Below are 72,089 nucleotides of genomic sequence, written 5' to 3' on the forward strand. Positions count from 1 at the left end.
TTTTTTAATTGGTGCACTGTATTCATACATCATAGTAGGATACATACTTTTGTAGACATACTTGCACACTTTTCCCAGTCAGCCCCCACCCAATCCCCACCCCATTCTCTCCCTATCCCTCCCTCCCATGCTTGGCTTAGTAGTTGACATCTAGTATTATGGCAATTTATCTAAAAATTAAAAATGGTAATCTCACATAACAGTTTCATTTGTCTGATACCAAGCTTTTGATGACTTAAAGATGACATTTCAATATTTCTTTTTACTTTCTTTCTTACCAGAGAATATTTTTTTTCTATTTTTTAGGTGAAACTATCATTTATTTATATATTTATTTTTCAGAAAAAAATCTATCCTAATATGGAATATGGACTCTAGATACTCAAAACGATCTTGAAAAAGCACAAAGCTAGAAGATATATATTTTCTGATTTCAAACCATATAAAGCTACAATAATTGAAACAGTGTAGTACTATTCTAAAGGCAGATATATAAACCATTGGAGTTAAATACAAGCCTAGAGCTAAATTCTTCCCTATATTGTCAAGTTATTTTTGACAAGGTTTCCACGAACATTTGGTGGTGGGAATATTAATCTTTTAACTAAATATTGTTAAAAATAATAATTACATGGAAAAGAATAAAATTGGACCCTTACCTAATCCCATATACAAATATTAACTCAAAATAGATAAAAGACCTAAATATAAATCTTAAGACTATAAAATTTTAGGAGAAAATCTGGGTCATTAAACCTCACAACATTGAAATTGGCAGTAATTTTTTGGTTATGATTTCAATGGCACAGGCAACAGAGGAGTATACAAACTCCCTAAAAAATAAAAAAAATATTGTATATCCAAAGACAATGTAAACAGAGTTAACAGTTACTAATAGAATGGGATAAAATATTTCCAATTGCTATATCTGAAGGTATATTAATATTCCAGCTAGAAATCCTAAAAATTAACAACAATAAAGGCAAACAATACCCTTTAGAGATAGGTAAAAGACTAACATAAATAATGAATCTCCACAGATAACCAATCTTAGTTGTCTGTTGTATGGAAAATCTTGTTTCTCTAGTTCCGGTGTGTGTTACCTATTTCTTCTTTGTAGTTAATCTCTTTGAGTATTTTCTCTAGTGCTGGTTTTGAAGACATAAATTCCTTCAGTTTCTGTTTGTCATGGAAGCTTCTTATTTCTCCATCTAATTTGATAGAAAGTTTTGCTGGGTAGGAGATTTTTGGCTGGAAGTTGTTTTCTTTCAGAGTTTGGAATATGTTACTCCAAGCCCTTCTGGCTCTCATAACTTGGTTTGGGAAGTCTGGAGTGATTCTAATTGGTTTGCCTCTGAATGTCACTTGGCCCTTTGCTTTTGTTGCCTTTAAGATTCTCTGCTTGGCTTCCACATTGGTCATTTTGACAATTATGTGGCGTGGGGATCCTCTTCTCCGATCCTGTCTAAAGGGAGTTCTATAAGCTTCCTGGACCTGTGTATCGGCCTCTTGCTCGATGTCTGGAAAATTTTCTGCTATTACTTCCTTGAAGAGATTGTTGATCCCTTTGGTTTCACTTTCTTTTCCCTCCTGTATTCCAATGATTCTTAGGTTAGCTCTCTTAAAATGGGCCCATATTTCTTCAATATCAGATTCCTGTTGTCGGATATTTTTTTCTAGATTAGAAACTATGCGTTCATTTTTGGATTGCTCATCTTCTAAGAGTGAGATTCTGTTCTCCATGTGGTCTAATCGGTTGTTTGTGCTTTGAATTGAGGCCTTTACTTCATTAATTGCATCCTTTATCTCTTTTTGGCTCTCTCTGAGTTCTTTTCAAAGCACCTCTATTATTTCTACAGTTATTTTCCTGATTTGATCTTCTAGAAATCTCTGATTTTCTGTTTTATCGGGTTCTGATGTTGTGGGGTTGTGGGCATTCATTGCTCCAGTATTATTCCTCTTTCCCATGATTTCAGATATTTGTGCCTTCTCTGGGTTCTTCCCTTGGGTCACTATGACTTCACTTAAGGTGTTCTGGATCTCGAGTCAGTAGTATCTCAGACCCCACTACTCCTTTACTGGGTTTTATCACAGAGTCTCCGACCTAGAGAGTCGATAGAGGCTGCTTTAGACTGTGGGGGGTGCCAGGTTGCACGTTCTCCTATGGTGTGATATCTCTGCCACCGCCCCTCCCCCACTGGGTCAAGTCCCAGGGAGTACAGTACTGGGATTTCTCCTCTGTGGCCCGCAATTTGACTCACTGTTCTTGAGTTCGCAGATGTAGCTGTACTGGCCTCGCTGAATTTGCTGCTGCTGCCGCCGGTGGCAATATGGCGCCGCTGCTACATCCTCGGCTATGGGGCTGGCGTTTTCTTCTTTGTTTTGATTTCGACTCTGAATCCCTGCAGCGTGTGCTGAGCTCAGTCACTGGGAGCTTTAGACGCTCTCTGCTTGGAGAAATCCCGCATGGCTGTTCCGCAGTGGCTCACCTCGGCTTGCTGTAGCCGTCCGGTGAACTCCCCGCTGCCGCCGGCAGTATGGCGCTGCTGCCGCATCTGCCGCGTCCTCGGGCGCGAGGGCGGTTATCTCCTCTGTGGCTCTGTTCTCAGTCTGCTTTCTCTCTGGAGCCTGGTGATTTTTTGTTTCACTGGTGATGGTGTTTTCTGGCTATGAAAGGCGCTGATTTTGTGGTAATGGAGATTTGTTGTTAGCGGGGCTCTTAAGCCCCGCTTTTCTCGGTCGCCATCTTCCCGGAAGTCCAAATAACTCTTAAGTCAAGCAGAATGATCCAGTGCTATTATCAAAGGAATTCAAGCCAGGTGTGATGGCGCACGCCTATAATCTCAGCCTCTCCTGATGAGGAGGATCCCAAGTTGAGGCTAGCCTGGGCAACTTAGCAAGATCCTGACTCATAATAAAAACTAAAAAGGGATCCAGGCATGGTAGTACATGCCTGTAATATCAGTACTTAGGAGGCTAAGACAGGATTGCAAGTTCAAGGCCCTCAGAACTTAGCAAGACCCTGTTTCAAAATTAAAAAAATAAAATAGGGCTTGGCATGTAGTTGTAAAGTAGACTGCTCCTGGGTTCATTCCCCAGTACATATAAATAACTAAATAACCAAATAAAGGCTGATAGAGCACTTGCCTAGCATGTGGGAGACTGTGGTTCAACCCCCAGTACCCAGCAACAAAACAAAATCTTCAGAATTCTTCTAATCTATCATTTTATTTTTTAAATAATTGAATTAATAGATAATAAAACTATATCTCCATGTAATATGGTCACTGGGTTTGAAATTAAAAAGGTACAAAAGAATATCCATAAGAAGTCTCCCTCCTTCTGCTCTGTAGGGCCAAACTTCCCTCCATAAAGGCAACTGATATGCCAAATTCTTGTTCATTTGTCCAAAGGTGGCCTATGCTTATATAAGTGAATATGTATACTTTATTTTCTAAAATTATACACACTGTTCAGCACCTATCTTATTTACCTATGAAGATTGTTTCATATTAGCATATAAAGAGTTTTTGTTTCTTATTATTGCTGCTTGATGTTCTAGTGGATGGCTACACTATCATTTATTTAATTTCCCCTTTTGATGGACATATTCCTTGTTTCCAAACACCTCCCCCATTTTTGGTATTGAAAGTTGAGCCCAGAGGTATCCTACCTCTGAACTATACACCCTCCGCCATATTTTAGTTTATTTATTTATTTAGAAACAAGGTCTCTATTCCCACTTTTCATAATAAAACCTCTGCCTTTGTCTCTGATTGGCATGTGCTAAAATTCTATTCCACCACAGAAGCCAAGAACCCCAACATTCTGAGTTCAAGCCACTAAGGAGGAAGAAAATGGCGACCGTGGGATACAGCACATCTCAATAGCTGTAACTAACAAAAATCAACTACCGAGAAGGCAGTTCCTTGACAAGAAAACAAAGAAGTGAAGATATTTACAAACAAAAACACAAAAAAGGAAACCATGGAGGAAGAAAATCCAATACTCAGATTGTGAGATTCATAGCAAAGAGCGTGAGTACATGACTGACCTGTTGTGGCAGCCGCACCATCTTGTGTCACCGGCCCAAACCACGGCTGCTGGCTCTGCAGCCCCAAGAAATTCTGGCAAGTAAACCAAGAACTTGAAGTGCAGAAAGTGGCGGCAGATCTTCAACAACTTAAGTGAACAGCACCACACTTCAGGGACAGAGAAAAAGCTCTCTTAAGTGTTCACCAGAAGCCAGCATCCACAGGGGTGCACTGTGCCCTCCAGAGACCTGGGCTCGTGAGACAGTAAGGTAACCACATTTCTCAGCAGACAACTGCCCAGAGCAGCCTCAGGGGCCCCAGTGGGCTAAGATCTGGTGGCCCACCTCTGAGGTAGTTGGGTTATAACCTACAGACACAGAAAAGGCCCATAGTGCCCAGGGCGCAGTCCTGGCACAGGGTCACAGGGTATCGCTCAGAGATTACACTGGACACCCTCCACTGGTGTGGGTAGGGAGGTGCAGGCCCAGAGCTGGAAGGCACAGGGCTCAGGGCCAAAAGGTGCAGAGCCCAGGGTTGGAAGATGCAGAGTCGAAGGCCTGAAAGTGCAGAGCTGAGGCCTGGAGGGTGCAGAGCCTAGGGAGAAAATGCATAACTCTGAACCTACACAGAACTCATTAACAGTGATACTCGCTGCCCTGACATCTAAATATAAAGTGACAAGAGGTGAGAGAGGGGTGCAAACACTCATAAAGTGGGTCCAAAAGCAGACAGTATGTTATGGAGCAATTTAGAGATATTGGAACATACTCCAGAATCTACTACAGTGAACAGACAATATACAAGCCTTATATAAGTAAATTAGAATTACTGCTTTTTTCCCTTCTTTTTGGTTGTTTTTTGACTTTAATTTATTCTTATAATTGTTAGTTTTTGTTGCTTGTTTTGTTATTATATGCATGTTTGTTTGCTCCCACCCTCCTTCTTTTTACAAGCTTCCTTCCTCTATCCTATCTACTCTCTTCTCTCAAAATTTTTCCCTTACTGTATCTCCTTGTTTTATTCACACTATTTCATATCTCCATACCTAAATTCTCTATACTGACTATAAGAATCCTACTATATTACCATCTCTCATTCTCAACCAGACTCTACCTTATTATATACTTAAATTCTATTTAACTTAGTCATATCCTCTATTTTACCCTACTCCTCTACCCATCATCCAAGCTCCTCCTCCCTCACCTAACCTTCACCATTGGAAAAAAAACCACTACTTACCTATGCATAAACATGCTAACACCTCTAAATTCCTACTGCTAAAATTAGATCAGACAGGTTATCCATAGACTCACACAAAACGAAAGATGACAAGACAATAGAAACACAAGCCTGAGAATTCTGAAAACATGAGAATGAGAAACATGAGGAAATAAAGGAAATCACGAATACTGATGTACAAGAAATGCAAGAGGAAGAATTCCAAATCTTGATCTTCAATATGATGAAAGCCCTCACAGTAAGTGTACAGGAAGTGAAAGAGGAAATTGAGACATTGAGAAAGGATCAGAAGGAGGCCTGGAATGAAATGAAAGAGTCAATATATAAAACAAAAACAGCAATAGAAAGAAATTATAAAAGATTAGATGAAATGGAAAACAGAATATGAACTGTTACAAGACAGTTCATTCAAAACTGAAAGCACAGTCAACAGTATACAGAAGACATTAGAACAATAGAACCTAAACATCCAACAACTATGGGACAATCTGAAACATCCTAACTTATGGATAAAGGTATTAAAGAAGGGACAGAGTCACAGACCAAGGGTATTCATAATCTCTTCAGAGATATAATTTCAGAGAATTTTCCAGACATGGAAAGAGACATGGACATCCACATACAAGAGATATACAGAACACTACTAAGATAAGATCAAAGAAGGACCTCCTCATGCCATGTAATAATCAAAACAACCAACATAAACTGGGCGTGGTGGTGCATGCTTGTACCGGAGGATCATGGTTTGTGGACAGCCTCAGCTACTTAGTGAGGTCCTCCGCAACTTTACTGAAACACTGTTTCAAAATAAAGAATAAAAAAATAGGGCAGGGGATGTAGCTTGGAGGTCAAATGTCCCTGGGTTCCATCCCCAGACACACACACTCACACACACACACACACACACACACACACACACACATACACACACACACACACACACATACACACACACACACATACACACACACACCCCAACATAGAGGTTAAGGAAAGAATCTTAAAAGCAGTGCGAAAAAAAGAATGGGTGACATTCAGGGGGAAAACAATAAAAATTACCCAGACTTTACAACCCAAGTCATGAGGAGAGATTGGTATGTTGTAATCTAGACCCTGGAAGAAAACAACTCCCAAACAAAACTGTTGTATCCATCAAGGTTATTATTCAAAATTGATGGAGAAATAAAAGTGTTTCAAAATAAGCAGAATCTCAAAAATTCATGAATACTAAGCCAGCACTAGAGAAAACACTTAAAGAAATAAATCATAAAGAAGAAAAAAGAAGAAAACTTCAGAATCAGAGAAGAGATGTATTTGATCAGTGGGGCAACTAAGCAAAGAAGAAATAACATTACATCAAAAATATAGAACACAAAATGATAGGAAACAAAAGTCATATCTCAATAATAATACTGAATGTCAAAGGACTTAACTCACCAATTAAAAGACATAGACTGGCAAAGTAGATTAAAAAGCCATAAACCAAACATATGCTGCTTGCAAGAAACTCACCTTACAGCCAAAGATATTCATAGGGTAAAAGTGAATGGATAGAAAAAGATATACTAATGGAAACCAAATGGGCAGGGGTGGCAACACTGATATACAATAAAACAGACTTTAAGCTAAAATATATCAAAAGAGACAAAGCAGGGCACTTCCTTTTATTAAAGGGAACAATTCAGCAATAAGATATAATGATAGTAAATGTTTATGGGCCAAATGTGGGTGGATCCACATTTGCAAAACAAACCCTTCAGGACATCAGATCTCAAATAGATCCAAATACAATAATATTTGGAGACTTCAACACATCACTCATGCCACTAGATCAATATTCAAGGCAAAAGATGAGTAAAGACTCTTCAGAACTAAAGAAAACTAGACAGGTGTGGTGGCGCACGCTTGTAATTCCAGAATTCGGGAGGCTGAGACTGAAGGATCATGGTTTGTGGACAGCCTCAGCTATTTAGTGAGGCCCTTTGCAACTTAGTGAGACCCTGTTTCAAAATAAAGAATAAAAAAAATAGGGCAGGGGGTATAGCTTGGAGGTCAAATACTTCTGGGTTCCATCTTCAGACCTGCAAAAAAAAAAAAAAAAAAAAAAAAAGAAAACTATAAACCAAATGGACCTAATAGTCATATACAGGATATTTCAACCAGGAATAGCAGAATACACATTCTTCTCAGCTGCCAATGAACCTTCTCCAAAATAGATCACATCCTGGGCTACAAAGTAAGCAACAGCAAATTCAAAAGTTGTAATATAATTTCCTGTATCTTTTCAGATTACAATGAAATGAAAGTAGAAATCAACAACAGGAAGACCAAAAGAAATTATTTAAATACATGGAGATTGAATGAGGAGTGGGAAAGATGAGAAATAAGAGGAGAAATAAAGAAATTCCTGGAATTAAATGAAAAAGAGACACAATATACCAAAATCTATGGGACACTTTGAAGGAGGTATTAAGAGGAAAGTTTATAGCATTGAGTACCTACATAAGAAGAACAGAGAGTTGTCAAGTAAACAGCCTAATGACACATCTCAAGGACCTAGAAGAACAGCAACAGTCTAACCCCAAAGCCAGCAGGAGTCAGGAAATAATTAAAGTCAGTGCAGAAATAAATGAAATAGAGAATAAAAAACAATACAAAGGATTAAAAAACCTGCTTCTTTGAAAAGATTAATAAGATTGACAAACTCCTGGCTAACCTAACCAAATGAAAGACTCAACTCAAATCATCAAAATCAGAAATTAAAAAGGAGACATCACCACAGATAGTGGGGAAATTCAAAGTTTTATCAGGAACTATTTTGAAAATTTATACTCCAATAGTTTGGAAAACATGGAAGAAATTGATAGATTTTTAAGCACATGTAACCTACCTAAATTGAGCCAAGAGGACATACCAAGCCTAAACCAACCAATAGTAAGCAAACAAATAATAGCAATAAAAATTCTGCCATCAAAGAAAAGTCTAGGCCCAGATAGGTTTCCAGTTAAATTCTACAAAACTTTCAGAGAAGAACTAATCCTAATACTTTACAACTTGTTCCAGGAAATTGAAAGTCTGGTACAACATGAATCCCAAAACCAAATAAAGATATCTCAAGAAAAGAAAATTACAGACCAATATCCTTCATGAACATAGATGCAAAAATTCTAAACAAGTGGGGCATGGTGTGCACACTTCTAATCCCAGCATTTCAGAGGCTGATACAGGAGGATCGTGGTTCAAGGACAGCCTCAGCTACTACTTAGTGAGGCCCTTTGCAACTCAGTGAGACCCTGTTTCAAAATAAAGAATAAAAAATTGGGCTGGGTGTATAGCTCAGAGGTAGAATGCCCCTGGGTTCCAATCCCAGTAATGCAAAAAAAAAAAAATCTAAACAAAATACAAACTATACATATTCAAAAACATATCAAGTGAGTTGTACACCACAACCAAGTTGGTTTCATCCCAGAAAAGCCAGGCTTGTTCAACACACACAAATCAAAACACTTTATTCACTACATAAATAGAACTGAGAACAAAAGCACATAATCATATCAATAGGTGCTGAAAAAGTATTTGACATAATACAACACCTATTCATGTTAAAAACACTGCAGGAAATAGGACTAGAAGGAATGGATCTCAATACCATTAAGGCGATATACAATAAACTCAAAGCCAACATCATAATGAATGGGAAAAAACTGAAAGAATTCCCTGTAAAATCAGGAACAAGACAAGGATGCCAACTATCACCACACCTTTTCAATATAGTCCTCAAGACTCTTGCCACAGCAATAAGACAAGAGAAGGATATAAAAGGGATTCAAATAGGAAAAGAGAAATTAAAATTATCCTTGTTTGCAGATGGCATGATTCTATATCTTGAAGACCTAAAGCACTCAACCCAAAACTACTGGAGCTGATTAACCAATTCAGCAAAGTGGCGGGATAGAAAATCAACCTAAAGATATCAGTTGTTTTTCTATATGCCAACAATGAATCCACAATGAAAGAAATAAAGAAAACAATTCCATTCACAATAACCTCAAAATCAATAAAATACCTAGGAATAAACCTAACCAAAGATTTTTATAATGAAAACTATAAAACATTAAAGAAATAAATAGAAGACCTTGGAAGATGGAAAGATCTCCTTTGCTCATGGAAAGGAAGAATAAAATCATCAAAATGACCATTCTGCCAAAAGTGATCTATAAAGTCAATGCAATTTCTATAAAAATAACAACAACATTCTTCATAGACCTAGAAAAATCAATCATGAATTTCATATGGAGAAAGAAAAGACCTAGAATAGCCAAAGCAATTCTCAGCAATAAGAACCATGCAGGAGGCATTACAGTCTCTTACTTCAAATTATACTACAGAGCAACAGTAGTTAAAACAGCATGCTGTTGGTACAATAACTGGCACAAAGACCAACGGAATAGAACAGAAGATACAGAAACAACCCCGAATACCTATAGTCAGTTGATCTTTGATAAAGGGGCCAAATTCATTAGCTGGAGAAAAGACAGCCTTTTCAACAAATGGTGCTGGGAGAACTGCCTATTCATTTGTAGAAAGATGGAACTAAATCCTTACCTCTTACTATGCACAGGAATCAACTCAAGATGGAACCAAGACCTGGAAATCAGACCAGAGACTGTGAAGCTATTAGAGGAGGGCATAGGTCCAACACTCCAACATATAGGCACAGGCAGTAACTTTCTCAACAAAGTCTTGTATATGTTTTCTAAGGACTCTGACAGCCTGCAGCAGCCTTGGGGAGTAGAAGGCAGATAAGGTGAGTCTCAAAGCAGCAGTAGTGTCAGCTTCCTTTTTGTATTTTGAAACAGGGTCTTGCTAGGTTGCTGGAAGTCTTGCTAAGTTGCTGAGGCTGGCCTCAAACCTGTGATCCTCCTGACTCTGCCTCCTATGTACTGGTATTACATGTGCACCACCATACCCAGCTGATGTTATTGTCCTGGTTTTGATAATGTTCTAGAGTTATGTAAGATGCCACCATTGGGGGAAGTTGAAAGAGGGGCACAAAGAACTGCTCTATGCTATTTTTACAACTCTGTGAGTCTATAATTAAAATAAAAAGTTTAATTAAAGCTGTAAAAAAAAGAGGGAATCAGCACTGGTCTGGAATGAAGCCTATTGTTTATACATATTTTGCAGGAAAAATGCCTCCAAATGATTTCACATCTTTAAAGTATCAAGAACTCCCACGAGGTCTAAATAAATTGCACCAGAGTACTAACAGACAAAAATACTTAGAGGATTTTGCTTTTGCTTTTGTCTTTACTGACATTTTTTTGGTCCCACGTGTACATTCCATAAAGGTATGTTTTTTCTTCACTCTTACAGTGCAAAGTGCCTAACACAGAATAGGTTTCCAAATGAAAAGATTTGGATTGCTATGCAAAAAGATTGATAAAATATGAAAAATTTCCACCAGTAATAAGATATTCCACACGGAAATAGAAACATTGCCATGCAATTTTCCGCTTTTGACTATATTTTGAAATAATATCATCTAGAGTACATTACAAATGTTTGTATGCAAACATATTCATCACAGTATAGTTTTTAGTAGAGAAAAATGGAAACTATAAAAAGGCACAACAATAGGGAAATAGTTTAAACATATTGTGGTATGTCACCAATGCAGAATATTTAGTCATCTGCTTTTTTTCCCCCAAGAAATACCCATTAAGTGCTAACTCTGTGTGTGGCATTGTGTTAAACTAGAGACAGGCGCAGTTGTGTTAAAGGAGCTATTAGTAGTAGATTCTTTAATGAGGAAATTATAGCTGCTTTTGCCACAAAAATAAAAAAGTGTATTACTATGTGAGATGATGGATATATTAAGTTGCTTCAGTTTAGCCACATTTTACCAACCATATGAATCCTATAACATCCAGATGGGACTCATATGGATATGCCATTTCCTGAAAATGGAAAAATGTAAAGGAGCTATGTGGTCTTAGAATATTTATCATCATGGAAAATTAGAGCATGCCAGACGTGGAGTATGACCTCAACCGTGTAAAGTCCCCAAAATAGAGGAGAAAGAAGCTTGAAGGTTATCAATGAAAATGTGTTCTTGATAAGCACTGAATGATAGCAACAAAATATTAGTTCCATAGATAAAATAATAGGTACATATGCATTTTAGTTTTTATTTATTTTCTTTTTTGCTGTACTGGGGATTGAACTCAGGGGCATTCTACCTCTGAGGTACACCCCCAGCCCTATTTTTAATTATTTTGAAACCAGGTCTTACTGAGTTGCAAAGGACCTAAGTAGCTGAGGCTGTGTGCAAACCACAATCCTCCTGTCTCAGCCTCCCAAATGCTGGGCTTACAAGCGTGCGCCACCATGCCTGGTTGATATATGCATTTTAAATGGACTTGACTTTGTTCAACATTTTGTTATGGCATAGTCAACAATGTAGACACTTAGTCCACATTGGTGGAATGGGTGGCAAAGGAATAAATGACTGTTTGAAGCATCTATAGTATTCTAGTTCCTAAAGAACTTCTGTGCCTTCCAGAAGTCAGGGTTGAAAAAGATGATATGGAACAAGATGCAGGGCCTTGCAGAAGGCCCCTAACCATATTCCCATTCTCTGCCCTGACCTCTCTCTCCCAAGCTCACAGTGCCTCTTAAGCATTCTTTTTAAAAATGGTCTCCAGCAGCCATGTCAAGAAAGAGTTAATGGCTTTTGATTATGTCATTGGCAGTAGAGGAGGTCCTAGGGGAGAAGAATTGCATGGAGAAGTCCATGGTCCCTGAAGATGCTCAGAGAAAGGATAATTTGTCCTGCAGTTCCTCCTCCAGCTTGGCCACTGGCCACTGCACATGGTCTTCTGGTTGTGGGGACACCCTGCAATCAAGTCAGGGCATGGCTCCCGTTGGTGGTTACGGATGGCTGTGAGGAACACTTTCGGGTGAGATGTATGTCACTACTGACCAACATTGCCTGATGCTTCTGTGGGCCCTTCTGCCTGTGCGCACGAACGGTGGAGTCTGACTGGGTGTGGAGATGTAGGAGGTCGGGGAAGTCCTGAGTTTATTGCTGAGAGATATAGGGAACAATGGTTGGATTGCCTTTATTATGTGGCCACCTTTTAGAGGTTATACTTAGAAATCTTGATCCTCCGAGAACAGGGTTGGAGAGGACAGACCAAAATGTTCTTACAGAAGCTTTGTGGGATATAGAAATATTAGCAAAGTGAGAGGCAAGAAGGTTTGCTTTTAGACTTCCTTAACTCGTTTCTTGTGACCCTGAAAAGTTGCCTTCCCTTCTAAGGCCTTTAGAAATAATAATTTACACGACAAGATTATTCTAAGGCAGGAGTTGGGAAATTTGCTTTGTAAAGGGCCAGAGTAACATTTTAGGTTTCAAATATGGTTTATTCAACTATGTCCTATAAAATCAGCCACAGACAGTATATAAATAAATGAACATGGTTGTATTCTAGTACACTTTATTTACCAAAGCAGGTGGTGGGCAGCATTTGACTCACAGGCTGCAGTTTGATGATCTCTGGAATGAAGTCCAAACCAGCATGTACACTATGCATCTCCCCTTGAGCCTGGGCAGTTCAAGTGGCGCTGAGGAAGCAGGTGCTGCCCTCAGGACTGCGGTTGTGACAGTCCCTTCTTCTGGCCTTGGTAGGGAGATTGGAAGGATGGAGGCAGAGCAGGCGGACCAACCTCCCAACCTCTTGAAGTTCTACTTCCCAGAGAAAGCTGACTTATGACTAGGAAAATTAGAATGTTGAATGAAGTTAGGCAAATTTTTTTATCTTATATAAGTAAAAATTTATCAGTGTTAGAGTGAGCTTGATGGGAAAATTAATGACCATGAATGAATCCGTGTGGGTACATATATATGGAAAGTTTAAAATTGTGTGTGCATGTGTGCATACATATGTGAAGTATTGTGTGAACTGTGAAAATGTGTTAATGTATAAATAATCAAAATTTGTATAAGTGAATACATGTGGTGATGATTATGAATTAATGTAAAAATGTGCATCTGAATGTGTGTGTGTGTGTGTGTGTGTGTGTGTGTGTGTGTGTGTGTGTGTAGATAGCAGAGCTAGAGTTGAACATGGATGGACAGGACTCTAAAAAGCGTGTATCATTTTTTTCTCGATTACACTGTCTTACATGTCTCAGAAGTTGCAGCATAGTCAGAGAAATTGGAAGGAAGTGATGTGGGAGCCAAAAAAAAAATGTGGTTTAGGTAATCATAACAAGATGAAGGGTTTTAGAACTAATAGAAACGTTGGCTCTAGATAGTCTTGGATTCAAATATCAGCCTGGCTGCTAACAAGTTGTTTGACTGGACAAATTATTAATCTGAATGTCAACGTATTCACATGCAACTGAGTAATAATTTCAATTTCATTGGTCAAGTATGAGGATTAGATGTGAGAAATATGAGCAGGGTGTGGTGGCACTGCCCGTAATTCCAGTACGTGGGAGGCTAAGACAGAAGGATAGTAGGTTTGAGGACAGCTTCAGCAAAGTAGCAAGGCTCTCAGGAACATAGTGAGACCCTGTTTCCAAATAAAAAGTAAATAGCCTTGGGGTATAGCTCAGAGGTAGAATGCCCCTGGTTTCAATCCCATCAACACAAGAGCGCACATACATGCACACACATGAGAAAAATGAATAAAACTCAGGTATTTAAAGTTGCTATTATAAAAATAATACTAAAGGGTTATTTGTGTAAACTATTAATAACACAGTGAAGATTACAAATAAAAAATGAAAGTGATAATAGAATTGGCAATCATAATGTAATAGACGTTTTAGAGAAGGAAGCTTTGTTTTCTATTTCCTCTTTAGCTTCCACATATGAAAGAAAAGATATGACCTTTGACTCTGAGACTGGCTGATCTCACTTGTTCCATTCATTTTCCTGTAAATGATTTTGTTCTTTAGGGCTGAGTGAAATTGAACTGTTTTAACATACCATATTTTTATCACCCATTCATAATTTGGCTATTATGAATTATGCTGCTATAAACATGAATATGCATGTATCACTCTAGTAGTCTGACTTCAGTTCTTTTGGAAAGATACCAAGAAGTGGTATAGTTGGGTCATATGGCTCCATTTCTAGTCTTTTGATGAACCTCCATACCTATCTCCATAGTGGCTGTACTAATTTACAATCCTATCAACACTGTATAAGAATACCCATTTCCCCACATAATCACCAGCATTTATTTTTGTTTGTATTCTTTCATGTGTGCGTATGGTGCTAGAGATTGAACCCAGGAGCATTCTACCTGTGAGCCATACCACTAGACCTTTTTATTTTTTTGAAACATGGTCTTGCTAGTTTACTGAGCGTTTTGCTACATTGCTGAGGCTGGTCTTGAACCTTTGATCCTCCTCTCTCAGCCTCCCAAATACTGGGATCATAGGTGTGCACCACCATGTTGGCTTTGTTTGTATCCTTGATGAATGCCATTCTAACTGAAGTTAGATGGAATCTCAGTGTAGTTTTGATTTGCTTTTCCCTGGTTGCTAATGATATTAGATAATCTTTCAAATATTTATTGGCCACTTGTAATTTTTTTGTGATACTGGGGGTGGAACACAGGGGCTTTTCTATGGCTGGGCTATACTCCCAGACCTATTTTATATTTTATTTGGAAACAGGGTCTCACTAAGTTGCTGAAAGCCTCACTCAGTGGCTGAGGCTGGCTTCGAACCTGTGCGATCCTCCTGTCTCAGCCTCCCAAGCGCTGGTATTACAAGCATGCACCACCATGCCTGGCTATTGTAATTCTTCTTTTGAGGATTATCTATTCATTTCAATCGCCTATTTTTATTATTTTTAGCGTTAAGTTTATTAAGTTCTTTGTGTAGTCTAGATATTAGTCTTCCATTAGAGGAATAGCAAAGATTTTCTCCTGTACTATAGGGCCAGAGGGCCAGAGAGAATGTCAAGGTCCAGAGAAAAGGAAGAGGTCCAGAGAGTAGGCAGAGGACCTACTCTCTTTAGACTTCTGATTTTTCTTCCCTTCCCTGTCAATCTTACACAGTACTGCAAGAGAGAGCTACCTAAAATGCAAACTCGCCAATGTCATTTCCTTCTACTGTCAATACGAGAAACTAAGAAACTGTAGAAAACACTGTAACTGGTCTTAGGAGTTGCGGTTTGGGAGACAGAAGTTCAGGTGATCTGAATCAGCGTTCAGGGGCAGGGAAAGCAGGAGTCTATGGAGGCAAGCAGAGTCAAAGGCAGAACAGCACTGTCTCCTTTGGAGGACACCTCTCTCGAAATGTTGAGAAAGAACAGAAACTATTGACCAGTGAAAAATAAGATGTATAAACAAAAGGGAAACCCCGTGAGACAAGAGTCAGATGGCCTCCTGATATCCTTCCCAGTATAACTGGTTCTTCCAGAGGACAGCCTGAGGTCAAGGGGCAAAGGGGACGGAGGTTTACATTCCAGGTGGCACTTACTGCTCCTAAGTTCTACTCCCTTAATGGCCTTAACTCCATTTTGAAAGAAATGGTGTTGCTCTCATAGATTTTCCTTTAATTTTCACACTACAGATTCTTCAGTGGCTCTTGCTACTTCAATATAAATTCTCCTCTAGTTCAAATAGAGAAGTGCTCACAGCCCTGTATTTAGGCTCCTCCCTCACCCCAGCATGGGTTTTTACCATGTCCTCTTTGCTGTCGACTCTGAATCATTATCCTTTTCCTCCAAACCCCATGTCCCCTCAGATGCTTAGGATTCTATTTGAGTTCTTTGCTGATCACATTTCTTTCCTTTGCAAATTATTTATTCTTCAAGCTTCACTGAGGTGGCACCTCTAGAAAGCTCTTTTCACCTCTTGAACTTCCCATAGTTCCCTGGGTTTAGATTTTCTTCTACACTGTGTATATTATGTAGATAGATCTTCTGTTTAGTTTTCTGTCTTCTCTCAAGGAGGTGTTCCAGCAGCCATGTCTGGCGCACAGTAAGTGCTCAATGAAGCTAATTAAACCCATAACAACTCAGTTACCATTTTTATTTATTTTTTATTTTTTTATTTTTTATTATTATTTTTTTGGTGGTACTGGGGTTCCTGGAAGCCCTTCTACCTCCGGGCTACACTCCCAGACCTATTTTTACATTTTTATTTGGAAACAGAGTCTCCTAAGCCAGCACGCGTGGCTGGCTTCGAACCTGCGCGATCCTCCTGTCTCCGCCTCCCAAGCGCGGGGATTACAAGCGTGCGCCACCACGCCCGGCATCAGTTACCATTTTTAAATTGAGGCATTGTAATTATACATCATAGTGAGGTTCAGAGTGATAAATACCTATGTGTACACAGTACTCCTTGTGTGTTTCCCCTGCTCTTCCTCCATTACCATTTTCCTTTTGAGAAGCACACTGCATTCTGGTAGTCGAGATGGACATTGCAGTGCTTGTTATTCATAGATTTTAACTGTTTATAACAACTTGAGATTAATATGTGTCATTCTAGAGTTGGATGGCCTATCTTAAAGTTGATCTAATCTATCCTGTCCCTTGCTTTAGTGTGTGTGTGTGTGTGTGTGTGTGTGTGTTATCAGGGATTGAACCCAGGGGCATTCTGCCTCTGAGCTTCACCTCCAGCCCTATTTTATTTTTTACTTCGAAACAGGGTCTCACTAGGTTGCTGAGAGTCTTGCTAAGTTGCTGAGGCTGTCCTTGAACCTGTGATCCTCCTGTCTCAGCCTCCCAAGGAAAGGGATTACAAGTGTGCACCACCACGCCCAGCTTCAGTTTAAAAGGTGATAAAAGAGACCCAAAGCAAAGACTTTATTTATTTATTATTTATTTATTTATTTATTTATTTATTTATTTATTTATTTATTTTGGTGGTACTGGGGTTCCTGGAAGCCCTTCTACCTCTGGGCTACACTCCCAGACTATTTTTACATTTTTATTTGGAAACAGGGTCTCCTAAGCCAGCGCACGTGGCTGGTTTCAAACCTGTGCGATCCTCCTGTCTCTGCCTCCCAAGCGCGGAGATTACAAGTGTGCGCCACCACGCCCGGCCGAGCAAGGACTTTATTGAGATTATATAGCTAGTGAATAGAATGGCAAACAATTTTTGACCACATCTCCTAAATTCCCAACCAGGATGCTTTTCACTGCTATGTCCAATGATAATCCACTCTCTCCTCCCTTACTCCGACCCCATTAAGCTTATTGGAAAGAAAAAAGTGACCTCCAAATCCTATTCGGCAACACACAGGTGAGCTGCCCAGAGCATGGCAACCCTCAACGTCACTGGGACCAGCCACTCAGTCTTCATTCTGCTGGGCATCCCCGGCCTGGAAGACCAGCACATCTGGATCTCTCTCCCCTTCTTTATTTCCTACCTTGTTGCCCTTCTTGGGAATAGCCTCCTGATCTTCATCATCACGACTGAACGCAGCCTCCACGAACCCATGTACCTCTTCCTTTGCATGTTGGCTGCGGCTGACCTCATCCTGTCCACCACCACTATACCCAAAGCCCTGGCCATATTCTGGTTTCATGCCGGTGCGATCTCCCTCGATGGCTGTGTCACCCAGATCTTCTTCATCCATGCTACCTTCATCGCCGAGTCCGGTATTCTGTTGGCAATGGCATTTGACCGCTATGTGGCCATCTGTGACCCACTGCACTATAGCACTGTGCTCAGTCACGCGGTTATCGTCAGGATCGGCCTGGCCGTGGTCTTGAGGAGTTTCTGCGTGATACTCCCAGATGTATTCCTGGTGAAGCGGCTGCCTTTCTGCCATAGCAATCTGCTGCCGCACACCTACTGCGAGCACATGGCGGTGGCCAAGTTTGCTTGTGCCGATATTCGCGTCAACGTCTGGTATGGCTTGTCCGTCCTTCTCTCCACTGTCGTGTTGGATGCCCTGCTCATCTTAGTTTCCTATAGCCTCATCCTCCATGCGGTCTTCCGTCTCCCTTCCAGAAGTGCTCGGCAAAAGGCTCTGGGCACCTGTGGCTCCCACCTTGGGGTCATCTCTATGTTTTATTTGCCGGGCATTTTTACCATCATTACCCAGAGGTTCGGGCAGCACGTTCCTCTCCATACCCACATTCTGCTGGCCAACGTCTGCATGTTGGCCCCTCCCATGCTGAATCCCATCATTTATGGGATCAAGACCAGGCAGATTCGAGAGCGTGTGCTCCATACTTTGTCTTCACGGTGGATACAAGGCTGAGTTTGACTAATCAGGGAGTATATTTACCAATATAGAGCTTCACATCTTTTGCACCTACTTTGTGGAGACTTAGAAGTTCACACTGCCATTGAGCAAAGCTACTTTTTAGGACTGAACATTGGATTGCCACTGGCCTTGAGAAGGGTCCTGTCTAGGAAAGAGCACAGGCTTCTGGGTCAGAATCCTGGCTTCACTAATAATAATGATGTGTTTGGCCTTGGGAAAATTGCTTGTTGACAAAATTATTTTTTCAGAAAGTGATCTTATAGAGTAGCAGAAAAAGAGGCAAGAGAGGCATATTAAAACCAAAGCAATCACATTAAACAATAAAAGTTGTACCTATAATGAACTTTTGCAGGACAATGAAAACATCCAGACAGAATATATATTAATGTAGTTGTGTACACATTAAACATACACTTAATTTCACTTTAAATACGTTTTAGTTTGAATTAGATATGGGGAATTGCCATAATCTTTAAATTTCTTGACTGTGTCCTGATGGTACCTTTATTGCAGGGCTGTTGTAGAACTAAAATAAAAATAGGATCTGGCCTATACATAACAAACTTTGAATACTCTTCTTTTACTTTCTGCTTTAGATTATTTATCTTTAAAATTTGGTACAAAAAATTTTGCCTCTATTATTTTAAAAGGAAGTTGTAGGAGCAAAGGAGATCAGGAAATCCAACAAGCCTTATTTGATGTTAAAAGGATGGTATTAATCAAAATTGGAATTAGAGCTGATGGGATCTTCCTTCTCAGGATAATTTTTATGTGACAAGCAGGGATGCACCTGGATCAGTTGTTAGCGACTATTGGTGGGGTGAAAGTGGATCTACTATGAAATCTCTTTAGTGGAGAATGAGGGGTGTGTGCTGTCTCTATAATGTGCACCTCCACATGTCAATGTAATTGGATATGCTAAAGGCGTTAAGAGTTGTTTTTATAATTATGATAGTTTCTTCCCACCAGTATATAAATCAAAGGCCACAAACTATCATTTACAGTGGTCAGCTCCAAGGGAGAAACACAGAGCAGCAGAAAAGCTGATTTTATAATGTTTTATATTTCTTCATGAACCAGACATGCACAAGCCAACCATTCCTAGCCTATCCAATTTTCATAAGCATGAGTTTATATTCCTCCTCCACTTTAAATCAGTGGTCGACTTTGCCAATTTATTTTTAGTTTTGTGATATTGTCATGTTGCCTGATGATTCATACCTGGGTCTTTTTATCTTTGTTTTATCCAAAGATAAAAAGGATCTCTTTTCTGTACAGTATCAAGAAAAATCATTACTTTAGAAAGAACGCTTATCAATAAACTCTTTTCAAAGTCATTGATATCTTTGTATATAGTACCTAAGTTTTTAATGAAATATTTGGCAGATGCACTGAGAAACATTCTATTTTAGATAAGAAATGTTATAGCTTACCCTAGTCGACCCTAAATGTGCTCTGCAATTTCATTAGCCCACAGCTGGGAAAAATCATCTACCACAAAGCCTACTTTATAATAAAGTATTGACTGTATCATGTGATTTATTGAATACTGTGCCAAAAGTAACAATCAGAATAGTTGTATGGGGCCAGGCGTGGTGGCACACTCTTGTAATCCCCGTGCTTGGGAGGTTGAGACAGGAGGATCGCACAGGTTCGAAGCCAGCCTCAGCTACTTAGTGAGGCTCTCAGCAACTTAGTGAGACCCTGTTTCCAAATAAAATATAAAATAGGTCTGAGAATTTAGCCTGGAGGTAAAAAGCCTCTGGGTTCCACCCCACAAAAAGAATAGTTGTATGGGTATACTTATGTACCACTGTAAAAATTGTAAGTCAAACCATTCTAAGTTGAACACCATCTATATACTCCTAGATATCTACCCCCACATATACATGTAGCACACAAATATTTAAATTCATTGCATATAGTACGTATGTGGAATCAAGGATGTCAGGTAATGTTGCTTTAGTGGGGACATGCTTATAAGGTTTCACAGAAGCTCTGACATTCACCATGATCTTAGAGGTAGTGTAGTAGCCACTTCTATAGTTTTTTTATACTTTAATAAATGTACATATTTATATTCATATTCTAAGTCTCAAATTGGAAACTACTTAAGCATCAATAAAATGGACAACTGCAATATATCCAAATGATAAAATTTGAAATGGCAATGACAAATAAGGATGAATAACACGATGCTGACTTGTGACATCATGAATCCAAAACAAAGCTGAGCACAAGAGAATAGAGGAATAGTTTTGGTATGATTCCATTTATATAGTACTTAAAAAGATCAAAATAAATATGCTACATAGGCGAGGACAATGTTTTGCTTCAGGATGTGGATTCTATTACAGGGATATATTCAGTTTGTTACAAAATAGTTGATTTGTTTTGTGTGCACTTTTCTGAAAGCACATTTATGTCAATAAAAAAATCTTAGCAGGTGAGGCCTAGACAACTAAGAATAAAGGGCCTAGGTTTGTCTTCTAGAATTTCAGAGAGAATGATGTATTCTGTCTGTCAAGTGGAAAGGTGTGGAAGGGGCCAGAGGTTGTTAGCATCTGCTCTGGAAAGCAGAAATCACTGCCGCATGCATGACAGAGACATATTTCTCCAACTTCAACACCATTTTCTCAGAGCTGGGGATGTGGCCACACCCACCCTTCTTTACTGTGTGTGTGTTTGTTCTACTTCTGAGTTACACTTTGAGCCCTTTTAAATTTTCAAACAGGGTCTTTCTAGGTTGCTGAGAATCTTAGTTGCTGAGCTGGTCTTGAACCTGTGATCCTCCTTGTCTCAGCCTCCCAAGTACTGGAATTTCAGGTATATGCCACCATGTCCGGCTTTCTCTATCTCTTAAGAGACATTTACTGTTTTAGAAAAGGCAAAAGAGTATGCCTAATAAAGAGGCATTTCAGAGCAGGATGATATTAAAATTGAATGTTCCAGGAAAGAAAGGAATTTACCATTTTGTAGAAAGAGTAACAAAATTAGGGGGCATTCAAGGCTTGACTCCATGGACAGAGAGCTACAGGAACTTCGGTGTTATCACTGGTAAATATTTAAGAACATGGACAGAAGGTGTCTCAGAAACAGAAGTCCAGAGAGCTGTACAATCTCCAGATCTCCAAATAGGAATTCCCTCATTGTGAAGAAGCAATACCCCTGTGGACAGTGGTCAGAGCCTTAAGTGACCTTCTACCACCACAGTGATTGTATGGGGAGTTACTTTTAACTATATATTAAAATATTATATTACTTTAAATTATATAACTATATTACTATATATTATTTTAACTATATATTACTTTTAACTATATATTCTTGACCTGGGTCTTCAGCTGTAGTAGGTAGGACATTCCAGGCAGGGGGAAAACACACGTTAAAGACACACCAACATCAATCATGTTTAGAGTTGTCAAATATTTGGGGTTTAAGGAACAAGCAATGAATTGATAGACTGAAGCACAATTTTTCTTCTTTAAGAAGTCCTTTTGCAAACCATGGAAGATAGAGAGATATGACCAAAGGCCATAGCACAGAGATGGGGAGAAGAAAACAAAAGTTACACAATGGGGCAGAAACATGGGTTTGGTTGATGTGTTTGGTAAAGCAGCCTCCTCATATGTGGCCCAAAGGGAATCAAAGTCATTAATAGTCAGCAGAAGCTGACCATCTCATCTTAAAGTGGACAGAGTGTCAGAGGGGCTGCATTTGTCCCTGCATCATTGAAACCAGGGTTGAAGAAGGGCCGCAGAGGCCCCATGAAGGCGCACTGGGAGAAGGTGTAGATGAGGGAGCAGTGGTCAGTGATGTTGTAGAAGGAGACGACACCAGCCTCATAGTCCAGGAAAACCCCAACTTGGCACGGAGGCACCTGAAGGTGGAGCGGAGTCTGGGGACAGGTGCCAGCCTGGTAACTTTCTCTGTTCCACAACCAAATTGTCCAGAAGCCATTCTCAGGGCTGAGGAACAAAGGCCCCTTTCTCTGCACAGAGTTTCTACAGACTCCCAGGTCCCAGGCCTCCTTCCCGGTCACATCCACTTCCCAGTAAAATTTTCCAGAGTGGAAGCTCTGGGCACCGAGGACCATGGGGTAATTTTCAAATCTCTCTTCATTTTCAGGTACCTTCTGCTGGGTGTCTGCAAGTCTCACTTGTCTCCTATCCTTTGAGAGGATGAGCCATGAATTGGCTGTGTTGCTATCCATAGTGATGTAAACTGCAGAAAGAGGGCCATGGTCATTCCTGTGTGGATCAGTAATCCTTTGCTTACAAAGTGGAGGGGACTCATGTAAACCAGGGTGAGGGGTGACCCTAAAAATGACCCCTGGGCAACTCCTGCCCTTGCCCTAACCCCCGAGGGAAACTTCCCTACTTCTGCCTCTGCTTCACATACTGATCTGCCATCTCTCCTCCATGCTGGCCCTGTGCTCCCTGGCCCGAGAATCCTAGCTGAATTCTCATTATCCCCTTCTGCCCCAGCCTCACAGCTCCTAGAGGGCACCTCACCTCCATGGGTCCTAAGCATCTTCTTCATCCCCGGCACATGGCAGACACTTCTCAGGTCTGGGGAGATGTCGTCTACCTTCTTCAGGTCCCAAGACTCACTCCTGGGGGAAAGAGAATTTGAGACCCCTGTCTCCCACCTCGACTTCCTAATCCCAGATCCTAATGACCTCCTTTGTACAGGATTCTGATAATTTAATTCAGCACATATTTACAAACACCTCTTATGTTCAAGTTTCTGGGTGCGAGACAAAAACCACAGGATTTAGTTCTTTTCTAGAAGATCCATGTTCCATGAACCTCTGCAGCACGTGGATAGCCTGTGTCTTCTCTAAGCCTGAGGTCACTGTGCAAATACATTCTGTTTCACTGTATAGACAAGGGGAGCGATACAGGCTGAATCACTTCTGCAAGGAACCACAAGGAATCCCTCCCGTGCTACGGGTGTTAGTCCCATATCTCAGAGAGGTTTGCAACTGGGTTTGTTTCCACCTAAAAAATGGGTCCCAGCAGGCTATAGACCCAGACATTTCTACAATATCCCTATTTGTCAGGGCTTTCCTGTATGATGATTCCATCATTATCATTCAATTACTTGGAGCAAATTCACCAATTGAGGGTCTATTTTTAACCTCCAGAGACCAGAATGAATAGATATGTATATATGTATATGTGAATACATATATATGTATGTATATTTTGTATATATATGTATGTACACACACACACACACACACACACACACACACACACACACACACAGTGGTACTGGAGATTGAACCCAGGGGGCATTCTACCTCTGAGCTACACCTCCAGCCATTTAAATTTTTTTTTTTTTTTTTGGTGGTACTGGGGTTCCTGGAAGCCCTTCTACCTCCGGGCTACACTCCCAGACCTATTTTTACATTTTCATTTGGAAACAGGGTCTCCTAAGCCAGCGCGCGCAGGGATTACAAGCGTGCGCCACCATGCCCGGCATCCAGCCATTTAAATTTTTTTTGAATTTTGAAACAGGGTCTTGCTAAGTTGCTGAGGCTAGCCTTGAACCTAAGATCCTCCTCCTGTCTCAGTCTCCCATGTATTGGGATTATAGGCATATGCCAACATGTATGTCTTGGAAAATATTTTATAGAGGGTCAGTTCTTTGAGAATAGGAAGCAGATGTGGGAAACTTCACTGCATGTGTCTCTAATGCAGTAACCCTTTTTCTAGACATATATACTCCCTGCCACTCCCTTTTCTAATAGAGAAAACCCTTTCTTACCTTTCCAGGACAAATCTCACCTCCTGAGGAAAAAAGAGACAGAATAAGTTCTGCAGTTTCTGGTTCACCACTTAGAATTCAGTCTCATGGATGAAACGAAACCACCCTGTGATCTCCCCGGGGCTCTGCACCACCTCAATTCCCCTGGGCCAAGGCTGGAAACATGATTTTGAACAGCATGCAGCTGAAAGAATGCATGGATGCTTGTAGAGAAATCAGAGACCAAACATGAGCGTATCCTATAGCTAGGGAGGATTATCTGGTTAAGGACTGACACAGGACACAAATTAGAAAGATCAGATTCTTAACGGGAGTAGGATGGAAGGAAGGTGGAAGAAGGCACAAAGCCCAGCCTGGCTGAAGCCCAGAGACAGTCACAGGGAGAGAGTGGACCAAGCAGGACTGCCAGAAATGGCTCCTTCTCACTTGTGGCTACGAATTGTTTGGAGAGGAAGGGTTGGTTAAAGCTCTGCCTTGTGCTGTGGTTATGTTAACTCCTCCTGTACATGAAGTCGAAGCAACTGAGATTATGTAGGGGTCGGAAGTCTTGTATGGAAATTGGCATACTCCTAGGCCCAGGTCATAGGGCCCTAGGAAGCCCAGTTCAATGTCGGGCCAAAGAGCACCTGCCATGTCAAAGGCCTAAGAGAGCCAGCCAAATCAAGCCAATTCAATTAGCTATTATTATAATAATTATTATTTTTTTTTGCAGAAAATAGATATACCTTCATGAACACATTTGACTGAAAGACAGTTGAAGTGGTATGGGAAGAGAATCAAAGAATGTTACAGCAGAAGGGTGTTTTCTTTTTGTACCACTGATTGAACCCAGGAGTGCTCTACCTTGCTATACCCAACCCCTCTTAAAAAAATTATTTTTAAGATAGGGCCTTGTTAATTATCTCAGGGTCTTGCTAAGTTGCTGAGGCTGAGCTTGGATCTGTAATCCTCTTGTCTTGGCCTCCCAAGTACAGGTGTATGCCATGATGCCTGGCTCAGATGGGACTTTCCCAAAGTGAAGTCAGCATATTCTTGGTAGATGTAAGATAAGTACAGTCTACACTGATGCCTTTTAAGTTATGGCCTTATTTTAATCCCAACTACCTCATATTCCTTGGGTGCACTCTAGCTGTAGTCTCTCACCATGTCTCTTAACATCTTTGCTCCTTAGTTTTCTTATCTATGAAATGGGATAATAGTATCACCCACCTGAAGCCTGGCAAGTGATATGTAGTATTTTAATAATTTATTTTGAAATACATTAGGAAAAGTAACACCAAAACATAATTCCTGGGTTATTGCTTTGGAAGTTTTTTTTTTTTTGAACCTAAACTTATTTGTGGAAAAGAATGAGACAAGTAAAATCAGCATTTTAAAATCATGTAGGTGGTCTTCAGAAAAAGCAGAAATGTAAATGACTAACATGAGGGGAACTCTTGTTTATTAATTCCCTCCCTGGTTTTACAAGTGGAGAAATTGGGTCTAGGAAAGGAAAATGGCTTAACTGAGAGTTATGGGGAGAATCGTTGGCAGGGCTGGAGCTACTGTCTCTTTCAGTCTTAACCTTCTAGCTATATTTAGTAAAAACCATCTCATGGCCAGATATTCATATAAGAGCCATAGTGAGTTTCACCTGTAAGCCTCACAAAAATCCCACGAGATTTGTAATGTCATAATAGCACTTAACATATAGAGAATCCCGATGTTAAGATTATAAAACCTTCTCAAGGTCCTCACCTGGGACCTTATAAAGTGTGAATTGGGTTCAAATTCCAGTTAATTAAAAAAAATTCCAAGGACTAGGCTTCTATTTGCTCTAAGAGTGGCCCCAGAGAGCACTAGTGTTTTCTGGTACCCTGAAATCTCCAGATCTCACCTGCAGCAGCTCCAGTGCTGAGCTCCGACTCCTGTACTCCAGCTCTGAGATCAGCTCCTGCAGGGCCTGGCTCTGCTGGGCCAGCTCCGCCTCTGTCTCCCCCAAGAGTCTCAGCTGTTCCATCTCACCCTTTTCTAGCTTCTGCAGCTGCCTCTGCTCCTCTTCAGCCAGGAAGGTTTTCTGCTGCACAAACTCTGCATGAATCCTTGATTTCTGTGCTTCAACTTTCCTCTGTGGTATCAAGGGAAACAGAGAGGTGGTCTCTATGAAAATTTCCTAAGCTTTGTGGATGGAGGTCTAGGTGCTGATTACCCTGGAGATTTTACCACTCTATTTCCTCCTGGGAATAAACTTTTCTGGGGAGGTTGGCATTGGTTGGGAGGACACTTTTTAGCTGCTTACAACCACAGCTCCACCAGCCTACTTCATCGGCATATACTTTTCTCAACCTCTTTTAAAACCCAGTTAACATCCTAATGAGCCTTTTGTTTGTATCTCAGTGAATTACAGAGTAAAACCTGTTCCCAAACACAATAAACACAGGCTCACAGTAACATCCCAAATTTCTTCAGAAAGGTTGGCTAGGGGACATTCTTGTTTGCCTTCTGCTGCTAGCAATTATAGGGTCACTTGATGGCACAGAATGAAGTCTTTTGCCATCATGGCCTGAATCAGTTTTCCCTAACCCCATATCTTCCTCTTCAGAATCTATTGGCTGTGGGCTCCTTCTACTCCTTGTCAATTCTGAACATACCCTACACCTCTTAACAAATCACCAGTGTGGACCAGGCTTCAGTTTTCCAGTGACCTGGACATGGTCAAGAGACCACCTGCTCAGAATGGTTTCCCTGCCTAGACATGGATCCCTCAAATCTGCCCCTCATAGCCCTCATTTCCTAAAAGGTCAGGCTCTTGGAATCTCTCTTAGGGTGCCTCTGACACTGAGGTATGGACCCTACCATCCTGGAGACTGGGATTAAGGTACCCCAGTTTGAGAGGGTACAGCTAAGCCCCTCAATACAGTGATTCTCAGTTTGCCTGAGGGGGGGCTCTTCTTTCAGCCTTTTCCTTTTTATTCCTTTCAATGTGGAGACCTAGCCAGTTCTCAAGGAATGAGATATACCAATTCCATCACTCCACAGACAGGCACGGCTATGCTTAAGGGTTCCCAAGTTTAAGGCCTTGGACCCTGCCCAGCCTTTGACTTTTTTGTATGTGTGTATGTGTGGTACTGGGGATTGAACTCAGAGGCATTCCACCTATAAGTTATACCCCCAGCCCAGCCCAATTTTATTTCTTATTTTGAAACAGTCTCAGTAAGTTGCCAAAGCTGGCTTCGAACCTGTGTTTCTCCTGTCTCAGCCTCTCAGGTACTGGGATTACAAGCATGTGCCACCACGCCCAGGCTGCTGTCGACTCTTACCTTCCAGTCTGCTTTCTTTGTTGCAAGATCCACTTCCAACTTCTCAGCCAGCTCCTGTTTTTTCCTCAGTTTTTCTAATGCCACTTGCAGCTTCTCCTGTATGGAAAGAGCAGGTTAAGTCCCAACCAGAACAAGAAGCAGGGTAGGGTGGTGTAGGTTGGGGGAAGATCATATAGGTTCTTAGAAGAAGACTAAGTGCAGAGCAAGAGAGAGGACTAGAGACCTACTGGAGTAGGAAATCTGTGGACAGCAAGACTGGGAAGAGCTGGGTGTGGCTTAGAAAACACTATAGTATTGAGGTGGCAGGATGGAACATTACTCGCTCATCAACCAAGAGGTCATGAGGAAATGTGATCCTATAACATTTTGCCATACATATGCCTTGCTCCTGAGGGGTGAGACGGTTGTGTTTAAATTGCCATTTTCCCTTAGGCAAGGAAGAAGCAGGGACCCATTCTTTCCCCAGCTTCTCAACTCCAAAGGACTCTCTCCCATCCCTTGCTCCAGGGAGCAGAGGACTCACCAGGGCCCACCTTTTTTTTTTTTATACCTGTTCACTGTCTTGCACCAAGGCCTCACCTGGTATTCCCGAGCAGCCTCCTCAACAGGGATCATGGTGTGGTCACGGTGTTTCTTGGACTGGACACACACCCAGCAAAGGACCTGCCCATCTTCCTCACAGAATAGGTGAAGTTTTTCTCCGTGCACGGCACATTGCCGTCCCTCATGAGTGTCTTTACTGGCTTCCTGGCCTAGTCGTTTAAGGTTGTCCACCATGTTGGCTAGCTGCCGATTAGGCCTCAGGTTCCTGAGCAGAAAGCCGTTCCGGCACACAGGACAGACACTGCCTCCACTTTTCCCCACTTCAGAGATGCATTCTTGGCAGAAGCTGTGGCCACATTCGATGCTCACAGGCTCCAGCATGGGATCCAGGCAGATGGGGCATGTGACCTCCTCCCACATCATCGCCAGGGGCATTGCGGAGGCCATTGTGGGACTGTCTCCGCTAAGCTGCACTCTGGAGACCCTGAGGGGCTGGGTAGAAAAGAGGGAAAAGAGGTGAGGTTTGCAAGAGAAAAAACAATGAAAAGCAAAATATGAGGAGAATGGACTGGAGGGGTGAAAATAAGAAAATGCAAGCCTATCAATGGAAGAGCAAGGACCTCTCCTCCATTGTCTGGCCCACTGAGCTGGGTAGACAGGGCAGGGTGGCGTCTCCAAAATTGGCAGAGAAAATTGGTGGGAACCTTGGAGAGACGCCGTTGACAACTGTATCATGATCACATCCATGCCTGTGTAAATCCCCAGTGCCCAGGCTTCTCCCGTCCCATCCACCTTTTCTCATCTCAAGCCATCAGGCCTCCGTGTTGCCGAGAAGCTGATCCTAACAGTGACCACTGAGCATGTTCATTCCACATTCCAGAGAAGTGCTACATATTTAGTATATGATTTCATTACCGAATGGTATAGCTGTAGTGGGCTATACCATCCAGGTATACTTGTGTAAATATACTCTGGTGTTAGCACAACAGTGAAATCACCTAATATCCCCGTTCTCAGATTGCATCCCCACCGTTAAGGAAGGTCTGGCTGTATATATATATGTGGGTGTACAGACAAGTGTGCATACAAGTATATATATGTACGTGTGTACAAGCACATGTATATGTGTATGTTTGTGTACACACAAGTGTGGTGAGCACTTCCTGGACTTTTCTCCGAGTTGCTCCAAACCTGTCTCCATTTCCTTTAGGGCATACAACAATTTTTTTGGTGGGGGTACTGGTGACTGAACCCAGGGGCAGCTCTTATGGACATTCCTGTCCCCATTTTTGTTTGTTTTGAAACAGGGTCTCACTAGGTTTTCAGAGTCTTGGTATATTGCTGAGGCTGTCCTGGAACCTGTGTTCCACCTTTCTCTAAGTACTGGGATTACAGGCATGGGTCACCAGCCTGGTGGCATAGAGCACCTTGAACCTAAATCCATTTCTAGTGGAACATCCCGAACAGGCTGCCCTTCCGCTCCTTCTTGGGGAGTCTCCCACAGCGCCCCAGGCCACCCTGAGGGCTCGGTTCCCTTGGGTTCGCTTAGCTTCGCCAGCCCCTTGTCCAGGCTCAGGCTCAGGCAGCCGAGCCCCTTCCAGGTGGCTCCTAAGTCCCACTCAGGCAGAGGGGCCGGTGAGAAGAGCGGGACTCGCGGCGGAGCTGCGGAGGAGGCGCACGCAGGACCCGGGGCTCTGGGGTGACCACTGGTCGGGCCCTTCCAGTCTGGGAGTCTGGATACAGGAGAGCGGTCCCCTCGGCAGGACGGGGACCTCTAGCTCCACTTACCTGACTGTGGGACTCCTCGGTAGCCGGCTCTGAATATTTCACTTTCATTTTCCCCTAAGAGGCATGCTTGAGAGGAAGGGGGAGGAGCGATGGGAGGAGCCGGGAGGAGCAATGGGAGGAGCCGGGAGCCCAGCAAAGCAGAAAAGAGCCCCTGGAGGGAAGGGGTGGGGGGAGAGCAGGTGAGCTGGGCTAGAGGCCCTGTCCTGAGCAAAGCCTTTGACCACAGCCCAGCCTTGCTTCCCCTTCCCCGAGGCTGTGAAGAACCTAAGCCCAGTGGTCGACACCCTGCGGGCAGGCTCCCTACCAAGTCCAACTTAATGAAATACAGTAAGTTTGTAAGACGGAGGAACGACTGCTTTCTTGGGCCCTGGCCACCGCCCGCACCTGGCCACGTTGTCCCTGTCTGGGAGCAGCTCCGAAGGTCTCAGTGCATTGGGTCCGTGCGCTCTCTCACAAGCCGCCATCCTACTTCCAGAAACAATTTCGCCTGGCTGAATCTGGGGGTGATTTATTCCACGTGATCTCAAGCCAAGTATCATACAGATGAGTGATAAGAAAAGAATTGACATGTCTTAACTGTATTCTTGCCATCCACTAAGGAGTAATCTCAGGTTTTATTACTGTGACAAGATACAAACATAGAAGCTTCCATCTTCATATTTTTTTCCTCCTGGTACTGGAGATTAAACTCAGAAGCATTCTGCCTCCAAGCTATACCCAGAGAGTGGCAAAGGGCCTCGCTAAGTAGCTGAGGCTGTTGGCAAACCGCGTTCTTTGATCCTCCCATCTCAGCCTCCAGAAAGCTGGGATTACAAGTGTGTGCCACCACGCCTGGCTACTTTTTTATTTTTGAAAACAGGGTCTAAGTTCTGGAGGGCCTCACTAAGTAGCCGAGGCTGGCTTCAAATCTGCAATCTTCTTGTCTCAGCTTCCCAAGTACTGGGATTACAAGTGTGTGCCACCACTCGGCGAATCTTCATCATCTTAAAGTGTACTAAACTTTAGTGGCATTGTGTACGTCATATTTTTGTGCAATGATCACTATCCTTCATCGCCAGAACTCTTTCATCAACCTAAGCTGAAGTTCTGTACCGATTACAGATTAAATGCACCCATTTCTGTTCTTCCCCCAGCCCGCGGCCACCACCATTGGGCTTCCTGGCGCTGTGAATTTGACGACCTTAGGAATAAGTGGAATCAAAAAGCATGTTTCCTCTTGTGACTGGCTATTTTGCTTAGCCTAATATCCTCGAAGTTTATCCATTTTGTATCATATGTCAGAATGGGCTTTGTAAAGTGATCAGCACGATCCAGGAGACTGAGGCCAGTTCAATTAGGAAAAAGTTATTGCAGGCAAGGTTAAGCTTCTGGGCTGTCTCACACAGGAGAGCAGCAGTGCTAAGGGGAAATGAAAAAAATTTATATCAGGGGAGCAAGAAAGGGGGGTAGGGCCTGGTTGTGAGAGCAAAGAGGGGGCAGTGCCTAGTCCCAGGAACAGCTAGAGCCAGCTAGCTGCTCATGGGTAGTGGGGGCTGACGTTTGTGGTCAGGGTTGGAACGTTCCCCCTTGTGACTGTTTTGCTTTTGGTAACTGCTCCTTAAACTGGGTCAGACTCATGTAGCTGTAGTTGTGAAACCCAGTGGGACCCGTGCACCCTCTGACATAATAGTCTTCCTCTTAAAGGCTGAATCGTGTATGTCTATAAATTTTATCCATTCATCTGTTGATGGACACTCTGGTTGCTCTCACCTTTTGGCTCATGTGGGTAATGCTGCTGTTTCAGGTTATATTATTTTAGTTACACAACATGGTGATCCAGGGTTTACCTTAGTCTGTCTTGCTTCCTTCCTTCCATTCTTGGTGGTACTGGGGTTTCTGGAAGCCCTTCTACCTCCGGGGTACACTCCCAGACCTATTTTATATCTTTATTTGGAAACAGGGTCTCTTAAGCCAGTGAGGCTGGCTTCGAACCTGTGTGATCCTCCTGTCTCCGCCTCCCAGGCGCTGGGATTACATGCGTGCACCACCATGCCCGGCATTAGTCTTTATTTTTTATTTTTATTTAATTCTTTGGTGGTACTGGGGTTCCTGGAAACCCTTCTCCGGGTTTCTCTCTGATATTCAAAGTGTATGAATCCAGTTGACCTCCAGAATCATAATGGAGCCTAAGGGGATGTTCAGCCTTGGACTGGAGCTATATCATTAGCTTGTCTCATTCTGAGGCTTCAATAATCTTGGACTGAGCAGCTACTGGTTTCCCGTTTGGGATTAAATCTTTTATAATAAGAGCAGAGCAGGGAAAAGAAATGGCTCTGAGAGCCAAGAAACAAATGATCTAGTATATAATTTAACATCTTAAGATTGTCTTATCAGTCTTTTTTCATTTTTTTTTTTTTTTTTTTTTTTTTGGTGGTACTTGGGTTCCTGGAAACCTGTCTACCTCCGGGCTACACTCCCAGACCTATTTTTTAATTTTTGGAAACAGGTTCTCTTAAGCCAGTGCAGCTGGCTTTGAACCTGTGCGATCCTCCTGTCTCCGCCTCCCAAGCATGGGGATTACAAGCGTGCACCACCATGCCCGACTTCTTATCAGTCTTTTAGAGTAGAAAATGATACTTTTAGAGGCTAGGAACCTGTCCTAAAGCCATTTAGAAAGAAAGTAAAGAGTTTAAATTTTGTCTGATTCTATAGCTGATATTATAATGCTGGGAAGCTTGTTATTTATATATACTTTAGGCCAACATATTCTCAAAGTGCCAACTCCAATACCTTCATCTTTAATAAATCTTTCTTTCTTTCATCTACTAAGTAATGTTAGCCAGTCAGTTTTTAAAAATGCTTTGCTGTTTGTTTTGGAAGCCATAACCTACTTGAGGATTGACTCAATATCTGGATAATCTCTAAAGCACAGTAAATAAAGGAACCCTAATCCTGTGAACCATTACAAAGACTATCGGATAATAGAGGTTTTAGAATGGGTAGAAAGGGGGCAATCTATGTGAGCAGATAGAATCAATCTTATGTTTTACCTGTCTACTTTCATTTATCATTTTTTCTCCCACCCCAGATTTGAGAAACAACCCGACTTTGGTACATTTGTTAGTCTCAAGGCAAAGAAAATATCTTAGAGGTTTTAGAGAAGCTAAGGATAGGATTTCATCAGACATATGCATTTTATTAAAGTACAGATATGAATCCCTTAAAATTATTTCTTTAACTTAGAACCTGAGACATGAAAATCTGCAAAATTTCTAACTTAAATTTCAATGCATGGAAACAAGTGGTAATAGATATCAAAGTCTTGCAGTTCATAGAGAGAAGAGATTCGTTTCCAGGTTGCAAGAACCACTGAATGATCTTAGGAACTGCTAATGGCCTCAAGCAGACCAAGCCTTGAGCTAACCTGTTCTTCAATCTCCAGGACACTGGGGGACCTGCAGTGGAAAAAGAAGAAGTCAGCAGCATAGCGGGCCACCTCTCAATTGCCTTCCTCTCCATGGTGGAAAGAGAAGATAAAGAATGGCTGAAGTTGGTTAATTGAAGGCTATGACCTTATAAAAATACTCAGTATTTTTCAAGGGCCTCAAGGCCATGAAGACCAAGGAGGACCAGAGGAGGCATAATAACTAACTGCAATGTGGTACAGTGGACTGGATCTTGGAAGGGAAAAAAGACACCAGTGAAATACAAGTCTGGACTTTAGTTAATAGTAAAGTACTAGCATTAATCCCTTGGTTTTGACAAATGTACCATGGCTATGTAAGATGTTAAAATTAAGGAAACTGGGTAAAGGATATCTAGAAAATCTCTATACTATCTTTGTAACTTTTCTATGAATGAAAAAGTTCAAAATAAAAACTATTAAAAACTCCCAAACTGAAACTGAATGGTGGGAGGTTAGTGTGACATGGTGGATATGGAAGAGTCTGGTTAGGCTACTGAAACCAGTTTTTAAAATCAGAAAGTAAAGAGTATTTGTAAAGATTGTAAGCACTTTTATATGTGCCTTCAGATACTAGAATTATATTAGAACAATGATCCCATGAACTAACCATTATTTCTGTCGTACAAATAAAGAGGCTCAAGGAAGCAATTTGCTCATTATGCCATAGTTGGTATGATCCAGAAATAGACCATGGATTTTCCACTACATCAGGCTTGATGATCTCCAAGGGTGTTTCTGGGAGAGAAAGGTTGCTTCAGCAGCACAGCTTTATTTCCAAACATCCTTATTCTTTCAGCATTAAGTTAGAGAACCTCTTCTCTCTAACACGTTACTATGTCTAGAGCACTTTCATCTTTTTAGCTTTACTGACAGAATCTGGCAAGAGTCTGTGCTTATTCTTTCTAGAAGCAGAAATTCTTCATGGTCTCTGTCAACCCAGAAGGACAAAGGATGTCATGCTCTGTAATCATCCTCTTATTCCCTCAACTGCATCCATCGGTCACTGTGCAATTCATAGGGCTGGCTCTTTGGGAAGAGCAGATATTCAGTATGGGGCATCTTGAAATCCACCTGGTGTCCTCTAAGAAAACTTATCCAGTGCTGAACCATCAGGATGAACTGTGTGTGATACTTCCTCCCAAGTCCCAGAGCTGCCTGGCTCAGAACTCAGGGGGCCCAGGAAGTTCCACTCTGTAAATCGCTTGGATTTGTACCTATATCCCAGCAGACCTGTTATTTCCCTAGCTCCACCAGGAAGATTATAAAGTACTGGCCTTTATTTACACAGCAAGAAATGCTTTTCACAAACAGAAGAACAGATGAGAGGAAACACAAGTTCTGGGGCTGTGGTGAGTGCAGGGATGAGTGTGTCAAAGGCAAGTCTAGGCGGCTGGGCACCAAGGCCTCGTACCACCAGCCTGCAGTAGGATTTCTTCATCTGGGCAGCATTGGGTGCTATCTTCATAGGACAGGCAACTCCCTTTCATGTCTGGTTACCTTGAAGCTTTTGCTGAGCCTCCGAGGAGTCTTCTTATCACAAAGTCCTTTTTGAGATTGACTGTTTCTTACTGGTCTGATCCAAGGAACATGGTCACCTTTTTTTTTTTTTTTTTTTTTTTTTTTTTTTTTTTGCAGTGCTAGGGATGGAACCCAGGGGCATTCTACCACCAACCTACACCCACAGCCCTATTTTTTATTATTTATTTTGAAACAGGGTCTCACAGAGTTGCAAAGGGCCTCACTAAGTAGTTGAGGCTGTCTGTGAACTGTGATCCTCCTGTCTCAGCCTCTCAAATGCTGGGGTTATGAGCGTGCACCACCATGCCTGGCTTAACATGGTTAGCTTTTGAAGAAAGGTAACACCGTCCCTCTTCAATCCTTAGCAGCTGGTCAAAACTGGGAAAAATATAGGGATGGTTGTCTAGGACCATCTGAGGGGATGCTCTTCATACAGGTGAATCTGACAGATGTCTTGCATCCTACTGTGAGGCTCTACTCATTTTCACACCATAATACAGAGTACAGACAGCCACAATCTGGGGTCAGGTGCTTGACTAAATCTTCCCTAACAAGATATATTCTCATTAGTTTGAATGGGAAGAGTGGGGATTTCTTCATCTCACCCTAAGATAACTTAGACTAAGAAGTCTGTCAGCCATGTAACAGCTAATCATAGTTAACACTTGCTAAGCCTTGTGATCTCCACCACAACGCAAGAGAATATTTGTGACATTTAGGGGTCAAGAAATGTTCTCAGTCTTAGAGATAAGTAGCAAAGCCAGGATTCAAACCTAGACTCTCTGGATCTAGAGTAATCAACTTCTATTCCTTTTGCTGCCTGCATATAATACAATAAATGCAATACATCAACCTGTCCCAACCTCTGAAATGTCAACATGAGATTCATGCTTTTAACAGGACACACATTACGCATGCTATTAAAGACATCCAAGGAAGTTAAAGAGAAATCACGTTTGTGGACAGCTAAGACAGCTTCATCTGTGTTAACATATGTTGAACACAGGTTCATCTGTGTTAATCATAGAGGGAAGAACACAAGGGCCAGATTACAAAGTATTTGTAGGTACCAGTGATTTAAACAAGAAGGCCTCTGTAATAGGTTGATTCTATCTATTATCTACCTCTGAAGTTATAAAATTACTTTTATAGGTGTTGTAATTATACATCTTAGTGAGGCTCAACGTGATACATACATGCACACAGGTCTTTGTGTATTTTCCTGTTACCTATCCCTGCTACTCATTAGTGAGATTGGTAACATTTCACACATGAACATAACATTAATTGAACGGTTTCCTCCATCAGTTTTTTCCTCTCCTTACTTCCTTTCCTTTATCGACCCTTCTACTATTATACTGTTCTTTCTCTTCAATTATCTCTGTTCCTTTTGTTTTTATTTTTATCTTTAGCTTCCACATGTGAGAGAAAACTTAAACCCTTGACATTTAGACTGGTATATCTCAGCAAAATATTTTATAGTTACACACATTTTACTGTAAATGATACAATTTTGTACTTTATGGTTAAGTGAAAGCTTAATGTCTTTCAATACGAGATGTATTCCAAACTCATTTCAGATCCTAGTTTCAGCAGTTAGTTAACTCCAATTAAGGACTTGCTTACCAATTCACGAACTAAGGCAAAAATTTTTATGGTCAGGTTTGAAGGGGATATAGTGTTTAAAAATAGCTAGTGATTAAGGCCAGAATAAAAGAAGAATAATAGGATCAGATTTACTGATAACTGATTTTTTCCTACATGGATTCAAAGTTTTAAAACAGAAGACTTAAGAGATCTCTAATCTTACTCCTTTAATCAGATTTCATTAAAATTTCATTGCCAGCTTTCAGAATCGGTGTGAATACTCAGTAGCTTCTGATTATCTCTGTAAAAACTATAGCAAGCAAGAAGGTCAGAGAATAGACCACCTCCCCACACAATCTTATTTCTGTTATATAAGAGTTTCAAACAGCTTTTTATAAAACAATGGAAGGGAAAAGGGATCTGAGTTTTTTGGGGAACCTGGGGACTCTGAAGCCTGACTTTCTGGTCATAGGTATCTAGCCTGAACAGGTTTCTGAGCAGAGAAGTATCAGACCTAATTTTGGCTAAAACATATCAGCTTCATGAGCTTGGGAGAAACTTGGCTTAGTGGCTCCTGATAGTATTTGATAGGTTGGGCTGCAACGCCAGGACCTATTTTTTCTGGAACTATCCTCTTGACCCTAGAGCTCAGATGGCAAAGCCAGAGGCTTAAAACCTCACATTCCCTTGAGTGCTAGAGACTGATGTTTGGTTGCTATGGAAACCGTAAGAGGAGGATCTCCAACCTTCTTTAAGGACTTCTTTTAGAACTCATAGCTTGGATTTTGGGGATGGGATTCTCAGATTAAAAAAAAATCTTTGCACTAGTCATAGTTTTCTGAGATATGGATGAGTAAGATGGTAGAAGGGCAGAGAATATAGTTCACTTTCCCCCACTTCCTCAGAGGGATCTGCTTTGCATTGGTTCTCTATCCATCCTTCCCAATCATTGTTTATTCCGCCCTTCCTCCTTTTCCATCTTTCTCAACTTCTATATTTAATTTTATTAAGTTTCATAGTTGGTTTTCCAGGTGATTATTGCTTTGAGGAGAAAATTCTAAGCTATGAACCTCTGATTAAACTCATAGTATATATCCTCTTTGGGCATAGATACTTTCAGCATTAATGTTGCATTAGAGCTAACAAAGAGAAGCCATAAAATAGTGCTTAAGACTATGGGCTCTGAAATCAGGCTGCTTGTATTTGAAGGATGGCTCATTCACTTTCTAACTTCATGAGCTGACTAACCAATTGGTGTCTCAGTTTTTTCATATGTAAAATGGGAATGATGATTGTACCCGCCTCAATAAGTAGCAGCCATTTTAATGCTTATTATGTGCCAGGTAGTTTTTTACATTCTTTATATGTATTTTAATATTTATAATCATCAAAATAATACTTTTAAGATTTTAGGGATGAGAACTGTGAGGAATAGATAGATGCATGAGCTCTGGCATCAAATGGAGTCTTCTGTTTACTCTTCTACTCTATTCATTTCCCAGTACTGGGTATTTAACACAGAGGCATTCTTCCACTGAGCTATGCCTTCAGACATTTTATTTTGAAACAGGATCTCACTAAGTTGCCTAGGATGCCCTTGAACATCCTGCCTCTGACTCCTAAGTCACTGGGATTATAGGTACCATTATGTCTGGCCTGCTTAGTGTGTGTGTGTGTGTGTGTGTGCATATGTGTGCGCATGTGCACGCACGTATGTAGTGCTGGAGATTGAACCCAGAGGTATTTCATCTCTGAGCCATACCCTCAACCTTACTTTCAATTTTGAAACAGGGCCTCACTAAGTTGCTAAGGCTGGCCTTGAACCTGTGATGCTTCTGGCTCAGCCTCCTAAGTACTGGGATTACAGGCATGTGCACCATGGCTCCTCGTTTACTCCCTTCACGTGATGTTGACAGGATTCCTCACCTCTCAGACTATTTCTTCACTTGTCAAAAGGAGGTAAAGCCACCTAGAAACTTTTGTAGGAGGGAGACTTCATGAGATGCTGGATATAAAATTCTAGGGTAGTGTCTAGTTTCCATTGAATTTTAATAAATGCCTACTAAGTGCTAGTTGTGTAGTTTATAATCTTTCTCATATTCATGACCAATCTGAGGCCAGCATTATTGTCCTTTTATTATGTGGAAATAATTTAGCTATTGAGTTAATTCTTTTCCACCCTGACGCATTGGAGCTCCAGGAGGAGGATGTGGCCTCCCTTGTGTCAGACATTGCTATATTCTTGAGTCTTGGATGCAGTGGGACTGGGGAAGATAACTTCAGCATTAACTCTGGAGGATGAGCCACAGGGTGTGTGAAAAAGTGGGAAAAACTGGGATGGAAGCAAAGGGGCCTGGCTGGATCAGTCTGGAGACTATTCCTACTGGTGGAGAACTTTGCTCCCATCTCAAACCTCTTCATCTGCTTTAAAGGGAAGTGGGGTTGGAAGGAGGAGACAAAAAGTTTTTAAGTTATCCAGTGTGCAAAGGATATGTTAACAATGAAGTACCAATTGTCAGAGTTGCTCTTTCTATATATGAAACCTTACTTTTATCGTTAGGCCGACTTGGATTTGAAGCCCAGATCTACCTCTGAACTTTTTACACTAGGGAAAGGTGCCCAGCCTCACTCAATGCCACTTTCTTCAGCAGAAATGAAAGAATATACCCTGAGGGAGGGTATAAAGTATAAGAGACAATCATGTTATTTTATGATTTTTAAAACTATTTAATACACATTGAATCCCCAAGAAGCATCAGAAAGCAAGGCCAGAAAGGAAAAAAATGGGTATACCAGGGTGGCCCTAACTCTACCATGATGATGTATGAGTCTTTAGGAACCATAGAGAAAGGGGACATCTGTGTAGCTGGGTACCTGGAAAGGCAGCTGACCTTCAGCTGGGATTGTGGACATGTGGTTGTCACTTTGGTGTGGTGTGGTCAGAAAGTTGGTACAGACATGTAGAACACTATGCTGTGTGTGCTAGGTATATAATAGTAAGGAAGAGAAACCTTTTCTCCTCCAAGATATGGGTATTTCCTCCCCTATCCCTAACATCCATGAGTCTACCACACTCAATTTTTTCCACCATTGTCATGTCTATTATCTGTTTCTCCACCAATGTGGGGAGTCTGCAGGGTTGTTTCTGGATTATAGCTGGGGGCACTTGCTGACAGGCTGAGAGCCACAGCTGTAGGTCCGTTTGCAGGGACTGAAGTGTGTGTGGTGTCCCTGCAGTTGAACAGAACACAGCCCTCACCTGGATAGCTGCTCAGGTGTTCATGTAATAGCGTGTGGAGTGCCTTGTGTGCAGCATGCGAGTATGCACAGAACAATACTGAACTGAGTCCAGGATACTGTTTGGAGGTTTCAATCTTTCTTCAGCTGATGGTAACACCACAGTTTACTATATATAGAGATGTCTAAAGAATAGGGGAAAAAAGAGGGAACTATGGGATTTTTGATATTACTGAAGTGCTTGTCCTTTCAGATTTCCATTTTAAAGGCTCACCCTAAAAGAGCCTTAGGCTCTTTTACTAACCACGTGAAGTATACACTGTGTTGGATACAGAGGGAGGCAGCAGATAGGAAAACAGACTCAGGAAATAGAAGGTTGTAAAGGTTACATGTTATGTAACATTTTTTGGTCTTGTGATACTGGGGCTAGAACCCATGGATATTTTACCTCTGAATTGTATCCCTAGACCTATTTTTTATTTTGGTACAGGGTTTCACTAAGTTTAAGAAGGCCTCACAGTTGCTGATGCTGGCTGCAAACCTGTGATCCTCCTGACTCAGCGTCCCAAGTACTGGAATTACAAGTGACATTTCACTGTAAATGCCATAATTTTGTTCTCCCTTGTGGCTGAGCAAAATGCCATTGTGTACATATCTCATAGTTTTGAAATCCACTCATTCGTTGAAGGACATCTTGGCTGGTTCCACAGTTTGGCAATGATGAACTGTGCAGCTATGAGCATGGTTATTCATGCATTAGTTTGGTATTTTTGTTTTCATTCTTTTTGGTAGATACCCAGAGGTGGTATTGCTGGATCATATGGTAAGTTCCTTTTCCCCCTTCTGAGGATCTTCTATACTGTTCTCCAAAGTGATTGCACCAACTTGCAATCCCACCAACAATGTATTAGAGCTTCTATTTCTCCACACTTATTCCCACTTATGGAAAACCTGAAAGCCAGAAAGTGAGTAACTTTGACAGGATGATCCACTCACAACCAATTTTTAATTTTAAATAGAAGTCACTTGGGTCTGGAAATCTGCTGAGAGATTAGGTGAGGCAGAGGCAGCTTAGCTTCTATTTCTTCCTGGCCACATAGTTGAAGAAACCCGCTGGCCCTTTGCTGTGAAGCAGGCCCCAGTTCCAGGCCTGCCGTGCAATAGGCTCTGAGCCCGGCCTCATTGGCTCCAGACCTGGCCTCGCTGCGTGGCAGGCTCTGGGCCTGTCCTACTGATTTCAGACCCAGCCTTGCTGCACGGCAGGCTCCTGGTCTGGCCTCACTGGCTCCAGACCTGGCCTCGATATCCTGCAGGCTCTGGTTACTGTCACAGCCTCACCATGGAGAGCGGGATTCATGGCTCCAAGCACACCCTGACCCCCAGCGCAGTGCAGAGGGGCACAGCCATTAGCTGAGGTCTCCCAGGACCTCTGGTGCAGCAAATCAGCCCAGCAATATGGGTGGGGCTCCCTACGACTTGCCCTGGATATTTTCCTTACATAGTATGTTTTCCAGAATTTCTGCACATGTGCAGCAAGAGCAGTCTACTTTTGGGGAGATATTTTCAAAAATTCAAGGCGGATTGAATTGGATCTGTCTGCCTCTCCTGAATACTGGCCGCCACCGCCGCCTTCTTGGTCTCTCCTAGAGTATGTTGTTGTTAAGTATTCCTGTGCATGGGTGGCAGGAGCAGTCTGTTTTTTGACCTCTTCTGGGATATCCATCCAAAAATCACTTTTCTTGCAGTGGCTGGTGCCATGCTGCAGTCTTGCCTCTAATTCTGCCAAATTCCACTCTCTCCTATATTTCAGATAAGATGTGATGACTAGAAATGTTGGTGTGCTGTCCCATTCAGCTATTAAATAAAAATCTGTTGTCCAGGGTTTCTCATGGGGATGCATATCCTATTCAGCTGCTACTAACCACACCGCTACAGTTGTGGTCACACAGCTGCAACTGCAGCTGCTGCCATCTTCCTCTTCAATATTTTTTAATAAAAGAAAACAGTACATGTCTTTTGCAGGAGTTGGGAGTCCAAGTACTTAGTAGCAATGTGTTTTATCTCCCCACTAAGAGCGGAGACCCACAGCTTCACCACGAAGCGGGTTCTGCTGCTCCGAGTGCCTCCAGCCCCAGCACTGTGCAGAGGAGCACAGTGGCCAGGAGCACCCTTGGCTGTCGGGACGCATGGCACCAGCCGACCTGACTATGTGGGGCTCCGTCTGATGCGCCGCGAGCATTTATCTTACATAGTATGTTGTCCAGAGTTACTGAGCATGTGGGGCAGGTGCAGTCTACTTTCGGGGAGATTTCCTCAAATGTTCAGAGTAGATTAGAATGAATCTACCTGCTTTTCCCTGATACTGGCCACTGCTGCCACCACTATCTTGGCCCTATATCACTGATTTACACCCCCAGCCCTATTTTTAATTTTGAAACAGGGTCTTGCTGTTGTCACCACAACCAACAAGAGATGTCTTAAGAAGTAGAGAAGTCTTTTAGCTCACTGGTAGAGCTCTTGCCTAGCATGTATGAAATCCTGGGTTTGATTACCAAGCAAAGCAAATAAAAAGGGCTGGGGTTGTAGCTCAGAGGTAGGATGTCCCTGAATTTAATCCCCAGTGCCACCAAAATGTGCAATTTTTATGTTTTAATCAAACATTCAAAGTTTAAGGTGATGGAAAGTTACATTTCCCTGATTTGATCATTTTGTATACACAGTATACACAACATATTGAATTAGTATCTCATAAGTTTGAACAATATTAATTTAGAAATATATATCAATTCATAACACTTATCTACTGCCACTTTATTCAAAGAAGGAAAATTGGGATCTGATTTCAGAATCCTGTTCCTGACCAAGCCAGGATCTCCCAAGGGGAATGGGGTTTCTCTTATGGCCTAAGAATGAGTTTTGAGGCAGCTATACTTTCCAACCCACACATAGTAGGAACTTTACAAACAATAACCAAAGGGACCAATGCCTCTCACTCCTAGGGTGGCCAACTCCCTCCTGGGGTCACGATGTTCTCCTGCAACGACAGCTCTTCCGGTCTCTCCACCTTCCTCCTCACTGGCTTTCCAGGCCTGGAAGCTTCTCAGCATTGGGTTTCCATCCCCATCAACCTCATCTGCGTGGCTTCCACTGTGGGCAACAGCATCATCCTCTTCCTGATCCGCACAGATCCAGCCTTGCATGAACCCATGTACATCTTCCTGTCCATGCTGGCAGCCTCCGATCTGGGCCTCTGTGCCTCCACCTTCCCCACCATGGTGCGGCTGTTCTGGCTGGGTGCTCGAGAGCTGCCCTTTGACCTCTGCGCGGCCCAGATGTTTTTCATCCACGCCTTCACCTACGTGGAATCTGGCGTGCTGCTGGCCATGGCCTTCGATCGCTTTATTGCCATCCGGGACCCTCTGCACTATACCACAATCCTTCCACACTCAGCCATGGCCAAAGTGGGGGCCGCCATCCTGGTAAGGGCCATCCTGCTCAACCTCCCTGGACCCCTCCTCCTGCGGCGGCTGCTCTTTCCCAGGGTCAGCGTACTCTCCCACTGCTATTGCCTGCACTGTGACCTCGTGGGATTGGCCTGCTCAGACACCCGGGTCAACAGCCTGGTGGGCTTGGTCTCCATTCTCCTCTCGCTGGGGCTGGACTCCTCCCTCATCGTGCTCTCCTATGCACTGATCCTCCGGACCGTGCTGGGCATCGCGTCCCCCGGGGAGCGGCTCAAGGCGCTCAACACCTGTGTCTCGCACCTCTGCATTGTTCTCATCTTTTATTTGCCCAAACTGGGGCTGTCTGTGCTGCACCGTGTGGAGAAGCACAGCTACCCCGCGCTGGCGGTGCTCATGGCCAACTTGCACTTCTTGGTCCCGCCCTTCATGAACCCCGTCGTGTACTGCATCAAGTCCAAGCAGATCCGCCAGGGCCTCCTGAAGCGCTTTCAGCAGAAGAGGGTTGACATTTCCTAGAAGACCAGTGGGTTGGGGTCTGGTAAGGTATAGTTACTTGGGATTGAATCCGGAGGCATTCTACCTCTGACCTATACTCCCAGCCCTATTTTATCTTTTATTTTGAAATAGAGTCTCACTAAATTGCTGAGGCTGGCCTTGAACCTGTGATTCTATCTCAGCCTCTCAAATCCTAGGATTACAGGCGTTTGCCACACCACCAGCTTCTTAATGAGTCATCTTTTACCATTAAACCTTTTGTTGGGCCCTGTCAGTCTCTAATTAGAGTTTTTGGACACAAGTTATCCGAGTCACCTTGAAAAATCCCTTCACTATTCTATCTCATTGGAGCTGAGCAGCTCTTATAAAGCTCTGCAACAACTCACGGAAGGGACTTAGCTACACTGACAGGGTGTGTGGTGTGTGTGTGTGTTTCTAAGGCACCTCTGTCCTTTTACCTTCTGGAGTTTTCTTTCCCTTCTGATTTAAAAGCTTAAGGAAGACCTATAGTAAACTATATTCACCTTACTGCTGGCTGCCTTCCCTCACATTTAATAGTAACCAAATTCTATGCTAAGAAACAGAAAAGGGAGGCAGCTGATGGGGAAAAGATGTGACAACACTATATGTTAAATTTATGTAGCACTTATTGGCAGCATAGGGAGTTAACTTTCATCTTGGGTCTTTTTATGTGTCTGATTTGAGCTAGAAGGTTTGGTATCACCAAGCATAAAGAAGCTGCCCAATACAACTTCCAGCTGTTTCTGGTTTCTCAGGTACCAAGGGTCAGGGAGGAATAGCCACTCACTTTCATAGCAGTTGAACCGCCAGGATATAAGCTCCATCATGCCAGGGATTCAGGGCTTTCTCACTGATGTATCCCCAGTTCCAAGAATAGTACCTACCATGCAGGAGATCGATGCATACATTGAATAAATAAGCAGGAAAGATGAAGGATTAAAAGCTGGTCCTCAGGAAGGGAGAAGACTGGGATATCTGAATGTCTAAGGCCTTTGAGGATAACAAGCAGTTAATGAGTTGGAATGGAATGAAGTTAGGGATGGATGTCAGACTTTGAGGGCGAGGTGTGACTTTTCTATACCACATGACCAAGAAGGCTGTTTTTTTTTTTTTGGTGGTACTGGGGTTCCTGGAAGCCCTTACCTCTGGGCTACACTCCCAGACCTATTTTATATTTTTATTTGGAAACAGGGTCTCTTAAGCCAGCAAGGCTGGCTCCGAACCAGTGCGATCCTCCTGTCTCTGCCTCCCAAGCGCGGGGATTACAAGCATGAGCCACCACGCCTAGCTGGAGAAGGCTGTTTCTAAGGGTGTAGTTTAGAAAGGATCCAAGTGGAACTTTTTCCAATACTGCTTTCAAGCTTCTAGGAGACTGAAGGGTGTCTCACTTTATCCCTATTATTTTACTTTGGCCCTTTCAGTCCTAAAACACTCAAATTCCAAAGAATTGTAATCAGGATATTCCTGGTAGAAAACCACCCTTGTCAAACTTAATAGAAAATCTCATGATAGAACTATTAGAAAGTACTTTGCCTCTATCAAAGGCCATCTGGACAATCAGGAACTTAGGGATTGTGATCATTTCAAGAGAGAACGAGGAACTTGGATGGAGGCCATAAGGCAGGTGGGGAGCTGCAAGTCCTGTGCACAAAACTCTAGCTGGAAAGGCTGTTTTTTTCTACCAGATCATGTTTTCTCTGGCTACTGTAGCATGGATTCCATGAAACTCAGAACCCAGTAAACAGGAGGAGCCACTGCAAGCCCTGTGTGACCGAAAGTCACAGCTCCTGCCAGTGGAACTCCAGAAAAAGGTAAAAAATTGAACTTATAGTTTTGAAATATTATGCCTAGTAGTAGCCAATCAAAAGCTTTAGTAAGCCAGGCATGGTGGTGCATGCTTGTAATCCCAGTAATTTGGGAGGCTGAGACAGGAGGATTTAGGTTTGTGGCCAGCCTCAGCTACTTAGTGAGGCCTTCTGCAACCTTGTGAGACTGTTTAAAAAAAGAATAAAAATAGGGCTGGGGGTGTAGCTCAGAGGAAGAATGCTAGTACTGGAAAAAAAGTGTTAGTTTCTGCTGCATGATGAGATTCTTTGTAAGAGCCATAAGTCTTGGGCTGAATAAGCAACTGCTCTTCAGGCCCCTCTCTGTTTCACCCACTGTAAGAAGGCTCTGGCTAAGGAGCCGGCACATTCGTCTCACTGAGGGCTCTAATCTATCAGAAACCCTATGATGACATGATGGTATTCAAGATCACAAACACCTTGAGAAGTTAAAATGAAACAAAAACCATTGCATCCGGAACCCTGAAGCTGGAAAATCCCCTTTTGTAGGGTCTATGGAATAAAGCATGGATATTAGACAACCCTAGGATTGTAGGGATCTCCAGGCCTTGTCACGCTTGCTTTGTAACAGTAGTGCTGAGCTTGGCAACTATTCCAGCTCTGAGTCCCTGTCACTGAAGCATGGCTATTTTATTCCTGGCCAGTTCATGGCTGCACTGATTTCGATGCTGGGAAGGATCCAGTTGCCCATGTTTCTACGACTTTACCTTTTCTATGTAGACATCTTGGCTTGGTCCAAAACTTCCTTTGATTGACAGGCCAAATACCTACTAAGTACCTGAGCCTGGCCCAAGGGAGAGTCCTGAGATGGTTTCTAAAGAGCTTCGCTACTAGTTTACCAGATAAATATTGGTAGGGTGTTAATACACAGGGGCTTTTAGATTCTGACATCAGAAAAAAAAACCCCTGTGTTATATAAATCTAAAGTTCCTACTCAATCTTTATGTTAATCAAACTGCTACTCATCCATGCAGAAAACCTGAGTTTAGAAATATCACTGACCCATGCCAATTATGTGACCTTTAGTGAATTACTTCATTTCTTTGACTATTTTTTTTAATTTTGTGGTGCTAGGGATTAAACCCAGGGACATTCTATTTTCAAGCTACACCCCTAGCCTGATTTTTATTCTTTATTTTGAAACAGGGTCTAAATTGTGGAGGGCCTTACTAAGTAGCTGAGGCTGGTTACAAATCTCCAATCCTGCTGTTTCAGCCTCCTAGGTACTAGGATTACAAGCATGCACCTCCGTGCCCAGCTGAATATCCATTTCCTCATCTCAAGTGGAAATACTACCTCAGATGTTAAGATTTTACTACACAATGTACACATAGCACTTACTTTAGCAGCAGAGAATCCATTTTATATGTGTGTGGTTATTGGATTAATACCCCTCTTTCTGACTCACTCAAGGCACCATGAAGACATTTCTCTTCACTTGTCCAATTCTAGTACTTACCATGGCTAAGAATATTGTAAGCCTTTCAGTGAACCAGGGAATAAGTACGAGACTAAATTCCTGGCAGGTGGTACATGCAATTAACTATATATAAATTTTTATTGAGCTCAATAAATCGGAGCCTTTGTTATAATATTATGCAGTTTGTATAAGATACCTTGATTTGGGGAAGGAAAAGCCAAATTTTGGTTGCTTAGTTTGCAAATACAGAAATTTTGTTCAGGGTTACACTGTTCCACAGAAACCCTGGGCTTATGATTCAGGACTAAGCCTCTTGAGGACTTTAGATCCCAAAGGGGTGACCCAAATACATCAGTGAAGGATCTATGTATATAATTTCAGTTACCAAGGTTTGCCCTGGGTGAATTGGAGAATCCTTTGAGTCTGATTTTCTAGAGATAGCTGGGGTTCTTGCTGACTGGGGAAATGAGTGACTAACACTCTTTGCACATTTTCAGATCAAGTGAAGTTTATTCACATTGTTATGCTAAGTCTTAGCTACTAATAATCAGGAGATTTGGTGGGAGATGGCCTAGGCAAGAGAAGGCGTCTTAGAGATACCAGAATCCACATCCCAAGTTTTTTTTTTTTTTTTTTTTTTTTTCAGTACTGGGGATGAAACCCAGGAGCATTCTACCTCTGAGCTATATCCTCAGCCCTATTTTTTTTTTTTTTTTTTGCAGGTCTGGGGATGAAACCCAGGGGCATTCTACCTCTGAGCTATATCCTCAGCCCTATTTTTTTTTTTTTTTTTGCAGGTCTGGGGATGAAACCCAGGGGCATTCGACCTCAGAGCTACACACCCTGACCTATTTTTTATTCTTCATTTTGAAACAGGGTCTCACTGAGTTACAAAGGGCCTCACTAAGTAGCTGAGGCTGTCCGCGAACTGCGATGCTCCTGTCTCAGCCTCTCAAATGCTGGGATTACAAGCATGTGCCACCATGCCTGGCTCCCAGTCCTATTTTTTATTCTTTATTTTGGAGCAGGGTCTCACTGAGTTGCATAGGGTCTCACTAAGTAGCTGAGGCTGTCCGTGAACCGTGATCCTCCTATCTCAGACTCCCAAATGCTGGGATTACAAGTGTGCATCGCCACACCTGGCTATGTCCTAAGTTTTTTTAAAGTCAAATCTTCCCATGCAGATTACAACATGAACTGGCTATGGAGTGAGTGGTTGCCTAATAGCCCCCTAAAAGGAAAGGTTTGCCTTTTACCTAGAAGAAAGAAGCCTACAGGAGTTGAGCTAATAGACAACTTCTGTGAATTCACTTTGTGATGTGAAGTTATAATGAATGCAAAATTATGTCTTAATGCTTGGTGAGTTAGAACAATTAAGGAAAACAGTTCTCTGAAAAATATCCTCTGAATTCCTTTTACCTCCTCCTATTAACCATCATTAGAATAATTTGAGGGAAGTAATAGGAAGAGTAGAGAAGGTTGGCTGCGTGACTGGGTCTTAACCACTATGGGTAGTCCTTACTGGGAGCTGTCTTGGTCTTAGCCTGGCATTAAAAAATGCTACATGCTTTTTTGTTCTTGTAGAAGCAGATACCTATGATTTTCAGGCATCTGACATGTAGCCTAGGTTTCAGATTCACCTCTGCCTCCCACCACTTCTTTAACCACTTATCTGAAAGCTTACTTTCCCCATCTCTAAAATGGAAACAATTTAGCCCTTATTCCTTAAAGTTGTGAGAATGGAACCACATATATGGAATACCAAGTAATATAATAACGTGCATATATAATTAATAAGGTAAGATGTCTCCTGGTGTCCAAACATCTGGGTCAGTCACCTTTTCTAGTTCTCTGTCAACAGCCTCCTCACACCTAAACCAGATGCTCTAATATAAGCCTTCATTGAAACTCTAGGGACCCCAAGATACCATTTCTAGATTCAAGTACAGGTTTGAGAATCAATTCCCCAACACCCCAACCCCAAATATAATTTTATGATACAATTAGTATAATAATACATTTAAGCTTTGAATGCCATCATACAGTTTAAGAATTTTATGAAAATGTCATTTAATTACTAGAGTCTACAGGAGGCTGGTACTGCTATTTTACTGTGTTCCTTTCAGGTTGCTGGGCTTGCTCTCTGATGCTGCTGTACATACTGTTCCTAAAAGGCCTTTCTCAACAATAGAATCCTTTGAGGTTTATATAGCACTTTCTAATCATTGCTACTTCTATGTACCCACTCCTATGTTTCTGTCTTTTGTGGCACTGGGGGTTGAATTCAAGGGATTCTACTTCTGAGATTTACCCCCAGCCCTATTTTTTATTTTCAATCAGGGTCTCACTAAGTTACTGAGGGCTTCCTGTGATCCCGTCTCAGCCTCCCAAGTACTGGAATTACAGGTATGTACCACCATGTCTGAATTTATATCTATCTTCAGAATAGGAATTTTCATTGATCAATATTTTTTCAACTTTATTCATAATATCATTCAATGGTCATTTTAGCCTTTATACATAAATAGTATCCAGAATAGAGAACTGACAGTTTACATTTTTTATGATCAGATATTTGAAATCCTCTGACAATAGACACATGTTCCAAGCCTATATAACAGCCCACATGAGGGAAAAGTTCACATTTAGAGACAGATTCTAAGACTGTCTTTTAAAAAAGCATGCTTCATAGGTTAGAATTAATTCCTAGATCTCCAAAACCATAGACCTTGTGAAGTATGACTTATAAAGATGTAAAGCTTAGTAAGCAGTCAATAATTAGCATCTGCTTGATGGCTGATCAATTTCTATGCATGAGAAGGAAGTTTTACAACATGGAAATTTTTCATCAGTGTTTCCTCAGGGTATTTTCTCATTGAGCTCTTATTTGAACTGGTATCAACCTTGTGACCCTTTGGAAAAAGAAGTGAGCCCTAACAATCTGAGCACTATAGTACAGAAGGCTAGAGGCTAGATAGGTTCCTAGCACCCATTTTGCCTTTTGATAGGAGGCACTGTTTTAGCCATGTTTGCACCTCTTAGGTATGATAAATGCATACACATGCAAAATTGTACTTCTAAATGTTTTGATTTATTGTGCCTGGATTAGAAAATGGATTTCTATATCTTGGATTATGTAGCCATGTATTAGCATCCTAACAGATATAATTTGATAAGATCTAGTCCATCCCGTTGCCTTCAGGCAAAACCACACTCTATGGTTAGGACCAACATAATTGTAGTCCATATAGGAATGGGTTTGGCTTGTGCAATTCAGAGGCAGAGTAGCCCCCAGAAGCATTTCAGTTTGTTCCTCTTGCTAGCACTCTTTTTATACTCCCAACAGAACTCAAGGACTTTACTTATACCTGGAAAAAATTTCTCTGCTCATTGCTACCATTTCTTTCCTTGACACTTTCTCATGTTTACACCAAATAGGCTTTTGGACCTATAACTCTGAGATGGCTTTGTCAAAGTTTCTATGAGCTCTTTCAATTCCATGCATTATTAACCCATTCATTGTCCTGATTACAACAGTGTGCACAAAAATTGGTCACTCTTTTCACCCTGTAAGACTTGCTTCACTTTTGCTCTACCTGAAGGTCATCTCAATGGGTCATTCTTTCTCAGACTCTTCACTGTTGCCACAGCTTTAATTTACGTTAACCTGGACCCGTGGATTGCCTTAACCACGGGAGGTAGAGGTGCCTAGGAGGTGTTTGTGCTGCTTTTAAGTTTGCAGAGCCACGATGCTGCTGGCTACAGGGCTGCTGAGTGACTGCTGCCAGCCTCCCATACTGTCCCTCACCTGTTCTATCATCACCACTCCTCACTGCACATCTGTATTAGTCAGCTTGAGTTGCCATAACAGGATACCACAGACTCAGTGATTTAAGCAGAAGTTTATTTATTCAGAGTTCTGGAAAATGGAAGTCCAAGATTAGGGTGCCCAAATGGTTTGGTTCTAGTGATGGTTCTCTTCCTGGTTTGCAAAAACTTATTGTGTCCTCACATAATATGATCAGAGGGAGGCAACATCTCTTTGGTGTCTTTTCATACAAGGATACTGGTCTCATCATGGGGGTCTTACTTTCCTGACCTCATCTAACCCCAATTATGTTAGTAAAGTCTCTATATCACAATACAGCCTTATTGAGGGCTAGGACTTCAAAATAGGATTTTTCTTTAGGGGGATTCAGATCCTCAGCTGAGAAAAATATCCCATGTTTCTAACTCTGAAGCTTGCCCATTGCTTCTGAAGAATGAAATATCACAGTGCCTGCTGACACATTTTCAACCTGGAAGTACAAGAGAATTAATTTTGGCATGGATCTTAGTAGAAGATAAGGAACAATCAGATAAATTGCCCTCCTCTTCCCCCTGTATGGTTTGTGTTGTGAAGCAGACGTTCCATAGAGCCTTTTGGAACATTAGCTAGCATATGGAACAATCGAGTCATGACTAAGCTGGCCACAGCTTAGTGATACACTCCTCAGCCTCATTTCCTTTCTCCTTCAGTCCCGGACAGATATTTCAGTCTCCAATACAGTATTTGTATGTCGTTTTGCCTTAGGATCCAAGCTATAGAGTAGGGATAAAACATGGTCCTTGGAAACAAACTGTTGTGGAGAGCCTCCCAAAGTAGCTGAGGCTGGCTGCGAACCTGCACTTCTCCTTTCTCAGCCTCCAAAGTACTGGGATTACAAGTTTGTGTCACCACACCTGACTCTTGAATAACCTTTGGACATAGTAATTTGAAGGAGTATGGGGTAGGTTATTTTGATGATATGTGGAACTTTTCAAAATGAAGAGACTTATTCAACTACCAAATTTAAATATGATGTAGAGATATTCAGTGGTAGCTTCAAAAAAAGATTCTAATTCCTGCAGAGAAAAGACAGATCAGAAATATAAAGATTGAATGCACAAATTCAATAGGTCATCTATATAAAGTTCTGATAGTGGAAGTATGGTACATTTTTGTGTGTGCTGGGGATTGAACACAGGGACATTCTATCCCTGAGGTACAGCCCCAAACCTTTTGTTTTGAAACAGATCTGCCAAGTTGTTGAGTGTCTCACTACACTCCTGAGCCTTTCCTTAAATAAGATGTAATCATCCCATCTCAGCCTCCCAAATATTGGGATTATAGACCATGCCTGGTGAAAAGTATGGACTTCAAAGGCTGGAAATGAGACATTTGAGTAAATGAGCCTCAAACTAGCAGATTGTCTACTTTTTATGAACTTTTCAGGCTTGCAGAAGCACCATCTTGCCCATGCCAAAAAGAGAATAGTTTCTCTCTACCTGGAAATCATGAAATGACCTCACTTGCAGAAGGTACCTTGCAAGTATTCGGGTTTTTTTTTTTATGGTACTGGGAATGGAACCCTTCTACCTCTGGGCTACACTCCCAGACCTATTTTATGTTTTATTTGGAAACAGGATCTCTTAAGCCAGCAAGGCTGGCTTCGAACCTGCATGATCCTCCTGTCTCTGCCTCCCAAGTGCGGTGATTACAAGCGTGCGCCACCATGCCTGGCCTGTTTTCTGCTATCTTTAAGATCCACTTTTTATCACTATTTCTTTTAGATCAATGATCTAGAATGTTTCTACCTTAAGAAGCTAGAAATGGAAGATCAAATTAAGTGTAAAATAGGGATGAAAATCAGTTTAAAGTACCAAAAAACCAATAAAAGATAAAAGCAATAGAGAAAAGTAAATAAAAGCCACAATTTTGTTTTCCTAAAAGTTAATAACCTCAGAGGATGCATATAAGGATATAAGGAGGAGATATAAGGGTAGAGGCAGAAAAAGACTTAGGTTCATTAATAGAAATACTACTATAGACTATGTGTACACATGTGAATATATACCATTGTCAATCTGGGTACTTTGTATTGGAAGGGAGGGAAATGGGGAGAGGGAACACTGTCATTGTCAACATGAGTTACATTATGATGTGAGAATAATGCACCAATAAAAGCACAAAAGAGTCAAAATGTGTATAATTCTCTCCCTAATCAGTATAACTGAAAAATCATACCCAGCCGATATCAGAAATAAGTGTTGAAAAGTCCTACAAAATTGAAAGAGATATTTTCTCAATTTTATAGTTATGTTATTTTGACAATTGTATTTTAGAGAAAATGGAAAGATTTTGAAAATAGAAAATATGAGTAGATGTATATTAAGTTAAAACTGAATCTTAAGAATAAAGACTTCAGACCCCAATTTTGTTCCTGTGGAACCCATAAAATATTTAAAGAACAAAATGTTACATGAATGTTAGAAAATACAATGAGGGGTTACTTTCTCATATTTTGAGAAAAATAAAATTCTGATACAAAAAGTTAAGAAAATTACAAGAACAATATTTACCAGGAAAAGAAATAGATATCTTATCAAAATATCATTGAACAATCAGCAATATATAAGTATGATAACACAACATGAGCAGGTGGGGTTTATTATAGGAATACAAGTTAAAAATATTCCAACATGGTACATTGGGTCAAAAAAAATATTCAGGTGATTTCATAAGTACTTGAAGAATAATTAACATTCTGGATGAAACTGTCAATGGAAGTAGACTTTAATAAGGGTATCTGGAAAAAGTCTACACTTATATCTTAAGTCAAAGCATAAGTGATCAAAGACTGAATACTTTCTTCTTGAAATCACAAACAAGGCCACAGATTGTGTGTGTGTGTTTGTGTATACACACACATGCATATGTGTACATATATATGTATCCAAATTCAAACTGTACTTTTTGCATATTATACCTCATTAAATGTTAAAGAGACTTCGGCAGGTATTAGAAAGTGGACTTTTTTGAACCATCATGTACTGCTGATGGGAATGTAAAATGGTGAAGCTGCTTAAATTGATGCAAATTCTTCAATGGCTAAACAGTTCACGTAAGACCAGTAGTTACTCCCAGGTATAAGCCCAAGAGAAAGGAAGACATATTCACACAAGACTTCTACACAAATGTCATGGCCACCTCATTCATAATAGTCAAAAGGTAGAAACAATCCCAATACTCATCACCTAATGAATGGGTAAAAATGTGTTTTTTTCCATACAATGGATTACTGAGCTTTAAAAAGGAATGACATACTGATACATGCTACAACATGGGTGAATCAGAAAAACATCCAGATAAATCAGAGAGGCCAGTAGCAAAATACTACATATATTTTCATTCATGTGAAAATCTGATATAGGGAGATTTATAGAGGGAAGGAGCCAATTAGTCATTATGACTATTGGGGAACAATAAGATAAGGGGTGATTATTAAATGGAAGGGGGTTTATTTGAAGTGATGAAACTGTTCTAAAATTGACCATTGTGATGGCTGCATGCATGTCTGGAAACATGAATTATAAAACTGTATAATTTAAATGAATGAGTTATAGTATTTGAATTATAATCTCCATAAAAGTGTTAAAGAGAAAAATCAAGCATCAGAAACAAGGTAGGTATATCTACTTTACTAATTCTATTCAACATTGTGTGGGAGGTCCTAGTCAGTACAGTAATATTTGGCAAAGAAAATCTTTTCAACAAATGCTGAAAATCTAGGTATGTGTAAGTGAAAAATCTTGAGTTCTATTTCACACTATACACAAGTATTACTTGACCCATAGACATAGAACAAAAATCTAAGAATATAAAAAAGCACATAACATGAAAGTATATTACTTTCATTTTGTCCTAAGTTTCTTTCTAATCAAAAAATAAGGCATGCCACAAAATTGGACATATTTTCTTTATATGTATTTGACAAATGATTTGCATTCAGAATATATAGACAGCTAGTATAACTCAGTAACAAAACCAAAATACTTTAAAAAAAGGAAAAAAAATCATTTTGCAAAGGGAATATGCATAAATAGTAAATACATGATTTTTAGAATGCAAATTAAGACCACAAGTAATTACTCATTGGAATAACAGAAATCAAAAAAGGCAAGCCAGATGTGGTGGCGCACACTTGTAATCCGAGCATTTGGGAGGCTGAGACAGGAGGATTCGGGTTTCCAGACAGCCTCCTCTACTTTGGGAGGCTCTTTGCAACTTAGACCCTATTTAAAAATAAAGAATAAAAAATAGGGCTGGGGGTGTAGCTTGGAGGTAGAATGCCCCTGAGATTCCATCCCCAGTACCGCAAAAGAAATAAAAAGAATATTAAAATTTGATCAGAATAAGGAACTGGGAACTGATATATTATTGGTGTTATTATAAAATCATATACAACTACTTTAACAGAACCTGAGGAATGGCTTTTCAAAGTTAAACATACACTTATTCTCTGACCAATTATCTACTTATAGGTTAAGAAATAGTCATAGCAGCTTTACTCATAATAGCCCAAAGTGGGAAACAACCCAGGTGTCCAAAGTAGATAATCAGACTGGTATATTTATACAATGCAATATTATTTAGCAATAAGGAGACATTAATAACTGGTGCACACGACAGTCTGGATGGAGGTTGTTGGATAGCCATATCTTTGTTTTATCAAGGTCTCTTAAAAGGTAGGAGTGATGACAATGATATTTCCAGGGAGGGCACTGCCTGTTTGGTATCCCCATTTTGCTTCAGACAAGAGCTCCCTGAGCTTTGTAACCATAGGTACATCATAAGTGGGAAGTGTATAATAGTTCTTCTACCACCTGACATGTGAAATACTCCCTCATCCAAGCAAGGGTACCACTGAGTGTGGGCTTCATTCTCCCCCTTATGCTGAAAGCCACAGACCTAGTAAACATAGCCCAAGAGTCAAGGGGAGGGCCCCAGGGTGGGGCTGAAGCCTTCATCACTGAACAGGCCCCTTCTTTAGCAGTCGGAGGGCCCCATCCCGGATCTGCTTGGTCTTTATCCCATAGATGATGGGGTTGAGCATGGGTGGCACAACGAGGTACAGGTCAGCCAGCAGGATGTGGATGTGTCTGGGCACGTGTTGGCCAAAGCACTGTGTGTAGAATGAGAAGAGTCCTGGTGTATAGAAGAGAAGGATGACACCCAGGTGGGAGCCACAGGTGCCAAAGGTCTTGGCTCTTGCCTCTTTGGAGGAGAGGCTTAATACAGCCCGGAGGATGAGGGCATAGGAGACAGCGATGCAGATGGAGTCGGTGCCCACCACCAGTGTGGCGGCAGTGATGCCATATATGTTGTTAGGCTGCGTGCCTCCACAAGCCAGCTTGACCACAGCCATGTGCTCACAGTAGGAATGGGCTACCACACGGCTACAGTAGCTCAGTCTTGCCAGCAAGCATGTGAGTGGGGTCATGAGCCCCAAGCCACGAAGCACAGCAGCAGCCCCCAACTTTCCCACAGACTCTGGGGGCAGCATTGTCCCATAGTGCAGTGGTCGGCAGATGGCCAGATAGCGATCAAAGGCCATTGCTAGCAGGATGCCAGATTCGACTGCCGAGAAGCCATGGATAAAGAACATCTGCGTGGCACAGGCCTCGAAGGCAATCTCTGCAGAATTTGCCCAAAAGAGTGCCAGGAGCTTGGGCACTGTGGAGGTACAGAGCACCAAGTCAATGGCAGATAGCATGCTCAGGAACAGGTACATGGGCTGGTGCAGTGTAGGATCTGAACGCACCACCAGCAGCACCGCCACATTGCCCAGCACTGCCAGGGCATACATGGAGCAGAAGGGAAATGCAATCCAGAAGTGGGATGCCTCCAAGCCAGGAATTCCCATGAGCAGGAAGGAAGTTGGATTCTGATGGCTGTAGTTTGTGTGCTGCATGGCCAGGTCAACGGAGTGCAGATAGAGACCTCACGCCTTGTTCTGAGAGAAGCAGCAGCTGGAATTTATTCTTCTACTGCAGCTGAATGGCAGCAGGAAAAAGGAGTTTAGACTTCATGAAAAGCATCCAGGATGAGGAGACTGTGGGGTGCTGGGAAGTGGTGAATTGAAGGAGGTGGGTTACCAGCACCAAGGTTCAAGGAAGGTCTTCTCACTACTGTCTGACTCAGTCATGTCTAGGCAGTGGGCTGTGTGGCCTGGCTGGAGAATGCTACCCATGGTGAAGGCAAGTGGCAAGAGATTCTCACAGCATCCTGTTCTCTGCCTGGGAGCTGTCTCTTGCCAGTTCTCTAGTATGGTTTTGTTCTGATTTGTCTACTGTGTAACAGTGAAGCTAATGTAAAAATTAAGGGTCAGACAGATCGATGGAAGACTCATATGTGACTTTCCAGGATGGGATGGTCAGAACTGAAGGGAAGAAAATGGAAAGCAAGGGGCTCTTAGGTGGATTTTTCAAGAGTTTGAGCCCAAAACAATTCAGATGAGAACCAAAACCATGATCAAGAACATTAAAACAAGCCAGGCATGGTGATGTACACTTGTAATCCCAGGACTTGGCCGGCTGATACACAGGAGGATTGCAGGCTTGAGGCCAGCCTCATTACTCAGTGAGACCTTCTGCAATTCAGTGAGACCCTGTCTCAAAAAAAAAAAGAAAAAAAAAAAAGAAAAAAGAAGAAAAAAAAAAAGAAAAAAAAAGAAAAAACAGGGCTTGGGGTGTAGCTTGGAGGTAGAATGACCTTGGGTTTAATTCCCAGTACCAAAAGAAATAAAAGGTGTTTGAACAAGAAAGGAAAAAGTTAAACTGTTACTATTTGCAAACAACATGAGCTTATATAGAGAAACCCTAAAGAATCTTCCCCAAAAAATGCTTATAAAAAAACAAATTTAGTAAATTTCCTGGATATAAAATCAACTTAAAGACCTGTGTACTGAAAACTAAAATAAATCGATAAACTGAAAAAGAAGCAAAGAAATGAAAATATATCTCATGTTTACTAATTGGATAAACAATATTAAAATAGTCATAACAGTGATACATGGTACACAAAATACAGATTTTTATCTCCATCAAAATCCCAAAGATACTTTTACAAAAATAAAAAAAATATAAAATTCATGTGGAACCATAAAAGATCTAGGTATCCAAGGCAATCTTGAGGAAACAAGTCTACTTAATGCACCATTCAACTTCAAAATAGAATGCAATGCCATAGTAATCAAAATATCATAATCTACACATAAAACAGACATTTAGGCCAATGGAATACAGTAGAGAGTCCTCATTTTAGAGGAAAAGCTTAATTTCTTGCCATTGAATATATTGTCAGCTGTGAGTTGTAATCTATAAACTTTATTGTGTTGATGTACATTTCTTAAATACTTTATTTGTTAAGAAGTTATTTCATGGAAGATTGTTGAATTTTCTCAGAAGCTGTTTCTGCATCCTTTGAGCTGGTAGGTTTCGTACTTTATCCTGTTAATGCGATGCATTACATTTATAGATTTAAACATCCTTGCATCCTGAAATAAATCACATTCATCACTGTCACTGCTGCTTTTATGCTATTGAATTTGGTTTGCTTATATTTTGCTGAGGATTTTTGCATGTAAGGTCATCAGGAATATTAGCCTGTAGTTTTCTCTCATAGAATTTTTGTCTGGATTTAATATTAGTGCAATAAAATTCTCAAAAATGAAAAAAATTCCCAGTACCACAAACAAAACATTAAAAAATATTAAGGTGAGGGTCTGAGTCTTATAGAGATGATTGCATACAAAGCATGTTATCTCAAGTCAAAGGTACACAAAAGAATGAAAAGTAAAATTTTTTGTTGATACTGGGGATTGATCTCAGATGTTCTACCCCCAACTCTTCATTTTGAAACAGGGTCTTGCTAAGTTGCTAGGGTCTAAGTAGCTGAGGCGGTCCTTGAAACTGATCCTGTTTCAGTCTCCCAAGTACTGTTATTATAGGTGTGTGCCACCCCACCTAGCAGAAGTGAATCTTAGTCATTGAGATCACACAATCATTCCTCGTAATATGGAGAGTAAGTTTGGTCAAATGACACAGCTTTTACACATCTCTGCCTCATACCCTCTAACATACATGGGATTAGGAAAGCATAAGTATAATAGACAGCCAATAGTTTATAATTTGAGAGCATGGAGATTAAACAAGCAAGAAGGCAGAAAATGGATGAGAGAGAGAGAGAGAGAGAGAGAGAGAGAGAGAGAGAGAGAGAGAGAAAGAGGAGAGAGAGAATGAATGAGAATATGAGAATGGAGATGAATAGGAAAGAAAATTGAGAACCAAAATAGACTTTAGAAAAGAGTACCTTTCTCAAAAGACCATATAATATAATGGAACATTATTGTGCTCTGGTTGCTAATTAAAGCCAAAGATAGAACCATTTAGATCCTCTGGAGATAGACTATTTGCATCCCTAATCAAAAACTAAAATATTCCTTGAAATTCCTAGCATCAGGTACCCATACCCAGAGACCTAGAAAAATAGTTTTAGTAAGAGGCAGAGAAGGAAAGGCAAGTTCTTCTGATATGAACTGTGTTTCAAGATGACTCTTTTTATTCTAGTGCCAACTACAGCTGCCACTCTAGTATTAGATAAAATTTTGACTCTTTATCTCACCATTTCTCCCATGTGTTTTCTGTTTTATCTTCTGTGATCTTCCCTTCCCTGAATTTCTACCATCCATCCTGGGCCCAAGCATCCCTGGAAGGGGTTTCACCCTTTGTGGTAGTGGAAACGTCAGAGGCAGAGGAATCAGTATGGGGGAACTTGTGAAACAGTGTATGAACAATTACTCCACTTGATAAGTCATCACTGTTTGGCTAGGCACATAACTGTATGACTATACATTCTTCTGTGTATAATACACGAGGAAGGCTGTACTCAAGAAAAATTCACACATTGAAGACCTATGCCATTGTTTTCAGAGTGTACACGCTTCAGTACCTTTTCTTGGTGTGAAGACAACAGAGCTGAATAACTTCATTATGAATAGGGCAGACTTTGTTTCTTTGTGCACCTGAGACTTATTAATGATTAAATTTATTCAGCCTCTGAGCTGCTACTAAAAGAACTTCTACTCCATTCTTGGTCTTCAAGCTACAGCACAGTGACCTCAGATTCTGTTGCCTCAACCTTGTTTGCACAGATAGGTCAGTGAAGTCACAAGAATGTGTGTGGAGCAAAATCTGCCTAGATTTCAGGAAAAAGGCAAGGTTGAGATTATGCCTTGAACCCCTCACTTTCTGGCCTTAATACCTGAGTTAGAACTCATGAAAAGCATCTGGAGGAAAGACCCTTAAAAATGGAAAGGGCTCCTGTGAGTGCTGGAGGAGGTAAACTATCTCCCGCCTTGCTTCATTTCTGTGATTTAGTGATCTCTAGGTCAGTGGCTGAGAGCATGGCTGCAGGACCCTCTCAAGGTGAAGGTGATGCTAGAGACTCAGCTTTCTTCGACCCCTAAGTTTTCTGCCTGCATTCTAGCACTATTTTCTTCTGATTTATCCTCTTCAAGATGAGGCAGAGAAAGACCCCAGCTTCCATCAGACAACTCTCCCAAATAACTGCTTAATGCTTCTCATCCCTCTGCTTTGCTCGAATTGTTTAAAAATTCGGTGTAAGAAATGTCTCACTTAAAATATTTAAGAATAGAAGCTCAATAACTAGAAACAAAACTGTTTATAGTTTTTTTTTTCAAGAGAGTAACACGTTCTTTACCCTGGGAGGTGTTCTTTATCATCTGGAGGTTACCAGCAAACAGTTCACTTGTTAACAGAAGACCAAGGGCAGCCCAATTCAAATCCTGGCTCTATAATTCACTGGCTATGTGATCTCAGTGAAGTCATTTAGATTCTCTCAAACTGCGTCCTTGCCTGAGACCTGGGGAGGCCGATTCCTACTTCACAGGTTACTATGATAATGATTACAGGAGATTTATCTGAAGAACTAGTGATACTCTATGGCACAGATCAGGAATTGTGGGCCATTTGCAAGTTCCTTTAGTTTAACATGGAGAGTACCTTAGGGGGAAATGGCCTTAGTGGTGGTCAGATCTTTGGTGTGCTCACAGTATACCTGTGCCAGGGTTGACTACATAGATAGACTTACCAGGTCTGGGCAGAGAGTGGTAGTGGAGCCCCTAGTCCTGCAGGGCTTAGAGTGTAAAGAACAAGAGAACTTGAGTATTTATCCTGCCATTAGGGCTGTAACTGAGAACAGATTCCCTGGGGACAAGGACACTAAAAAGACTTCTGGCATGCTGGAAAGAGGCAGCAAATTGAAGCTAAAAACTTAAGCCTTGATGGGGATGGGAAAAATAGGGTAGCAGAGGGGATCCACACTGTGAATCGAGTACATATAGGGTCTCAGTCTGTTTCCTGCTGTTATAACAGAAGGCCATGTCTAACAATAGTTGTTTATTTGGCCCATAGTTCTGAAGGTTGGGAAGTCCAAGATCAAGGGGCTCCATCTGTGAGGGCTGCCTCACGGTCGCTGTGTGGCGAGGCTGAAAGAACGAACTGGGCTGAATTTTTTTTTCAGGAGTCCACTCCTATGATAACAGCAGTAATTCATAAAGGTCATACCACTTTTAACACTGTTATATAAAGTCATACACAATCTCATAAAGATCATATTGTTATGTTAACAATGGCAATTACACTTCAACAAGAGTTTTGGAGGGTACATCAGCTCATAGCAGGTAGGCAGAGAGGTCTCTGAACACAATTTTAATGTCTCATTGGTTCTGGACCACATTTTAGTATATTTTGCTTTTTCTCCTGGTCCCCTGCTTTTACCTCAGATATTTGTTTTTCAGTGTTTCTGTTGATCAATTTTTCTGAATATTAGTTCTTTATCCATAAAATGGGAAGGCAGTGATGATTCAATGAGATAATATATATGACATGTTTATAATTCTGTCTGGTCTATGCTAAGCACTCAATAAAAAGTTTTAACTATATTATTAATATCTTATTGATTGAACATCTATTACATGAAAAGGGCCATGCTAGAGCACAGAATTGAGGAATCATGCCCGTTATCAAGGAGGTCACAGGCCATTTCAAAATCAGTTAGAATTCAATAAGAGATGTCGGCATACGAAAGGAAACAGGCTTATTTAGCAGGGGAGGGATTTGTTTTGTGGGACTCAAGGATTTAGGGTTTGGAAATCCAAAGTTCTCATCGGGAGAGACTCGGGAAGATACTGTGGCATCAGCCTCTGCTGTCCTCAGAACATGCCCGTTGGCTCATGCCTGCCATGTTTCATACATGCTATCCTCCTGGTGCCTCTCTCTCCTTCCTACACAGCATCCTATCAAACGCTGTTTGTGTAATATGGTCCACTCTAGATCTTGCTGATGTGACCTAGGTTAGTTACGTAGCAGCTCTTATCGCTTGCTTCCCATCTTTAAACATGGGAAGGTCTGTGATCTTACATATCAGATGTTTAGTGTAATACTTGGAACACAGTAAGCCAAAATTGCTCTGATCATTACCTAAACTTTCAGTCAGCTTTCTACAGAATGTTTTGTGAAGGCAGAGATCAAAGTGAATTCATCTCTCTATATGATATTTAAAAGATCTGGATGGTGTTATGTATTAAGGGAAGACTGGCAAGTGAGTAGATAAAAATTCTAATCAAATGTAGGCTAGGCAGATGTGAAACTCAGTGTCAGGCAATCAGTAAATCAACATTCATGACTTTATATGTATCTGGTAATTCCCTGGTTACAGATATTTGAAGAGTCTTGTTTTTAAGGAGATTTATCTATAGTTGGTAAAAATGAGACCAGTTGCAGGCTACCATGGACCAGAGGACAAAGAAGAAAACAGACTTTATTCTTTGAACATACAGCTTTTCTGGAGAGCTCATAGAAGATTGATACTACAAGAATAGAATGTTTTGGGGATCCTGAGTTTTAGAAATTCTTCCATGTAGTTCTTTCAGAGATACAACAGATTATAATGTGGCAAAGTATAAAAATGGGGTGACTTAAAGTTTGGGCCAACCCCCAATAAGTATACACAATATTTAATTAAAGATAGTGCTATGAGAAAAAACAGGATTATAAGAAAATGACAGGCAGCCCAATTTTAGACTGGGTAGTCATAGTAGACTGAGGTGGTGAGGTCTGAGTGGATATTGGCTGGATAGAGTGAACAAGGCAGCGGTTGGTGGAGGACAGCATTGCAGGCAGAAGGTACAGCAGGGGTCAAGGCTTGAGAAGACAATAGATGAATTGGGAGGCAGCCAAGGCCCTGATAAAGGGTGTTCCAAGTCATGATGAAGATAATTTTGTTTGAACTATGATGGAAAGCTGTTGAAGATTTTGAACAGGGTTCTGGCAGACTGAAGCTTCAAAAAGTTTTTTTTTTTTTTGGTTCTGTGTAGGGGGCCCAGGATGAAAGGAAAACTAGCTCTAAAATAACCCAAATATCAAAAGATGGTGACTTGGACCAGTGTTAGCAGTGGAGGCAATGAGAAGTGATTTCACTTTGAAGGAGTAATAGGTGGGATTTGGTGGCAGATGAACTGAGTGTGGGGTTATAAGGATATTATGGGCTTCCAGGAAGGCTCCAACCTGAGAAACTGAGTGAAGAGATTTAGTGCAATAAAGAACACAGGAATGTCAATAGGGGTGGAGGAAGAGAGGAATCAGCTGTTTTGGACAGGTAGGCTCAGAAATGTGTGTTAGGTACTCATGAATAGATGTTAGATAAGAAAATTATACAGCTTTTGTTATTCATGAGGGGTTGGCTTAAGGAGCCCCCCTCCCAGACACAATTCATATTTTCAAGACCTTGTATAAAGTAGCATAGTATTTACATTAACTTATGTATATTCCTCTGTAACTTTAATCTCCAGGTTTATAGTATTTAATGCAATGTAGATGCTAAAGTACTTATACCATTTCATCTAGGAAATGACAAGTCTATGTGTGTTTAGTACAGAGATAATTCATTTTTTGAGCCAGGTGCAGTGGCACACACTTGTAATTCCAGTGCTGGGGAAGCTGAGACAGGAGGATAACAGATCTGAGGCCAGCTTTAGCAACTTAGTAGGACCCTGTTTCAAAATAAAATAGGGCTGAAGACACAGCTCAGGGGTAGAGGGATAGAACATCCCTGGGTTCAATATGCAGTACACACACACACTTCAATAAACACACAGATATACACTTTCAATTGGTGGTGGTTGACTTGATGGATGTGAAAGTTATGAATATGGAAGACCAATTTTATTTACCAATTTGAAGTTTCTGGAAGATATATTACTTGAAAATACATATGCAGGAGTAAAAAAAAATAGGTAATGTGGCCACAATAAATGATGAGATTGCCTAAAGAAAGAGTGTAGAGAAGAGACTCCAAGGCAGGGAGAACCAGCTAGTAATAGACATGACGGAGGTAGAGAACCTGTAGAAAGTTGTTTAGGAAACAATGATCAGCTGCCAGATGTTGCCACAGGGATTCAACAAGTATATTAGGAAAACTGATAACCACATGCATAAGAATGAAGTTGGATCTTTACTATATACAAAAGTCAAATAAAATGCATCAAAGATCTGAATATAGGAGTTGAAATTATAAAATTCTTTAACAACACAGGGGAAGATGTCAAGAAGTCTTGACATCTTCCCCTGTGTTGTTAAATGGTTTGGAAATGATTTATTTGATCTGACCCCCAAAGTACTGGCAACAAGAATAGATCAATCAAACTTTAAAATTAAGAACTTTTGTTCAAAGAACACTATTAGGAGTGTGCAACAGCAACGTATAGAATAGGAGACAGAATTTTCAGATAATGAAGTATTACTATTCAAAATATACAAAGAACTGCCGGGTGTGGTGGCGGACGCTTGTAATCCCCGCACTTGGGAGGCAGAGACCAGAGGGTCGTGCAGATTCGAAGCCAGCCATGCTGGTTTAAGAGAGTCTGTTCCCAAATAAAAATAGTATAAAAATAGGTCTGAAGTGTAGCCCGGAGGTAGAAGGGTTTCCAGGAACCCTAGTACCACAAACAAAACCCAAAATATACAAAGAACTACAACTCAAAAAAGCTTCCCAAACAATTAAAAAGTGGGCAAAGAACTTGAATGGACAGTTCTCCGAAGAGGATATGCAAATAGATAAAAACTACATGAAAAGATGTCCAGCCTCAGTCAATAGTCAGGAAGAGGAAAATCAAAACAGACAAGCTGGGCATGGTCGTACACGCTTGTAATTCCAGTACTTGGGAGGCCGAGACAGGAGGATTGAAGGTTCAAGGAGAGCCTTAGCATGTAGTGAGGCTCTCAACCTAGCGAGACCCTGTTTCAAAATAAAAATTTGGGTTGGGGGGTTCATCTGATGGAGGACACGGAAGAAGCCTGAGGAACGAAAGGTTCCAGAAGAGTTAAGGCAGTTTGGCAAAAGGTCAGGCTTTCCGAGACTCTGGGTGACTTTTGGTCTATCTGGAATTTCTCACCCCCAATCCACCGGTGAGAGCGGAAACTGGCTGCAATCATGTTCTTAATAATCTTTAACCAGCCCTTTTTGTTTCTTCTTGTTTAATTTTCCCTCAATGATTGTATTCTGCAAGCATATGATGTATGTTCTATATCAATCATTCTGTATTGTGTTTAAGATTGTACTTTGATGTTTTTCTTTCTTTTGAAGTTGTGGTTTTGGTGTAGGAGAAAAAAGTATAAAAACTTAGTTCTAGGGAATAAAGTTGTCAGTTGTCCAAGAGACAATTGTCCATGTCTTCATTTCAGCTCTCTCCCTCCCAAGTCCTGGAGAGGAATCTCCACATTCATCCCCTAGCACCCCCCCCCAAAACTGATCTGAGATCATTTTATACCTGCTATGACTATTTTTTATGTCTACAATTCCTTTTATTAAATATTCCATTTTAAAAAACCTTTTTTCTTTTTTTTTAATTTATTTTTTATTGGTGCAATGTATTCATACATCATAGTGGTATAAAGAAAATACTTTTGTAGACATACATGCACATCTCGCCCAGTTAGCCCCTACCACGATCCCCACCCCATTCCCTCCCCATCCCTCCTTCCCACGCTTGGCTTACTGGTTGACATCTAGTATTATAGCAATTTATACAATATTAACATTGATAATCTCACATAACAGTTTCATTTGTCTGGTACCAAACTTTTCATGACTTAAAGATAACATTTCAGTATTTCTTTTTGCTTTCTTTCTTACCAGAGAATATTTTTTCTTTTTTTTTTTAGGTGAAACTATCATACATTTTATTTATTTTTCAGAAAAAATCTATCCTGATATGGAATATGGACTCTAGATACCCAAAACAGTCTCAAAGAAGAACAAAGCTAGAAGATGTATATTTTCTGATTTCAAACCATATAAAGCTACAATAATTGAAGCAGTGTAGTACTGTTCTAAAGGCAGATATATAAACCATTGGAGCTAAATAAAAGCCTAGAGATAAATTCTTCCATACATTGTCAAGTTATTTTTGACAAGGTTTCCATGAACTTTTGGTGGAGGAAATACTAGTCTTTTAACTAAATATTGTTGAAAAATAATAATAAATGAAAAAGAATAAAATTGGACCCTTACCTAACACATATACAAATATTAACTCAAAATAGATAAAAGACCTAAATATAAATCTTAATACTATAAGCTTTTAGAAGAAAATCTGGGTCATAAAACCTCACAACATTGAAATTGGAAGTGATTTCTTGGATATGATTTCAATGGCACAGGCAACAAAAGAGTAAACAAACTCCCTAAAAAATAAAAAAAAATATTGTATATCCAAAGACAATGTAAATAGAGTTAAAAGTTACTGATCCTCTTCCAAGAGTTCCTCCTATGACCCATTTCTCCCTAACTCTCACATATTAGGGAAAGCATCTGATTTCTTATTTTTTGTGCCTGACTAATCTCACTTAGCATAATGTCCTCCAGTTCCATCCATTTCCCTGAAAATGATGTAATTGAGTTTTTTTTTGATGGCTGAGTAAAATTCCATTGTGTACATATCCCACAGTTTTGTAATCCATTCATCTGTTGATGGACATCTTGGCTGGTTCCATAGTTTGGCTATGGTGAATTGTGCAGCTATGAACATAGATACACATGCATTAGTTTGGTAGTTTGGTTTCCTATCTTTTGGGTAGATACCCAACAGTGGTATTGCTGGATCAAATGGAAGATTTGTTCCCATTCTTCTGAGGATTCTCCATACTGTTTTCCAAAGTGGTTGCACTAATTTGCAATCCCACCAACAATGTCTTAGAGTTCCCACTTCTCCACATCCTCGCCAGCATCTGTTGTTGTTTGTGTTTTGAATGATGGCCATTCTAGTTGGAGTTAGGTGAAATCTCAGGGTAGTTTTGATTTGCATTTCTCTGATTGCCAGTGATGTTGAGCATTTTTTCATGCATTTATTGGCCATTTGAATTTCTTCTTTTGTGAAGTGTCTATTTAGTTCATTTGCCCATTTTGTTATTGGATGCTTTGTTTTCTTAGTGTTGAGTTTCTTGAGTTCTCTGTATATTCTAGATATTAGTCCTCTATCAGTGGTGTAGGTGGCAAAAATCTTCTCCCATTCTGTTGGCTCTCGATTGAGGTTCTTGATAGTTTCCTTTGCTGAACAGAAGCTCTTCAGTTTCATGCAATCCCATGTATTGATTCTCCTTTTAATTTGTTGTGCCTTTGGGGTCTTGTTGAGGAAATGTTTGTCTGTGCCTATGTGTTGTAGTGTTGGACCTATGCCCTCTTCAAGGAGCTTCAAGGTCTCTGGTTTAATTTCCAAGTCTTTGATCCATCGTGAGTTGACTTTTGTACAGGGTGAAAAAGTGGGATTAACATCCACTTTTCTGCATATGGTTAACCAGTTTTGCCAACACCATTTGTTGAAGAGGCTATCTTTTTTCCAGTGTATGTTTTTGGCCCCTTTGTCAAAAATCAATTGGCTGAAAGTGTGTGGACTTGTTTCTGGGTTTTCTATTCTGCTCCATTGGTCTATATATCTGTTCTTTTGCCAGTACCATGCTGTTTTTATTACAATGGCTTTGTAGTATAGTTTAAAGTCAGGTATTGTGATTCCTCCTGCGTGGTTTTTGTTGCTGAGAACTACCTTGGCTATTCTGGGCTTTTTGTTATTCCAGATAAATTTAAGGACTGATTTTTCTATGTCTGTGAGGAATGATCTTGGTAGTTTAATGGGCATTGCATTAAATCTGTAGATCACTTTTGGGAGGATGGCCATTTTAATGATATTAATTCTGCCAATCCATGAACATGGAAGGTCTTTCCATCTTCTAAGATCTTCTTCGATTTCTTTTTTCAGTGTTTTATAATTTTCTTTGTAGAGATCTTTTACTTCCTTGGTCAAGTTTATTCCTAGGTATTTTATTTTTTTGTGGGAGATCCTGAGTGGAAGTGTTTTCTGAATTTCTTTTTCAGTGGATTTATGGTTGGTGTACAGGAAAGCTTCTGATTTTTTAAGATTGATTTTGTATCCAGATACCTTGCTGAATTTGTTGATCAGTTCTATAAGCCTTTTGGTTGAGTTTGTTGGGTTTTCTAAATATAGTATCATGTCATCTGCAAATAGTGAAAGCTTAAGTTCTTCTTTTCCTATTTGTACTCCTTTGATTTCCTTTTCTTGCCTTATTGCTCTGGCTAGAGTCTCTAGTACTATATTGAAGAGAAGTGGTGATAGTGGACATCCTTGTCTCGTTCCAGTTTTTAGGGGAAATTCTTGAAGTTTTTCCCCATTTAATATGATGTTGGCAGTGGGCTTATTGTAGATTGCCTTAATAATGTTGAGATATGTTCCTTCTATTCCAATTCTCTGCAGTGTTTTTATCATAAATGGATGTTGAATTTTATCAAATGCTTTTTCAGCATCTATTGAGATGATCATGTGGTTTTTGTCTTTGATTCTGTTTATATGATGAATTACATGGATTGTTTTTCGTATATTGAACCAGCCTTGCATCCCTGGGATGAACCCTACCTGGTCATGGTGAATGATTTTCTTGATGTGGTTTTGAATGCGTGTTGCTAGTATTTTGTTTAATAGTTTTGCATCCAAGTTCATCAGAGATATAGGCCTGTAGTTTTCCTTCCTTGAACTGTCTTTATTCGGTTTGGGTATTAGTGTGATGTTGGCTTCATAGAATGTATTTGGGAGAGTCCCGGTTTTTTCTATTTCCCGAAATAGTTTGAGTAGTATTGGGATTAGTTCTCCTATAAAGGTTTTATAGAATTCACTTGGGAAACCATCTGGTCCTGGGCTTTTCTTTGATGGTAAGCTCTTTATTGCTATTTCAATCTCTTTGATTGTTATTGGTTGGTTTAAGTGTTCTATATCTTCTTGACTCAGTTTAGGAAGGTTGTATTTATCTAGGAAGTTGTCGATTTCCTCCAGATTTTCCATTTTGTTGGAGTATAGTTTTTCAAAGTAGTTTCTGATAATCCTCTGGATTTCTATGCTGTCAGTAGTAATGTCTCCTTTTTCATCCCTTATCTTCATAATTTGGGTTGATTCTCTCTTTTTTTTAGTTAGGTTGGCTAGTGGTTTATCAATCTTGTTAATTTTTTCAAGAAACCATCTTTTGGTTTTGTTGATTTTCTGTATTGTTTTTTTATTCTGTATTTCGTTAATTTCTGCTCTAATTTTAATAATTTCCCGTCTTCTGCTGGCTTTGGGGTTCAATTGTTCCTGCTTTTCAAGGGCTTTGAGGTGTGTGATAAGGCTATTTATTTGAAGATTTTCTGTTTTTCTTATGTGAGCACTCAGTGCTATAAATTTTCCTCTTAATACTGCCTTCAAAGTGTCCCAGAGGTTTTGATATGTTGTTTCTTTATTTTCATTTGTTTCTAGAAATTTCTTGATTTCACCTCTTACATCTTCTATGACCCATTCTTCATTCAGAAGTGTGGTGTTCAGTCTCCACATGTTTATGTTGCTTCTCTGGGTCTTCTTATAGTTGATTTCTAGTTTCATTCCATTATGGTCTGAAATGACACAGGGAAGTATGTAACATTTTTTAAATTTGCTAGTGCTCATTTTGTGTCCCAGGATGTGATCTATTTTGGAGAAGGTTCCATGAGCAGCTGAGAAAAATGTAAACTCTGCTGTAGTTGGGTGAAATATTCTATATGTGTCCAAAAGGTCCATTTGGTTAATGGTGTTCTTTAGTTCTGAGACATCTTTACTGACCCTTTGTCTGGAAGATCGGTCTAGTATTGTGAGAGGTGTGTTGAAGTCTCCCAGTATTATTGTGTTGGGATTTATGTGTGGCTTCATGTCACAAAGAGTTTGATTTATGAAAGTAGCTGCCCCTATGTTTGGGGCATAGATGTTGATTATTGTTATTTCCTCTTGCTGGACTATTCCTTTTACCAGTAAAATGTGACCTTCTTTGTCTCTTCTAATAAGTTTGGGTTTGAAGTCTAACTTGTCTGATATCATAGTTGCTACTCCTGCTTGTCTTCGAGTACCATTAGCATGGATTACCTTGCTCCAGCCCTTTACCTTGAGTTTGTTCCTATCTTTACTTGTGAGGTGTGTTTCTTGTAAGCAGCAGATGGATGGATTCTGGCTTTTAATCCATTTTGCCACTTTATGTCTTTTTATTGGGGAGTTGAGGCCGTTTACATTCAGTGTGATTATAGAGAGATAATTTTTAATTCCCAACATGTTAAGATCTTATTTCTGTTTGAGATACTGTTTATTCTTCTTTGCTTAGTTGTCTGATGGATGGGAATTCTTGTTTCTTTGGTTCTGGCGTGAATTACCCATTTCCTCTTTGCAGTTAATCTCCTTGAGTATTTTCTCTAGTGCTGGTTTTGAAGACATAAATTCCTTCAGTTGCTGTTTGTCATGGAAGCTTCTTATTTCCCCATCTAATTTGATGGATAGTTTTGTTGGGTAGGAAATTTTTGGCTGGAAGTTGTTTTCTTTCAGAGTTTGGAATATGTTACTCCAAGCCCTTCTGGCTTTCATAACTTGGTTTGGGAAGTCTGGAGTGATTCTAATTGGTTTGCCTCTGTATGTCACATGGCCTTTTGTTTTTGTTGCCTTTAAGATTCTCTCCTTGGCTTCCACATTAGTCATTTTGACAATTATGTGGCGTGGGGATCCTCTTCTCTGATCCTGTCTAAAGGGAGTTCTATAAGTTTCCTGGACCTGTGTATCGACCTCTTGCTCGATGTCTGGAAAATTTTCTGCTATTACTTCCTTGAAGAGATTGTTGATCCCTTTGGTTTCACTTTCTTTTCCCTCCTCTATTCCAATTATTCTTAGGTTAGCTCTCTTAAAATGGGCCCATATTTCTTCAATATCAGATTCCTGCTGTCGGTTTTTTTTTTCTAAATTAGAAACTATGCGTTCATTTTTAGAATGATCATCTTCAAGAAGCGAGATTCTATTCTCCATGTGGTCTAATCTGTTGTTTATACTTTGAATTGAGGCCTTTACTTCATTAATTGCATCCTTTATCTCTTTTTGACTCTCTCTATATTCTTTTCGAAAGTCCTCTATTATTTCTAAAGTTATTTTCCTAATTTGATCTTCTAGAGATCTTTGGGTTTCTGTGTTATCAGATTCTGATGTTGTGGTGTTGTTGGCATTCACTGCTCCATTGTTATTTCTCTTTCCCATGATTTTGGAAGTTTGTGCCTTCTCTGGGTTCTTCCCTGAGTCACTACAAGTTCACTTAAGATGCTCTGGATCTCTAGTCTATGGTATCTCAGTCACCACTACTCCTTTACTGTGTTGTATCACAAAGTCTCAGACCCAGGGAGTCAATCAAGGCTGCTTAGACCGTGGGGGGTGCCAAGTTGGGCGTTCTCCAGTGGGGAGTTGTGACTATGGTATGATATCTCTGCCACTGCCACTCCCCCACTGGGCTGCACTGCTAAAATCTCCGACCCAGGGAGACTATCTGCGCAAGTCCCTTGGAGTGCAGTACTGGGATTTCTCCCCTAGGGGCCGCAATTTGACTCACAGTTGTTGAGTGCGCTGATGGAGCTGTAGTGAACTCGGTGGATTCGCTGCTGCCGCCACTGGCAATATGGCACCACTGCCACACCCTCGGCCGTGATGCGGCGTATTTCTTCTCTGGTTTTGAACTCTGCTCTGAGTCCTTGCCAGTTGTGCTGCGCCCAGCCCTTGGGAGCTTTAGATGTTCCCTGCACCAACAAAACTGCTGACTGCCGCCCGGCTGTTCAGCACCTGCTCACCTTGGCTCGCTGTCCACTCCTCCTCTCAGGCAC

The 72,089-nt window shown here is 41.0% G+C and overlaps 4 protein-coding genes across 4 annotated transcripts; 2 read left to right on the forward strand and 2 right to left on the reverse strand.

The window, feature by feature from the left end:
• Positions 1-17,564: 17,564 nt before the first annotated feature.
• LOC308258845 (olfactory receptor 52B4-like) lies at positions 17,565-18,515 on the forward strand (the record flags this gene model as incomplete). The annotated part of the gene is made up of 1 exon (XM_080689467.1): positions 17,565-18,515. The coding sequence occupies one exon, from the start codon at positions 17,565-17,567 to the stop codon at positions 18,513-18,515; it is 951 nt and encodes a 316-aa protein (XP_080545593.1).
• A 3,691-nt stretch (positions 18,516-22,206) lies between these two features.
• TRIM21 (tripartite motif containing 21) lies at positions 22,207-28,585 on the reverse strand (the record flags this gene model as incomplete). Its single annotated transcript, XM_080701918.1, has 6 exons — positions 22,207-22,745; positions 23,036-23,136; positions 24,297-24,319; positions 26,173-26,403; positions 27,596-27,691; positions 28,175-28,585. 6 exons carry the CDS (start codon positions 28,583-28,585, stop codon positions 22,207-22,209), a joined length of 1,401 nt encoding a protein of 466 aa, XP_080558044.1.
• A 14,154-nt stretch (positions 28,586-42,739) lies between these two features.
• LOC308267508 (olfactory receptor 51G2-like) lies at positions 42,740-43,693 on the forward strand (the record flags this gene model as incomplete). Its single annotated transcript, XM_080702262.1, has 1 exon — positions 42,740-43,693. One exon carries the CDS (start codon positions 42,740-42,742, stop codon positions 43,691-43,693), a length of 954 nt encoding a protein of 317 aa, XP_080558388.1.
• Positions 43,694-55,785: 12,092 nt separating this feature from the next.
• LOC308267658 (olfactory receptor 52P1-like) lies at positions 55,786-56,730 on the reverse strand (the record flags this gene model as incomplete). The annotated part of the gene is made up of 1 exon (XM_080702519.1): positions 55,786-56,730. One exon carries the CDS (start codon positions 56,728-56,730, stop codon positions 55,786-55,788), a length of 945 nt encoding a protein of 314 aa, XP_080558645.1.
• Positions 56,731-72,089: the final 15,359 nt, after the last annotated feature.

The sequence above is a fragment of the Muscardinus avellanarius genome (assembly GCF_963383645.1).
Source record: "Muscardinus avellanarius genome assembly, chromosome: 1".
NCBI classification, from domain to species: Eukaryota; Metazoa; Chordata; class Mammalia; order Rodentia; family Gliridae; genus Muscardinus; species Muscardinus avellanarius.